This window comes from Cibotium barometz, chromosome 20, assembly GCF_041138505.1.
Source record: "Cibotium barometz isolate CiBa-2024 chromosome 20, ASM4113850v1, whole genome shotgun sequence".
Taxonomy (NCBI): domain Eukaryota; kingdom Viridiplantae; phylum Streptophyta; class Polypodiopsida; order Cyatheales; family Cibotiaceae; genus Cibotium; species Cibotium barometz.
In genome coordinates, this window is record NC_141065.1 from 46,091,105 (window position 1) to 46,163,193 (window position 72,089).

At 40.2% G+C, this 72,089-nt stretch overlaps 1 protein-coding gene and 1 long non-coding RNA gene across 2 annotated transcripts; one reads left to right on the forward strand and one right to left on the reverse strand.

Moving 5' to 3' along the window:
• Positions 1-24,502: 24,502 nt before the first annotated feature.
• On the reverse strand, positions 24,503-24,866 carry LOC147627934 (uncharacterized). The gene is made up of 2 exons (XR_015268352.1): positions 24,747-24,866; positions 24,503-24,630 (listed from the first exon to the last, which is right to left on the reverse strand). It is a non-coding gene; the product is annotated as an uncharacterized LOC147627934 (long non-coding RNA).
• A 19,583-nt stretch (positions 24,867-44,449) lies between these two features.
• LOC147627935 (uncharacterized) lies at positions 44,450-45,040 on the forward strand. Its single transcript, XM_086814281.1, has 2 exons — positions 44,450-44,506; positions 44,623-45,040. Exons 1-2 carry the CDS (start codon positions 44,450-44,452, stop codon positions 44,893-44,895), a joined length of 330 nt encoding a protein of 109 aa, XP_086670407.1. The 3' UTR covers positions 44,896-45,040.
• Positions 45,041-72,089: the final 27,049 nt, after the last annotated feature.

Below are 72,089 nucleotides of genomic sequence, written 5' to 3' on the forward strand. Positions count from 1 at the left end.
TAACCCTTGGTTAAATGCCTGTAAATCATCATTTTACATTAACCCTTGGTTAATGCCTGTAAATCTCACTCAAATTCAAGATTATTCATAGCCAGAGTTGCATTTGGGAATGTGCATTAGAATGAATGCCATATGCATTATGTATTGGGCACATTGTATCACTATAAAAATGGGATCAGACACTGTCCTTGTCTAGAATAAGGCAAGAGGTAAGACCTCCCGCATAGATTTGGGTTTGCATTGCATAATGACACAAGATAAATATCAAAAACCCAAAGGAACTGTCAGCAAAACATTGAAACATGTTGCTCACATGGAGCAAGAAAATCTGACGGACAAGCTCATGGCCCCAGCCATGAAAGAAGAAGAATATCTCTTTCCAAGAAGAGGATCCACAATGAGAAGAAGATCTAAAGGAAGAATTGAAGGAAGATATGGACACGAGAAGAGAAACTGCCACAAGAAGAGAAGCTGCCACAAGAAGACTGAAAGAAGAGAAGCTGCCACAAGAAGACTGAAAGAAGAGACGGACGCGTTGAGAGAAGCTGCCACGACAAGAAGACTGAAGAGAAGAGAAGATGTGAGGCTCTAAAGAGTGAGGAGCCATGTGAAAATCTCTGAGAAAGAGAGAGAGAGACCCCACAACCCAATGTAACCTGCCCCAACAAAGTAAAACCACCTCTGAGCCACCGATGATGTAGGCCACGTGGTAGATAGATGTATGTGTGAGCACTTTAGTCAAGGTCGCGGGCAACTATAGTAAGCCTTGGACACATAGAGAGAGAGAGTGTCAAGGACTATGAGTTTAGGGACTCGAGGCACTGGTCGCAGGCTATCAAGTAAGAGAGAAACTTGGTATAGGGTCCAAGTGTGCTAAGATAACTTGAGGGGAGGTGTAGACACTGGTCGCGGACTATCAAGTAAGGAGGGAAACTTGGTATATGGTCTAGGTGTGCTAGGAAGTATTCACTTGAGGGGAGGTGTTGAAAATACAATTGAATAGGGTGTGTGCGGGAACAAGCCCTTGGTTAGAGGCTATAAAAGAGAATGTGTAAATGTGAAAGAACCTGTGAAAAGGTGAGAAGAATCTACTGGGAGAGAATAAAGAGTAGCATGAGAAGATTTAGGAAGTGTGGAGATATTCTGGGAAGTGTGGAGATATTCTGGAAAAAGTGAAGAGGTGGAGAGAATCAGGGAAAAGAGGTGGAGTGAATCAAGGAGAAATCAGTGGGATTTGATGCTTGGATGTAAACTCTATAAATTGAGGCATTGGCATAATGAGAATTTGCTGGTTTTTGATTATCCATGCCTACATTAAGCTATTTACTAATTACTCATACTAATTACGTCTTAATTATTTGCTAATCACTTTGTTAATGATGTTGATTCTAGTATTTGATCCACCATAGCTCATCACATTTCTCTAATTTCAATAGAGTGAAGAGGTGGTGAGCGTTTTGGGTTACCCATGATGCCATAGGTACACCGATATTTTGGAGGATTATGATCAGTGATACTATGATTTCATTAAAATATTGTTTTAAGTCAGCTGAATCTGTGAAACATGCAATTTCATATTGGGTGTGTAAGTGGTATGACTAGCTTGAAGTTTGCATGAAGTTCCGGCTAGGGGACTTGGGAACTCTTTTCCTTGGTACCCGGGATAAAACCTAACCAAATTCTTAAATGGATCCCATCATTACAATGGTTGGGGGCAGTTGGCTAACCCACGGGACTGGATGGGGTAGGCTGGACTGATGGATCCCTAAAATAAGACTCAATTTTATTATGGTACGATAGATGAAGTAAATCTCGGATATTAATTGTTCTATGGAAAGAATCAACGGTTGTGCCTCTCGATGAGGAAAAAAGCGTTGGTCTATATGATCCAAGTGCAAGTTTCTTCTTTAATTTGACCAAGTGACTTACAAGTTTGGTCAGATCAGTTTGGTCACTGATGACCTTGACTACGTTAGAGTAAAAATATCCTGGAAGAATTGCCTGTGCTTTTCGGGGGCGAGGGAAGTTTTTTCGGGTTTGGTTTTGGAAGAACCGAGGGATTGCTCTCTTGTCCAGACATCCGTGGGCAAGGCCTCGAGTGAGGGACCCTGCCCCGCGTAAGAAGTGCTACTTCCGCTCTGCTAGCACCTCCGAATTCGTTGCGCAGAGGGGGCGAGGATCTTTCACTTCCACACTGCTGATGACAGGTGACAGTCCTTTGACTATCAGATCTAAGTCAAAAATTCTTCCCTCAAGCCTAGACAAGCTAATGCCAGCCATCTTCTCCTTCAGCTAGTTGTTCTGATGTCCAATTGAATTAGTTATATCAGCCATTCGACTGACACATATAGATACTTTTTAAGTCAAACACATTCATTCACCTCATCCAAGACATCAAATCAAAAGATCATATATCCATGCATAGTTTGACACAATCCAAACTCACAAATTCATCAAATAGATAAACATTAACGTCTCAACATCCCTGAGACATGGGCAGCGACGACTGCTAGGATACCCATGCGTATGTTGAGGAAGATATTCATGGCTTGGCGAAGAATTATTAAGTGAATTGGAAAACTATGAAATTGGATCTCGTTGGTTGACTAGCTAGTCTTCAACGGAGAGTCCGGATGAGACTTGTTTGTAAAACAATGGAACTAGAATATTGAGAATTATGATGGAAACACTTTGGTTTTATTCTAATTCTGTCTTAAAGATAGTTGAATCTGAGAAAAAGGCAATTTCATATTGGGTGTGTAAGTGGTGTGTCTGTTTAATAATAATTGCGTGAGTGCTAGCTAGGGGGCCTGGGAACTCTTTTCCCTAGTACTCGGGACAAACACAACCTAATTTTTATAAAGAGGGATTCAGTTAGGTTTAAGTTACGATAGTTAAAGTAAGTAACAGAGAGATTCTTGTTCTATGGGAATGAATCAACAGTTGTGCCTCGCTTGAGGGGGAAAAAGTGATGATCTCTATGAACCAAGTGCAAGTCCCTTCCTTGATTCGGCCATGTGACGTCGTACGGGTTCGGTTGGAATAGAAAGGATAGTTATGGCTCTTGAGCCCGTTCGATAGATTCTCGTTAGAAGATTTTCCTAGAGGAATCGCTCGTGCCTTCTGGGTGAGGAAAGTTTTTTCGGTCTCGATTTCGGGAGAACCACCGGACTAGTCCCTTGCCCGGACATCTGTGGACAAGGCCCCGAGTGGGAAGCTCTCCCCCGCGCGAGAGGTTGCTACTTCCGCTACTAGCACTCGAGAGTCCAGTGCGCAAAGTCCAGATCTCTAGGCATTGAAGCGAGATTTGGACTAAAGTTCAAATCTCTAATAAATACCTAGAGATTATTACATAAGTCCAAATCTCTATGCATTGAAAAGAGGTTTGGACTCAAGTCCAAATCTTCCACATTAAAGCATAGAGATTCGGACTTGAGTCCAAATCTCCCAAGGTAGATTTGGACTCAAGTTCAAATCTCTATGCATTGAAGGGAGATTTGAATTTGAGTCCAAATCTCTATGCTTTGATGGGAGATTTGGAATTGAGTCCAAATCTCCCTTCAATGTGTATAGATTCTCAAATTCATACCTAGGGATTTGCACTTGAGTCCAAATCTCTATGCTTTGATGGAACATTTGGACTCAAGTCCAAATCTTCCATCAAAGTATAGAGATTTGGACTCAAGTCCAAATCTTCCATCAAAGTATAGAGATTTGGACTCAAGTCCAAATCTCTATGCTTTGATGGAATATTTGGACTTGAGTCCAAATGTCTAGGCATTTAAGGGACATTCCAAATATCTAGGCATTGAAGGGAGTTTTGGATGAAGGGAGAGTTGGTTTGGAGTTTTGGACTTGATTCCAAATCTCGCCTACATGCTTGAAGATTTGGACTTGAGTCCAAATCTCACATAGAGGCTTGGAGATTTGGGCTTGAGTCCCAAGCTCTCCTCAACACCTTAGAGATTTGTACTTGTGTCACATATCCTCAAACCTCTCCTAGTTTAGAGACTTGTACTTTTGTCAAATCTCTAGGTAGTACTCTAAGGTTTTCATTTTAACTTTTAAAACCAAAAACTTTAAATTTTGAATCATACATTTTGATGAGAGATTTGAACTTGAGTCCAAATCTATTCCCAAAAATCATAGCTTAAGACTTGGTTTGGAGTTTTGGACGAGTCCAAATTCCCCTAGATTTGGACGACTCCAAATCTCACTTGGAGGCTTAATATTTGAGATAATTAGAGGGAGAAAAGTGTTTTGCTATGGTCTAAAGACAAAATTATTTGCATTGGCTGTGGAGTTATTCTTTTGGTCTATCCATATGAGGTACAGAACTTTAAAGTTCTGGAATATGAACAAGCATGCAACACTAGCTCATAAACATTTCCTGAAAAGTAGACCTAGTAAGGTGGCCTATCAAAAGACTCACCTGGAGCTCCATTATTTGGCGTAGGCATTAGTTGCTAGTATTAGTTGAGGAGAAACCAAAGGCATGAGGAGGACATTAGGTAAAAAAATCAAACTGCAAAGCTTTAGGCTTTGAACCTTAGAGAGAAATGGCTTCATTGCATTGCCGACAGTTTGTCACCAATTTTGGAAACCATATGGATGATGGTATCGACCCATATTAAAATTAGTTGTCAGGCAATTTGGGAGCCCTGGAAATAACATGATACTATATCATTTTGATCTTGAAAGATTCTTTTCCATAGAACAATTTTTGTTCGGGATTTATTTCATCTATCGAACCAGAATAGAATTGAGTCTCAATTTAGGGATCCATCAGTCCAGCCTAACCCCATCCAGTCCCGTGGGTTAGCCAACTGCCCAACCACTGTAGTGATGGGATCCAAATAAGAGTTTGGTTAGGTTTTGTCCCAAGTACTAGGGAAAAGAGTTCCCAGGCCCCCTAGCCGGATATTCATGCAAACTTAAAACTTCTTCTCAGTTGGTTGCTAAGAATATTTTCAATCCAGAAGTTGATGTCTCAATGATTATTAATCATGCCATGCATTGGATGATACTATATTTTCACACATGATTAAAGGTGTTTTTATCTTGTAAAATACTGTTTCTCACAATTAGTGTGCTCAACTTCATTATATGCATCAGAAATGATCCTGAGTGGCTAGGGGAGAAGTGCCAAAAATATGCAAATAGAGCAACAATGGGTTGACTGAAATCTTTGGCTCCTTGCTTGTCAAAAAGAGAAGATATTGTATGATAAAAAGAAAGGCTAACGTGAGGTGTCAATAGTGGGTTCTTCTTCAAGGATATCACTGGACACAATCTCTCTAATGTCCACCATTGATTGTTGTGAAAAGAAATGTTGTCATTTTGCTGACTATGGAGTAATGTTGAATTTATGTTAGGTTTATTGGGGACAAAGCTTGTAGGCCCAAATGAACTCTGTGTATGACTCTCTCAGCATGGTGTGCCATACTGATAATGTAGGAACCGTGCAATGTATGTTTACAATGAACAGTGAGGAGATATGTTGCAAATTGATGAGATACATGGTATTCCAAGGACATATTTCTATCGGTACAGGGGTCAATCTCAGAATGATATGCAAAGAGTTACGCATGGAACTAGGGAATTATCAGAAAGGGGTGGGATCATATAGAACTTGGTAGAGCAATGCACTACCTCGATGGCACTGACATCTCCCACAAGCATAGGTAGTGTTGCCAACCCCCCACATGCACCACACGTTCCCTCGACACACGAAAGGTGATGGTGTAAGGCATATGGCTCGGGTGGATACAAAAGATAGTATATAAAATCGCATGAGCTAGTAGGCCTCCCATTGTTCCCACTAAGGGAATGAAACACATCATAGTAGAGCTAAAACTGCATAGAGTATGGACAACAACATGTGTCACGTTGATGGGAGTAGCACAAACCATGGTTTTTAACACAAAAGATAGTATATAAAATCGCATGAGCTAGTAGGCCTCCCATTGTTCCCACTAAGGGAATGAAACACATCATAGTAGAGCTAAAACTGCATAGAGTATGGACAACAACATGTGTCACGTTGATGGGAGTAGCACAAACCATGGTTTTTAACACAAAAAATATCTTTGATGAATATTAAGGTGACTCACCTCAAGAAATAGGTGACCAATCTTGAGGTGACTCAGTTTGACTCACCTCAAGAAAGAAAGCCCCATGTTTGATGAACACACCCTTTGAGACTCTTTTTGGTAACACGCTTTCTTGAACACTCGCGAGGTTCTAAAATTCTCCTCTCAAAAGTTATCTATTTAGTGCCTTGTTGGTTACACCTAGGAGCACAACTACTAAAAGACCACAATACCCCAGCATTTGCATCTAGACTTTATCTCCTCAGGGAACCACCCTAAGAGTGCATGGCATTGTGCGAATAATGCGAGAGGTAGCTCTCATATCACCTGACATGTGGTGGGGTTTATAAATTCCTGTTACAATAGCATAGACAACGATGTATCCAAAAAGTATTCCTCTTCTTGATGGTGGATGCATATGAGTGACAAACGCTATTGAGAACTCAGCTTGCTCTCCTCTCTCGATGCTCACCAAAATCCTAGCAATAACCCTACACTTGGCTAGGTGAGGATGGTCAATAAGGGATGCGAGAACAATAGATTATGTCAAGGGAGTGAGATTTTGAAAAAATTTGCGAACGAGACGACGTATGACCAGCTTGCCTATGGTGGCTCTTGCATCCACACTTTCATTAGAAGGAGGAGGAAGAAGAGGAGGAGGAAAGGGAGGAAGAAGAGGAGGAGAAGGAGGCTCACATGGCTTACCCAAACCAAGGGGGACAATAGTAGGGAGAGGTGGAGGAGGCTCATGTGGAGGAGGTAAGGGTGGTGATGGCCCAACAACTTTAGAGGCTACCCATTGGCATGCTCTCCACTCTGTTTTTTCGCTCTTGAACTATCCTCTTTCTCTCAACTTCTTGAGCCTCATGAGCGAGGGGTCTCCTAGATTTATTACTCTTACGAATTTGTGATCCCATTCTCTCTAAAATGCTATGAGGACTAGACACCAAGCTATGATTAAATGAAATGAACAAAACAACAGTTTCTTATCGTGCGTTATATTGGATATTCTAATTCATAAGGTAAGATTTTCCTTATTCAATATTAGATGATTATGGATGGATGAATTATACACACACACACACACACACACACACACACACACACACACACACACACACACATGGTATCTTTGGTTAAATTTTAAAATGGGAGAAATTTTGATATGAAATTTAAAAAAAAAGTAAATTTATTAAAATAATAATTTTAATAAATAAATAAATTCTTCTTTTTAGAAGAAGACTTCAAAAGATATTTCTTGTAGCTATAAAATAATATATTATTTATTATAAAAAATAATAATTTTTAAAATTAAAAAATAAATTTTAAAAATATACTTTTAAATATTTTATATTCTATATAAGTTAACAAATAGCTAACTTTTAAAAATATATGTTAATAATTCATATAAGTATAATAATATTTTTTAATTCATGTATATTTTATTTAAAAAATAGATATCAAAAGAGTATTTTACATATATAGGCATGGATAATCTATAAATTATATATATATATATATACATACATATGAAACTATGAATGCATCCATGCATGGGGTGATGATGACATGGAAACTCAAGTTGATATGGCATGGTGGATTACTGACATGGCACACACGTGTGACATGTGGCATCAACTCTCAAGATGATGTGATATATCCACATGGTGATGTGTGATGACATAAGATGTGGCATAAACTAATGATTGTAATTTGAGTGAGGAGGAAGTTCTCCCTCCTTGATGATGTGTCAATGCATGTGACATGGCATCAAATGAGGTGGCATGCCATGTCATCAATGATGAGGTGGCATAATGAAGTCACATATTGAGATGGCACATTGAGGTAAAATGTATGCTATGTGTAGGTGACATGTCAAACACGTGGAAACATGCATGGCCACCTTAGGGGCCTCCATCTAGGCTTGGTAAATTACCTAACCTAGGCTACCAAGCCTAGTTAGGCTTGGGTTTAGGCTAGGAAGGGAAGAAACTACTCAAGTAGAACTATTTGCACATAAAATGGATGAAAGTAGACCTTTTCTTACTAGAATTAAACCTTTTTTTCTAGAGATTCACCATGGTTAGCACTACTTTCTTACATCAAATATTACATAATCACATAAAAATAAATTCTTAAAATTAATTTATTAATTATGTTCAACTACTTTGAGACTTTGAAGTAAATTTTCGATAGAGATCTTGGAAAAGCTAAAAATAAAATTTGACCATATGGTCACATTGTTCTCATAATTACCTATGCTTGTGTCATTCAATCAAGTACAAATAAATTATTTTTGTTATAAAGATGTGATGTACAAAAAAATACTCTTCTTATATACTCTCAAAACATTAGTAAATTAGTTTAAAATATAAATTACATGTAAAAACTACTCAAGAAATCAAGTTTAATAGCATCACCATTACATACCTTTCTAGCGTGCAAAGTGGGGATGGAATTGGAGTTAAAACAAGGAAGTTATTAATATTGAATGATCATATTGTCTACCTATTCAAATTTGGGACATGCCATGTACACTATATTTGCAATGTAGGAAATTTTGACTTTTGAATTTTTTTATTTTCAATCGGATCATATGTTTAGTGTGTAACGACTAAGGGTGTGATGTTTACTCGTGGGTATACGACCAAGGGTGTTTAGTGTTTGACTAAAAGTGACATGATGTTTCATTAAGAGAGTTCAATATTAAATTCCTTTTCCAAGTGGGTGAGGTTAGCCATTTTTTGTGAAATAATGGTGATTTTCTCTAAAAACCCTTAGAACATAACCAAAAGTGAGGATCTTTATTGTACAACCACCCATTAAAAAACTCCTCCCCTTATGTAATACTCCAAAAATTTGGAGAAAACACCATTTCTAGAGAAAACACCAACCATACAGAAAAGTCTTTGGCCTAGAAAACCAACCATACAAAAAACCCTTCTCCCCTTACACAGCACGCAACTCTTCTATCCTTACACAATACTCTCCTCATACACAATACTCTAAAAGAACACACAGTCTCCGTTAGATCACAACTACCAAAAAATATATTAATAAACCCTTGCCACCAATCATGCATAGAGAGAGAGAGAGAGAGAGAGAGAGAGAGAGAGAGAGAGAGAGAGAGAGAGAGAGAGGCGGTAGCATGATAACATGGCTGCTTTCGTGGCAATTTGGCAAGAAGTGGGACATTTTTTAGTCTCCCGAATTCGTGTCCCGGGGTTGTTTGAGATATACACATGTCCCATGCATTATGATGTATACATTTGATGCCTTTATAGTTGTCCCTCTAATAGAGCACATGTATATTTGATGCATTTACATTTGTCCTATGATAGAGCATATGCATCTCCTTTTCTCAATTGACCATCTCAAATGCATGAAGCCTCTATCCATAAGGTCTTAATGCATGAAGCCCTATGCAACATGAACTATGGCTTCATGTATGAAGCATTCATGCATAAGGGCTTATTGCATGAAACCTTATGCAAGATGCATTATGGCTTCATGCATGAAGCCTTTATGCATAGAGGCGTTATGATTAAGCCTCAAATCTCTATGCATAGAGGCGTTATGATTAAGCCTCAAATCTCTAGCATAGAGGCCTTCTGCATAAAGGCTTAAGCATAAGGCTTTTATGCATAAAGACTTAATCATAGGGCTTTTATGCATAAAGACTTACACCCCGCAAGCTTTATGCGTAGAGGCTTTATGCTTAAGGCTTATGGATAGAGGCTTTATGAATAAGGCCTTATGTATAAAGGCTTAAGCATAAGGCCTTATGTCCACCACGTCTCCCACATGCTATAATTCTACTATCCCCTTGTGCTTGGGGGTGAGCCTGAATGGCTTTATGGTTGGGCGGTGACCTACATGCCTTAGTCTTTGTGTGTTTTCACCATCTTTGTTTAATTAATTAATGATGAAAACAACATTTTGGGGACATATTATGCTCCCCTAAGCTAGTATTCTCATCATTAATAACTCTGTAATACTCCCCTAGTAACATTGCATGTCATAGTCCTATAGTGAAGTGTCCAACCAGCCACTCACATCCCTTGGCACATATGCATGTATCACCGACCCTGCAACCTATCATTACTCCTAAAGCAATGAGGTTCTTTTGTCCATCATTAACAAAAGACCCTCTTGCCCCATGTAGACTAGAATGACTCGATAACATTTCTAAAATTAGTTCAAGCCTACATGCTGGCCCCCAAAGCGGCCTGTTTGCCCTTTGAGGCACATAAAAGAGCCCATAGAGACCCTAAACAATTCCTACAGAGCAAGTAGTCATCTCACTTGGGTGATACAAAACTATTGAGGATGAGTGTTTAAGGCTAAAAATTAGATGTTCTTTTGACTACTTTTTGTCTTTAAGTTTGTCATAATCGGATGTAATGAAAAAGTGTCTTTTGGAACTGAATAGAAGTTAGAAGTCGTGGGAGTTTATTTATGGGGGTAGTTTCTGGTGGTTAGAAGGGGGAATGAAGACAAAAGGTGTTTTAATGGCGGATTTCTCTCTGTAGTTTTGGGCAGATTTGTGAATGCAAGATGTAATGTGTCGAATCTTTTGTCAATCTATTTGTCAATTCTGTTGTCAATTTGTTTGTCAACAATGCTGTCATTTAGTTTGTCAATTAGTTTGTCAGAAAGTATTGCAGTTCTTTTAAGCTTTTGGGAAGATGTTAAGTAGCTAAAACACTTGGCGATCACGGCGGAGAAGAATGTGGTCACATTAAAGAATGTGGTCACATTAAAGAAGGGTAAGAAAGTGATAACAATACCAATGGGATCTAAGCAGGACCTGTCAAGGGCTGTGAAGCCAATGATGGCACAACCAATTAGTTTGGCGGATGAAGTTGAGGATGATGAGGAAGATAATTTTTTGGTAGAGCCAATCCAACAGTGGTCCCTGTTTTTGAAGTGGATGTGGAACGGATTCTTGATAGATATTTTGATTATCCAATTCAGGAGGCCGTGTTTTGTCAAATGGCTGACAGTACTTCCGAGAAGATTCCGCAGATAAAGGAAGAAAAAACTGATGATGGTGCCAAGGTGGAAGATGCTGATGATGCTGTTGAGATTGCGCCTAAGGAGGCAATAATTAGAGCAGAGTTTTTGTATGATAAATTGATGGAGAAGGTTTCCAGAGTGAAGGAGGATGATTTACAGGATTTAAATTTGGGATCTGTGGAAAACCCGAAGGTTGTCAAAGTGAGTGTCAACCTGGATGATGATTTTAAGGCCAATTTAAAAGGGTTGTTGTTGCAGGAATTCATGGATGTGTTTGCTTGGGATTATTCTGATTTGAAGGGTATGGATCCCTAGGTGTATAGGCATCAGATAAATTTAAAGGAGGATGCAGTGCTGCCTGTGATCCAGCAAAGGTACCGAATGAATCCGAATTATGCCAAACAGGTGAAGGAAGAGTTGGATAAACTTCTCAATGTTGGATTTATCATCCCAGTGGATAAAGCAGAGTGGTTGTCCCCAATTGTGGTGGTGCCAAAGAAGTCAGGGAAAATCCGAGTTTGTGTGGATTACAGAAAATTGAATGCAGCAACTATTGCGGATCCATTTCCATTGCCATTCATTGATTCAGTTTTGGATGATGTTGCAGGGCATGAGATGTATAGCTTTCTTGATGGATTTTCTGGCTATAATCAGATTCCAATGGCAGAAGAAGATATTAAAAAGACAGCTTTTATCACTGAATGGGGAGCATTTGCTTATACAGTAATGAGCTTTGGTTTGAAGAATGGACCACCTTCCTTTTCTAAGGCAGCTTTTAAAACTTTTGAACCATATTTGACAGAATTTATGCGGATTTTCATGGATGATTTTTCAATTTTTGGGGAGAAGATTAAACATTTGGAGCATTTAAGGAAGAGTTGAAGAAAGAGGTGCAGGAGTATACTAAGAAAGAGCATTTGGAGAATTTAAGGAAGAGTTGAAGAAAGAGGTGCAGGAGTATACTAAAAAATTATGGAGTCATGCTAGCCGCATGTTTGAAGAACATTTGGGGGAGCCCATTGATAAATTCAGAATGTGGTTCGAGGCTGCTGGTGATGAGCGTGTTCGGAATGAAAATGAGGAGTTGAAGCGGACTGTGGTGGCAGATTTGCAGCAGCAGTTGGAAGCGGAGCAAAAGGTCAAGGTGGTGCAGTTGGAGTTTGAAGGGGAAGGATCAGGAGTTAAAGCAAAGGCCGACAAGCCAGATGAGCTTCAGGTGACTACTGCTGTTCTTCTAGAGGCAGAGCCCGAAGCTGAGAAGACAAAGAAGTTGGAAGCTAAAGTGACAGTTCAAGATGCAAGTACTGAGAAGGACAAAGCGCAAAATAATCCGGATCAAGGGATTGTGGATCCGAAGTCAGCCTATGGCTCAAGCCACTTAGCTGTGCCAAGTGTTTAAGGCTAAAAATTAGATGTTCTTTTGACTACTTTTTGTCTTTAAGTTTGTCATAATCGGATGTAATGAAAAAGTGTCTTTTGGAACTGAATAGAAGTTAGAAGTCGTGGGAGTTTATTTATGGGGGTAGTTTCTGGTGGTTAGAAGGGGGAATGAAGACAAAAGGTGTTTTAATGGTGGATTTCTCTTTGTAGTTTTGGGCGGATTTGTGAATGCAAGATGTAATGTGTCGAATCTTTTGTCAATCTATTTGTCAATTCTGTTGTCAATTTGTTTGTCAACAATGCTGTCATTTAGTTTGTCAATTAGTTTGTCAGAAAGCATTGCAGTTCTTTTAAGTTTTTGGGAAGATGTGAAGTAGCTAAAACAATGAGTGAGAGAGAGAGAGAGAGAGAGAGAGAGAGAGAGAGAGAGAGAGAGAGAGAGAGAGAGAGAGAGAGAGTTAGATCTCCGTAGCGCCGCTATGGGTGCTACTATAGGAGGGGATGGCCTCTGGCTCACCACCCAGTCCCCGCAGAGCAAGAATGAGGATTACCCCTCATCCCCCAGGCTATATAGTGTGTGGCCTACCGTCCACACTAGCCTGGCCGTCCATGACTCCGCATGGGCGTCCTCTCCCACTAAACCCCGGATGGCCACATCCTCGGCCATCCGGTCTGCCCGCCGCCGTCGGTCACAAGCATTATAGCCTACGTGAGATTACTCCCCCCTTAAGAAGAGTTTTCGTCCTCGAAAACAAACTGGGAAACCTCTTGGAAATTGCACTACGGCGTTCCCAAGTATCTACCTCCTCATCCCTGTCTGTCCATTTAACAACAAGTACCTCTTGGTACACTTTATGTCGAGTTTGTCTGTCACGATACCCTAGAATCTTTTCAGGTTCATGTGGTATCTTTGGTGGCTCTATCAAGTCCACCAAAATCTCTGGAGAAACTACGTTCTCTAACCTGTGAACTGATTTCTTTAGTTTGCTGACATGGAAGACAGGATGGACTTGAGAACTCTCCGATAACTCAAGTTTATATGCTACGTCCCCAATTTTCTTAAGGATTTTAAAAGGACCACAATATCTCGGAGAAAGTTTATCACACTTTCCCGTTTTCATGGTTTTTGACTGCACAGAAACCTTGAGGAATACAAAGTCACCTTCTGCAAAGGTCACCTTTCTATGTCCTTTATCCGCATAAGTTTTAGCGTGATCCTAAGCACTACGAATGCTCTCACATGCGGCTCTGAGCATATCATTCATATCTTTAAGGAAATCCTTGACAGACTGAATCTTCTCCTTTTCTAGGCCTACAGCCTCGGAGATCTCGGCTGGAATCCATACATTAACATGAATGGTGTAAATCCAATCGTTCGCTGAGTGTTTGGAGCTGTTATAGCCAAACTCCAATAAGGGCAAGTACTCTTCCCAATTAGATTGCTTCTTACTAACATGAGAACGCAACGTATCCTCTAGAATTTGGTTAACTCTTTTAGTTTGACCATCAGACTTCGGATGATTTGCCGTACTCATACTCAGAGTAGTATCCAACTTTTTGAAGACTTCTCTCCAAAAATGACTGTTGAACTTTCTATCTCTATCCGACACTATATCTGCGCGGGCAAGCCATATAGCTTGTAGAGATGTTCAATAAAGAGTTTTGCCAACTCTGGCATTTTAATAGTTTTTTTCGTGGTGGCGATAAAATTTACCATTTTAGTTAACCTGTCCCCACTACCACCCACACCAAGTCATTCCCAAGTGGTGTGGCGGGTACAGTACGATTGCCCTGCAGGGTAATGACTCTACCTCCATGCTCAAAGCATAGCATATTATGTAGGTAACTCCGAGCTAGACTAGGGCCCACTAGGGCCCAAGCCATATAGCCACTCCCTGCCTAGATATACGTTTGCTCTGGCTAAGTGCATGACTTGAAAGTCAAGCGGAGAGTCGTAATCCTGCATAGATAATGTGACCCCCAATACTACGGTATTCCATACCATTTTGTCATACCCGTTGGCTAGGCCAACAGTATACTCATGATCGCTCTGGGTCTCAGTCAACCCCAATACTTGACTAACGAGTAGTTCAAGAAGTTGTGGCTAGCTCCATCATCGATAAAAACTGTGACTCTACGGCCACCTATGGTGCCATACATGCGCACCATGTCATGTAGACCTACAGTAGGCTGCCACATCGCTGGTGTCACCAAACAAGCGTGATGCTCATCACAATGACACACTGTCACCTCTCTGAACTCTGCGGAACTGAGAGGGAGCCTCTGCACTGTATGCAACTGCCTAGAGGATTTACCATTACCATCTCTGTTGGGATCGTTGCCACTCGTGCTAGCTTTAAGCTTTGGACACTCAACCTTCGTGTGCCCTACATCGTTGCAATTAAAGCAGCGATTTTCCTTTCGCGCTTTAATATACTGCTCTTTCTTTTGGACTTCACTGTCTCTTTTCTTCCTGGATGGTCGCGTTTTTTTAAGACCAATGACCACCCTGTCCTCCCTGGTCCATCCTATCCCCCTGCTTATCATTGCGGAACCCTTTTCTTTTAAGGCGTGACCTCCTCTTCTCACTACCCTCGGCCCTGCTCGAATTACCACCACGTGCACTACGGCGCTTGATGTCATCAAATATCTGCGCATACTTAATTGCCTCTGCTAAGTCTTTAGGCTGTAAGGGTTCTACGTACTCAAGGTAATCATCTTTGAGGCCTCTTTTAAAGCCTCGCAATGTCTCAAATGCATCGATCCCTTTAGCTTGAGTACTATCTCCCTATAGTGTGAGATGTACTGAGTCAAGGATTTGTTCTCCATCGAGCACTTGTCCCATAACTCCCAGCTTCTCTCCGCCTCATTAATAGGCAAAAACTCTTTTCGAAACATCGTTTCAAACTCCATCCAAGTGGCAAGATGAGTTGTCAAACTCATCCACCACTTGTATGCTTTGCCGGTTAATGAGAGGCTAGCCTCTACGGGGGCTACACTCGGCTAGGCTGATGTCGCAGCATGTGCAAGTCTGACCACTTCGCTAGAAACATGTTGACCGAGTCCTTGTTTCTCTCCTTCTCCTTGCCACCAAAAAGTAGGCGGCTTCAAGACTTTCAATAACGTTGTCTCTACAGACGGTCCCGCAGGCGCATCGGCCTGTACTCCTACAACCACTGGGGGGCTACGCTCACTAGTGCCGCAGGAGCTCATCTCCACGAGGAGTCGGAGTACTAGCCGAGGTGGCTGTCAGTGCGTCTAACCTTGTGGAGATGCTCTGTAGCATCGTGACTAAGTCAGCCTGGACTTTACCCATATTGTTCAGTTTTGCATTAAGATATTTAAAAAGTCCACTAGAGAGCTCCGTCTCTGTCAAGACGTCGGCAGGGTCCAATAGGTCATAATCATCATCGTCGTCATATTCCAAGAGGTCCTCCTCGATCCCCTCGGTGCAACGTCGTCGGTGTTCATGTCATCTGGCTCATCGGCCAGAAAGGGGTCATCTGCTATACTGCAGCCGCCTGCAGGCTCGCTGGGTCCTAAGGCGGCGTCAACAGACAAGGAGGGCGCTGGCGGATCATCACGCGTGATCGACGAGCGCACTCCGGACCGGACAACGGTCGGGTGTATACAGCTTGACAATTCGGTCGGGGTCAAACTCGCGACCGAGGACAAGAGACCTGAAAACCCTAGAGAAGTAGAAGGCGGTGGGGACACACTACGCCTAGCAGACATATTTTAATTCTTGCACAAATAAAAATACGAGAACTCAAAAATTATAAAAAACGCTAATAAAATGAGCAGTGGAAAGAGAATAGTCACCCCCCTTACGGTCGCTTGCTGTGCGACTCTCGTCGACTGCTGCCGATTTGTGTTGCACTGCTGCGAGCCTCTACAAGCGTCGCTACTCCGGGATGCTCCGATCCGAGAGAAAGGTGCTACAACTCATAAAAAAATTAATTGACAGTTATCATGTGAACAACCGCTTGGAGCCGTAAAAGGCGGCGGTCTCATCAAGTCTCGTGTGTCCCTCTGCGAGATGCTCCGATCCCAGAGAAAGGTGCCTGCTGCAACTCATAAAAAAATTAATTGACAGTTATCATGTGAACAACCGCTTGGAGCCGTAAAAGGTGACGGTCATCAAGTCTCACGTGTCCCTCTGTGGGAACAGCTTCATCGAAACATATGTCCCAATACGAATACCATCCCACTGTGGGAACCAGCCCCTAGTGCCGTGTATAACTTTTTCCCCCAAAAAAAATATATGCGGAGACAACCCCTTGCTGTAAATTTTTCCCCTGCGGGAACTTGTGCCTGAACCACCCTGGTGTTAGATTTTTATTTTTTATTTTTTTTCCAATCCTGCATCCGGCTGAGCTGTTGCCGGTGCTGGTAATCGTTGCTCTGTTCCCGGCCTGACACGCGGTCCCCCCCACTGCAGGGAAAGGCAGACAACCCCCCTCTCCCGGCAGGGAAAGGCCAACACCTCACCCTCCGCCGATAAGGTGCCGTGACCTCCACTCCAGGCTTGGAGACGGGCATTGGAGACGGGCATGCCACAGTGTGTGCAAACAATCGGTCCTTGCACAGTCGGCGCCAAGCGTCTAGATTCCCAGCTCGAATCCCTTCGCTACTATCACGGTTCAAAGGCACTAGTGCACCCGGGATGGGCTACCGCCGACACTGGCCGCCTGGGGGCTTCTGACCACCGGCGCTAGCCTGGCTGGCCGCCTGTGGGCTGGTCGTCCCGCAGCGCCAAGCAGGCCACCGACTTCGGCCAGGCAGGCCGCCCATCAGGGCTGGCCGCCGCTGGCTGCGCTGGTCGTCTTCCCTCCCACACACAGTGGGCTGAAATACAATAACACAGTCGACTATTCTCCAGCCATCTTCCCCCTGGCTGGCCGTCTTCCCCCCCACACACAGTGGGCTATTACACAGTTGACCTCTTCTTCCACATAGAATTGAACACAAAATTGACAAGCTCCAAAGCAAAAAACACAGAAATTGCTTACCTGCAATGGAGAGCTTGGGTGTGTGTAAGGGAGAGAGAGAGAGAGAGAAAAAGGAGGAAACCCTTCCTTCCAGCTATGGCCAACTTCTTCTATGTACGACTTCTTGCTGTAGAAGATGATGAAGACCTTTGGGATAAGGTTATCCCCCCAATTTTGATTGAGAGGCAATCATTAAAACGGCTAGGCCCGCTTTGCACACCACTCGCGATCTCGACGCCAAGCTCTGATACCAATGTTAGATCTCTGTAGCGCAACTACGGGTGATACTACAGGAGGGGATGGCCTCTGGCCGCAAAGGAAGAATGAGGATTGCCCCTCATCCCCCACCAGGCATATAGTGTGTGGTGTGTTTTGGAAGCATGGATCATGTGGCTTGGGCCTACATGCTGCATGTGGCGCACGGTTACCTTTGTTAGCTTGTTGGCGTTCTCGAAACTCTCCAGTGGTTTATAAATATGGCCTCTTTGTCCTTCTGGTCATGTCTTTTAACGATGTTGCATAGAAGGTTTCCATTACGTGACGTCACAAACTCTGCTCTTGTTGCTGCATCCGCCTCTCTTGTTTGTGATGAACAAAGAACTGTCAATACTGTACCTACAAGAACGTGTCTGAACTCTACTTCAGCCAGGGTTGTTACTCCTCCTGCAGGGTCTCCGTGTGTGCGTAATCTTGTGGCGATTAAAAGAGCTGTGAGATCTCAAGGTTATGTGACATGAGTTTTCTATTTATTCTGCCAAAAATGTCTTTGCAGAGAAAAAAATATTTTTTATAATTGAACACGACTCATTTGTTTTGGTTGCAGGTTCTTCAAAAAGAAAGAAGTTGCACTCACAGCCCTCTGTTGCTCTGAGTGTCACAAATCTTCTCCTTAAAAAAAAGAAGCTAATACGTGGGCAATGGGGACATCGACTTGTCCAACTGGCAAGCCATCGAAGAGTTTGTATGGATGGAATGCGTTAAAGGGTTGTTCACCCTTGAGAAAGGTGGAACCCTTAATCACTCGCACTTCCAAATGGTGATTACAATTATGGAGCCATCCTTGATGAAGCATTGGAAAGCTTATCAAGAGATATATGCAGTGGGACATATCTAAACCGCAAGGTGGGATCGTGATGTGGAGAGCACTTTGCCAACTACGCGTGCATAACTTTGAAGGTATGGTTGGGTATTGTATGAAAGACGTACACAAGAATCATTTTAAGTTCTTCTCCCACAGTGTCATCGGAAGAAATCACGTGTGGTCGTGAATTGTATGCCATGTATGGACAAGGAGACCTCAAGAACAAAGTTTCTTTGACACCAGTTAATCTGTTTGAGTGCGCCTATGTATACATGGATATCTATATCCCCAATAAGTTGGGTGACCATTAGAGAACATAATACTGCAGATGATACAAGGAGGAAAGTACTATCCGGCAGTGTCATGGATAATACTGAAGACAAGGAATGGTATGGAGAGGAAGAGAGAAGCAGCTATTTGGAAGGTAATGAAAACTCCATATCTGATGGAATGTGTGGATGTAGAGACTATTTTCTTCATGGATACTGGTGCAAGAAGGTACTTCTTTGGAAACTGATCCGGAAGCGAAGAAATTCCATGAGGAAATCCCATCGGCAGGAGGATCATGAAGGCACTACTAGTCAACGTCCAATTCTCCTTGAGGACGAGCATGATCTAGAAGAGGACTTTCAGAAATGCTTGTTTCTTGGTGTTGGACGAAACTGCAAGATTCAAGCGAGCCATAATAGATGGAGATGACTTCCTCCCTGTATCACTTAGCTTTTCGAAACTAAAAGGGATGCGAAAAGAAGATGCCTGTTTCTTGTAATTTTTTGTTGGTTGTGTCGCTTGGCTTGGTGTTGGTTGGCGGCTTGCTTTTACGACGGTTGTTACTGGTCCTTGTTGTTTCGTGTATGCTTTGATACCTACCCATTAAGTTTGCACGCAGAGGAATTCATACCTTTATGAATTTTCATGGTGAGAAATCAAGTACACTTACTATTAAAAAGTCAATGTTCATTTTGAAAGTGTGCATTTGCACTAATGTTGAAAAAAATCCAAGTTTAGTGTACTTTGCACCTACATATTTTGAAAAATAGCAAATGCACAATGTTGAAAAAAACCTAAGTTTAGTGTAGTTTGCACCTACATATTTTGAAAAATACCATCAAATTTAATACTTTAAGGTACAAGTACCTCTAGATTTTGAGAAGTTGTAGAACAAAAACAATTATTTTTCAAGATTTTCCTTTAAAAATAATTTCACAAAGGTTTTCCACTTTTTAAGAAAATACTTTTTTTTTGAACACTAATTTGCACGGGTTGTTTTCAAGTACTACAAATTACAAAAACTTTAAAAGCTCATTAAAACTCCGTTCTTAATAAATTCTTGCATAAACCGACACATGCTGGAAACAATGTGTGTGCGCGCGTGCGAGAGAGAGAGATGGTGGGGTAAGGGGGAAATAGGGGCTAGTTTTAGCCCAATGACTATTTCATGAGGTCTTCCAAAAAGACGTCTATTTTGATAACTAATTTTCAATGGTTTACAAAGACAAATGCCAAAACACACACGTCAAGGACAAATATGGAACCACAACTTTTTTTTATTAATTCATTAATTATATCATGTTATTTTTTTTGACTTGGTGTTAACGTTCATGGAGTGATAGTTCGTAGGTGCATGTTGCAACTTGGTGGTGGTTTTCAATGATTCGATGCTCGTCTTCCTACGCCTTTAATATGGTTGTTGTTCGACGAGTGCATGCCCATCTTCCGCGTCTTGCGGGGGGATGCTTCTTGCTGGTTGTTGATCGTCGTGAGGGGCGCAGTGTGACTGGCCAGTACGTCGGTGTTGGTTTGTCTTGGTCGGTCTTGTGTACATGGAGCTTATGGTTGCCAAGCTTTGCGGGTTTTGTCTGTGCTGGTGTTCTCAAAGGTTTGGGCTTTGGAGTCCTATGTTTCCTTTCTGGTGGTGTCAACGTCATAACTCATCTCTTTTCTATTTGTTGGTCTCATGCGAGGATGCTGTAGAAGGTCGACTATGATGCGTGTGCCTTATTCGAGGTTTTTGGTTCTTAACGTGTTGCTCTGCATGTCATTTGCAGTTTAGGCCCTCTGTGTTCTCGAAGCATGGATCATGTGGCTTGGGCTTGCATGCTGCATGTGGCACCTACGGTTACCTTTGTTAGCTTGTTGGCATTCTCAAAACTCTACAATGGTTTATGAATATGGCCTCTTTGTCCTTCTGGTCATGTCTTTCATGATGATGTGTAGAAGTTTCCATTGCGTGACATCACAAACTGCTCCTGTTGCTGCATCCGCCTCTCTTGTTTGTGAGATGAACAAAGAACTGTCAATAGTACTGTACCTAGGAGAATGTGTGTGAACTTTGCTCTAGCCAGGGTTGTTACTCCTCCTACAGGGTCTCCGTATGTGTGTAATCTTGTGGCAGTTAAAAGAGCTGCGAGATCTGAAGGTTATGTGACTTATGAGCTTTCTATTTCTTCTACCAAAAATGCATTTGCAGAGAGAAAAACGTTCTCTACAACTGAACATGACTCGTTTGTTTTGGTTGTAGGTTCGTCAAAAAGCAAGAAGTTGCACTCGCAGCCCTTTGTTGCTGAGTGTCACAAATCTTCTCCTACAAAAAAAAACGTTGATTGAGGCATCTGTTCTAATAGGTGTGGGCGATGGGGACATTGACTTGTCTAACTGGCAAGCCGTCGCAGAGTTTGTATGGATGGAATGTGTTAAAGGGTTGTTCACCCTTGAGAAAGGTGGAACCCTTAATCACTTGCACTTCCAAAAGGTGATTACAATTATGGCGCCATCCTTGATAAGCATTGGAAAGCTTATCAAGAGATATATGCAGTGGGACATATCTAAACCGCAAGGTGGGATCGTGATGTGCATAGCACTCTGCCAACTACGCATGCATACCTTTGAAGGTATGGTCGGGTATTGTATGAAAGACGTACACAAGAATCATTTTAAGTTCTTCTCCCACAATGTGTCATCGGAAGAAATCATGTGTGGTCGTGAATTGTATGCCATGTATGGGCAAGGCGACCTCAAGAACAAAGTTTCTTTGACACTAGTTAATCTGTTTGAATGCGCATATGTATACATGGATATCTATATCCCCAATAAGTTGGGTGCTCATTAGAGAACACAATACTGCGATGATGATAGGTGGACAGTACTATTCGGCAGGGTCATGGATAATACCGAAGAGGACAAGGAATGGTATGGAGAGGAAGAGAGAAGCAGCTCTGTTTGGAAGGTAATGAAAACTCCACATCTGATGGAATGTGTGGATGTAGAGACTATTTTCTTCATGGATACTGGTGCAAGAAGGTACTTCTTGCACCAGTATCCATGAACAGTACTATTCGGCAGTGTCATGGATAATACCGAAGAGGACAAGGAATGGTATGGAGAGGAAGAGAGAAGCAGCTCTGTTTGGAAGGTAATGAAAACTCCACATCTGATGGAATGTGTGGATGTAGAGACTATTTTCTTCATGGATACTGGTGCAAGAAGGTACTTCTTTGGAACTGAACCGGAAGCGAAGAAATTCTGTGAGGAAATCCCATTGGCAGGAGGATCATGAAGGCACTAGCAGTCACCATCCAATTCTCCTCGATGACGAGCATGATCCAAAAGAGGACTTCAGAAATGCTTGTTTCTCGGTGTTGGACAAAATTGCAAGATTCAAGCGAGCCATAATAGATGGAGATGACTTCGTCCCCCTATATCACTTAGCTTTCCGCTGAAACTGGAAGGGATGCGAAAACAAGATGCCTATTTCTTGTAATTTTTTGTTGGTTGTGTCGCTTGGCTTGGTGTTGGTTGGTGGTTTGCTTTTACTACAGTTGTTACTAGTCCTTGCTGTTTCGTGTATGCTTTGACAGAAAAGTTTGGCCATAGAGAGCTCAAAGTTTCTTGTTAGTTTCTTGTTGAAACAATCTTTCCTACATGTTACATTTGTGTGTGGCCAATGTCAAATATGTAATCGTATTTTTTTAATGGTTATGTAAATTCACTTGCATCTCCCCTTGAGGTCTTGTTGCTTGGTTTTGTATCGCCTCGTGTATCACGTGCATGGCAACATTTGGGTTCTGAATCTACTCAGTCAACCTCTAGATCTCTTGATGAAGCCCATCTTGTCCTGTATTTGTCTCTACAATTCTTGGGTGATCCCTTTCCACATGCATATCCATAGAAAAAGGTTCCGCCACATGCCTAATTGCTTCCCTTTCCTTCCTTGTCAGCTCATGTTTCCTCACCTTCTTCCTCCATTGCTCTGTAGCCATCCTCACTACTTCTGTAAATGTATTTGGGTCCTTATGCTTCACTTTCTATTTAAAGCTCCCATGCAACAACCCTATTTGAAAAAAGGTAATAAGTTAATGTTTAAAGTTTTTCATACTTTTTTTTAGCGCACCCCCATATATAACCACCATAACTAGCTAGTTCTACATGTGCATGCATATACCTACCCATCCATAAGGAAAATACCCACCCATAAAGGAAAATGACTCATTCATGATATGCACATGAGACCAAACAAGCTACATGTTTGACAAAATTACAAAGACCAATCAAGCTATATGTTAACAAAACAAGGACCAATTATAGTGCCACATTGAAGATTGATGCAATGAAGTGGTAGATGAGAAAATTTCAAGAAAGAAGAAAGGTGAAGAGGAACCAAAACTTCTCAATTTCTTCAAGCTTTGTTATGTAAACCATGGAGAATGTGAAGTGTGGGGGGGGGGGGGGGGGGAATTACATGGAGAAAGTACGAGATGGAAATAGGAAGGTAGAGCGCCCATGTTTGTTTGTCTGTCTTGCCTCTTTAAACTAAGTAGCCCTTACGCGTGAAAACATTTCTATAAAACTTGTAGCCCTTACATGTGAAAACATTTCTATAAACAACTTGTATAGGCATGCGCACAAGAAATGAATTCATAACTTGTATTGGCACACGCATAAACATGTATAGGCATGTGCACAAGAATTCATAACTTGTATTGGCACACGCATAAACAACTTGTATAGGCGCGCGCACAAGAATTCATAACTTGTATAGGTGCATGCACAAGAATTCATAACTTACATTTGCTCCAATGTTGAAAAAAACCCAAGTTCCGTGTAGTTTGAACCTACATATTTTGTAAAATAGCAAATGCACAATGTTGAAAAAGACCAAAGTTTAGTGTAGTTTGCACCTACATATGTTAAAAAATACCATCAAATGCACAATGTTGAAAAATACCAAAGTTTAGTGTAGTTTGCACCTACATATGTTTAAAAATACCATCAAATGCACAATGTTGAAAAAGACCTAAGTTTAGTGTAATTTGCACCTACATTTATTTTTTCACAATGTTGAAAAAGACCTAAGTTTAGTGTAGTTTGCACCTACATATGTTAAAAAATACCATCAAATTTAATACTCAAACGTACAAGTACCTCTAGATTTTGAGAAGTTGTAGAACAAAAACCTTCACATTTCATTCCTTTAAAAATAATTTCACAAAGGTTTTCCACTTTTTAAGAAAATACTTTTTTTTTGTTCGAACACTAATTTGCACGGGACGTTTTCAAGTACTACAAATTACAAAAACTTTAAAAGCTCATTAAATCTGTCTTCTTAATAAATTCTTGCATAAACCGACACATGCTGGCTGAGAGCATGCCTTAAGTTTACTATTCAAAAAACAAAAATCAGAAATTAGGTTTTACTACTCAACAGACAAATCGAAAAAAAAGGAAAGAAAATTACAGCAAGTGCCAAATGAGAAAATTACATGCACTGTATGGAGCCAGCATGGGTTGGCAAGCCTTATGCCAGTCTAAACACTAAAATCAAAGGCTGCCACCTCCTTTGTGGATCCAACAAAGGGTCCATGTTATTAGGAACCTGAGATGCTTAAGAGATGGCCATTATATATCTAATCACATCATTAGTTTTTTTTTTTTTTTGGGGGGGGGGGGGGGTGTGTCCCGGAATTGATAAAAGGTGGGCATTTGCTTTTAGGGGCAGCAACAGCAGAGCACGTCCAGGCAGCACTCGCAGGTCTCATAGCAGCAGAAGCAGCAGCAAAGGGTGAAAAGGCTGCCCACATTAAAACAAAAAAAAGATCATATATTTCTGTTGGAGAGTGTTAAAAAAATTGATTAAGGAATGCAGACTTAGAAGAAAAATTAAGGAAGGGTAGAGAAACTGATCACCATGCATAAAGGCATCCCTTCTCTTCGCGGCGTTTGGCAACGTGGTCTGAGTAAGACATCTCTTGACCACCAGGAGCATACATTCTCGTGTGTCTGTGTGTGTGTGGGGGCGGGGGGGGGGGGGGAGGGGGGGGGGGGGAAGCCAAAAAGCTCTGCAAATCAGAAGGTTGGGCAGGACATGCCGCTTTACAATTTTATCATATAGAAGTCTGTTTCCGCGTTTAGCCATTTCCGCGTGCATGCCGTTTTCAAGCCTTTGAAAAATCATGCGCGCACACAACCGCCACGTATTCCCTTCTAGATCGTGCGGACTTTGCCGTGTGCAAGCACTAGGCCGCTAGAGGTCCCACCTACCACGACCACTTGGCATGCACGGGTTGCCTCCATTACCAGCCAAAGGGGTGGTTACACAACAACACAACCAACATGGAACAAAATTCCAAACACAAATAACATTAATTCTTAATTTATTCTCGACATACAAGAGAATACAACAAGTTAGGTAAAATCAAACAATGATACACATGGTATAATTTGTACAGTATGGTCGTGCAAAGTTTTTCCAAGAGCTTCCTCATCATAAATCCTATAGAAAGGAAAAGCATCGATCTCATCCGGCCCACCCATCCACAGGCCAGTACGCCAACCATCCACACTCACTTTTTCTCCTTTTTGCTTCATATCGCTTGGCTATGGGGTCGATCCAAACCAAGGAGCATTGTCACGCTTCGTTTAGTATATATGTTCCGCCGGGCCAGCCCCCACACCCAAGGCCACTAATCCTGACCTCACCCAAACCAAACCAAAGGACCCGAGTTAGGGTTGGTCAGACCCCAAGCTCGCCATTCTCCACAACGACTGCAAACTCTCATGCTACCCTCATCCACCTTACCAGGTGACTTTGAATTTCCATTCTTTCTTTATCAACAATTATATCATTCTTTTATCTTAACCATTGCATAAGAATATTGTTCCAACACTTTGGGAAGCTACTTAACCATTTTTATATTCTTTCATGATAAGTGAATTCCCATAGTAGTTTATGTGCTAGTTTATATCTCCCTTGCCTTTAAAAGAGTTAACTATGGTACTAAATTAACATTCTTAATTGCCATTTCTTGTTGATTAGTTGCAAACAAAAAACAAGACCTAAAAAAAGACAATTCTCTTTACTCACGCGCCAATTCTCCTTATCAAAGAAGAAATGAAATCTCTCTTTAATACAAGAGAGGGAAACCATAGGTTGTGCTATGCCCAAATATACACATATAATCCATCCTCTCTCATTCCCAATTCACAATTATAAATAACCATTTCTCTACTTACAAGAGACGAAATCGTAACCCTAATTAACCATACAAACATAGCATAATAAAAATAATAATTACAACAAAAATTCTTCTACTCCAGATTAGAGATCAGATAAGGTATTTTGCCCCTAATTCTCTTAGAAATCATAAAAGAGATGCTTATTGTAATTGAAAATTAGGAAAACATGAATTCCTACAAGAAAAATTATCACAAACAACCTAAATCCAGCAGAGGGAATGGATTAGAGAATACCTTAGTCATGCAATTTCACTTCTCTATTTACTTTCTCTAATCACAAAACCTAACTAGTAATCATAATTAATGGAATTCTCATAACTTAATTTACGATACGAGAAAGAGCTTTCTAATTATTGAAATGAGAGAGAGAGAGAGAGAGAGAGAGAGAGAGAGAGAGAGAGAGAGAGAGAGAGAGAGAGAGAGAGAGAGGAGAGCAAAAAAACTCCACGAAAGGGGCTCCTCTCGAGGCAATACTATACAGCACTTCATAACACATTAGTAGCATAATTAAGTCCTAGGGAAAAAATAATAAAGATTAAAAAAATTAAGAGAAAAGCTAGAACATTACTTATAAAGCACTTGGCTTGACTTTGGGAGAGCGAGATCAATCTTCTAGCTCCAAAAATGTCACCCAAGAGTGGAGAGTGTAGGAGGCACTATCAGCAAGAGAGAAAGCAAAGTATCACAAAAATCAACTCCAAAACCCTTGTAAAGTTTAGCTTGATATAGGAAAACGCAAACTCCAATCAACCCAAATTCACCAAGAATATGGTGGGCATGGTTAAACAGAGAAAGGGAATGGTGAGAGGTAAGGAGGTAAAGTGGACATATGGTAGGGGGATGGGAAAGCAAGCCCCTTAAGCATGTCTCCCAAGTGGGTCCCTTATAATTAAGGTCAAATTAATTAAGGCTATAATCTGGACATACGTATGTGTCCGAACGGTTGATTACAAAACGAACTAAAATTCCATCTTTCACAAAAATCACTAAAATAATTTGTTTCTAATTTTTTAATATAATGTTATATTTTCCTTTGATTTGTTGCTAATGCACCATGCCTAGCTCGAAATCAAGATATATCAACATAACTCTCGATAATGGGTAGCTTACGAATTTTTTTTGCCTTAAAAATTCTCTCATCTAAAATTTACCACACCATTGCCCTGTAAAATTTAAATAATGTCTATTATTATCTATCGGAAAGTCTCAAAATTGAAAAGTGATTTTATACCTTCAGGAAATGGGAAACTTAAGAATTTTTCTTGTTAGCTTGCGAGGTAAAAATCAGAACTTCAATTTTTAGAGCACAAGGGCATGGTTTAAAAAATGACTAAGGTCCCTCCTAAAAGAACAAGCTGCTCTCAGCTCGAGAAATGAGGATATGCATGACGAATATCATGAGCCTTTTCCTAAGTAGCATCCTCTAATGGTAACTGCTCTCATTTCACCAAAATTTTAGAGAAGTCTATTCCAAAGAGGCTTCTCTTGGAAGTATAAAATATGTTCTAGCTCCACTTCAAACTCTCCTTACTTAGAGAAGTCTATTCTGAAGAGGATTCTCTATTTTGGCTCCACTTCAAAATCTCCAGGGTGTAATAGATTCTTTCCATACAAGGCTTTAAAGGGAGACATTCTTTCCATACAAGGCTTTAAAGGGAGACATTCCCAAGCTTCTATGACAAGAGGCATTATAATAAAATTCTACCATATACAAAAATTTAAACCATTTCTTAGGTTCTTAACTATAGTAAGCCATAAGCATATCTTTAATAACCTAATTAAACATTGTGGTCTATCCATTTGTCTCAAGTTAATATGTGTGTCCATCTATCTCAAGGTGTCCATCTGTCTCAAGGTGTCCATCTGTCTCAAGTTAATATGTGTGTCCATCTATCTCAAGGTGTCCATCTGTCTCAAGTTAATATGTGTGTCCATCTGTCTCAGGGTGAGTACCCACAACCTCAAATAAAGTAGTCATAAAATTGAGAAGTGAACTTACCGTCCCCTGTCACACTGACAATACAGTGTGGTAATCCATGAAGCTTAACACAAATATGGGCAATGTCAATTGCCAATGAAAAGGTCTTCTTAACTGGTAGAAAATAGTATACCTTAATGAATAGCTCTCTACCACAACCATGGAGCATGACCCAATTAGGTTTAGTTGATTAGCAAAAATCTTAATCAATCTCTTAATCACCATAGCCAGTTTTTCTCTGTTTGGACAGCATGCTGTAGATTGGACAGCATGCTGTAGATTGCTTTCATGCTTGCACCTGAGGTGATGATACCTTAAAATTTTGATATAGCCTTGTTGCTTTGCTCCCACGCATGCCCTAAATCGAAGATCATAGGCGGATTTCATCGTAGCTCCACGAATTTCTCATCGCCATCAACGCAGCTCGTTTTCTGCTCATCGCAACAATTCGCCATCGTCTCTACAAATTGGCCTAATTCCTCTGAGGTGATTCAAGGCTATCATATGAATATTCACCATACAAAATCTTGAAGCATATGGTCCACCGTAGCTGCTATTATACGACACGTTTTTCCAATTGTCTGTTTTTTGCCTTTTTTGTTCCAACAACATGGTGATTCTTATTTTAATTTATATTGATGATATTTGTATTATTTGGGCTTAAATCATCTATATGAGCAAGTTATCAACATCAAGCATCATATTTCATCATCATGAGCTCCAAATTCCCCGACAAATTCAACGAAACTGGGTTTCATACTTGGCAAATCAAGGTGAAGGGCTACCTCATGAAGAAAAATCTGTGGAGTACGGTCAAGCCACTTACTAAAGATGAAGCAGGTATTTCTGCTGCAGTTACAAGAGCTACAACGGCTGCACTTCAAGCAAAAGATGAGCAAGCACTTGGTATTATCATTACTACTTAGAAGATGATTTTATTCATTATATTGATGATGTTGAGTCAGCTATGGAAGCTTGGGAATTACTAGAACGTACTTTTGGTGCAAAGGCAAAGCATTCCAAGATCAGTTTGAAGATGTAACTCTTTGATCTAACCATGGAGAGTAATGAAAATTTAACAGCTCTGTGACTAACAGGTTGAAGAGCTTACTGACACAATTGGTTTATGTTAAATCTCCTGTTCCTAAAGAAGATGCTATTGCTAAATTGCTTAAAAGCTTACCTTCAAGCTTTAGGCAAATTGTGACGGTACTTAAAGAGAAGGAGCCAGTCCCTTCTTTGGAAAGTATCATAAATTCTTTGTAGGAAGAAGACAAGAAGATTACAAAGGATGTGATAGATCCTTATGCATATGCTATTACTACGACATCGGCAAAGAAGAAGTGTACTATTTGTAATCATACAAATCATCTTACTAAGGATTATTTCTCCAAACATCCTTGTGAGTATTGTGGAAAGACGAATCATCCATCCTCAAAGTGCTACCAAAAAGATCAAAAGCTAGCAAAGGCACATGTGGTTGAAGAAGTCCAACAGGAAGAAACAAATCTTTGTTCTAGTCTTAGTATAAAAGATGTAGATGATGAGTATGCTTTTTAGATTATGTCATGTATGTGGTTGAGTAAAGACTTGTGTTGTTCCAACTTGACAAGTTGTAGAGGAGAGTACACCACCCTATGTTGTTGTTAAGGGGGGACTCTTACTCATTGTGTCAAGGAGGTATGTTAGTCTTGTTCATGTTCTTGTAAGAAGTTGGTCTTAAGGGGGGATTGTTGGATAAATGTAATCCCAACTCCTTAGTCCAATTTAATGTGTGGTTGTTAGGCTAGTGGTCAGTGGTTGTGTTGGTGTGTAAAGCCTACAAATGGTTGGTGCATGTGGTTCATGCAACTCATGCAACTAAAAATAGGGTAGAGGAGTCTCTAAATAAGGTACAAGTCATGATCAAGTGATTATGTAAGTTTGGTTCATGCCTAATCATACTTAGTGTGTCTTCTTGTGTTAATCTCAAAGCAATTTTCTGCATATACGAGTTTTTTTCCCTCATATTCATGATGTTTTGTACATGCTTTGATCCACCTTGAGTATGTTTTGATCAATCTTCATAGTTGAATTGACATATCCAACAGGAAGACAAGGCATGTGATGTTGATAGATATAGGGTTTCCTCATATAACAATAATCATTCCATGGGGAAGCTCTTGCGTGTATGTAATCATGATTATGCAATCCATCCCCTTCCGCCGAGGATGATGCTTATTTGTCATTGTAAGGATGACATAGAAACATGCAAGATGCAGGTTTAGTTCCAATGTAAAATTTTACTTCAAAATAACCAATGGTTATAGATTGGGATTTGTTTATGATGGTTATAGATTGGGATTTGTTTATGATGGTTTTGGTAGATTTTTATGGTGTTAGGGATCATAGGTGGCCCAATGAGCTCCACGTATCCCAAAATACGTCGTTTGACTAGCCCCAGTGGCAACCATGGCAGGCCATGCAACTAAGTGGTCTTCTAGGGGGAAATATTGCTCAATACACAAGAAAACTCCATTGTTTTTGTTTTAGCTACATCATGAAGGTTAGCTTTATGTACAAAGATTTGCACATTGGGGTTCTACGGCCTCTTTCATTCCTTTTTTGTCTGGGGTGAGATCACCTAAATATGTGCCCTCCATTTTTATTGTCTACAGCTCATTTCTCGGCCTTTTTCTTTTGGATTTGATAGAGCATGTCTAGGTTAGGGTTCCATAGTAGCATTTTATCTTGCCACTATTGAAATATCCCTCCGTCTCATCTCTATTCAAGGTATTTATCTTCACTTCACCTTGAGCAACCTTGGCCCGTATACTTAAGTTTCCATTTAGTGTTCTTAGCACACTGTGCATGACTAGTACATAAGTAGTACAATGTCCATGCATTTTTCCTTTGCTGAATCATTACTTGCATCATAGTTTTGCACCGTAGTTTTTCATCCATCAATCTATAAGGGGTGGAAGCATGTTAAGGTGGTAAACTACTAGTGCTAAAAATTAGGTCTTTACAAGCAATGAACAAGCATGTTAAATAGCACATAGAATTATAATTTGATTTCACCTTAAAACCCCCAAAAAATGAAAGTCCTTATTTTAATCATGAGTAAAGATTTCAAAAAGAGAACAAGTTTGTATTATAAGTAAGCTCTCTCTCTCTCTCTCTCTCTCTCTCTCATAATAGAAGATATATTACCAAAATTACTTTACAAATGGCCACATGGCCACCATCTCTCTCTCTCTCTCTCTCTCTCTCTCATTAACTTGACTTTTACTATTTTCTTTTAGAACTTTAGAGATCTAGAGGGATTGCTAGTTCATGTTAAGAAGTTTATGGTTCTTGATAAGAAGCTATGTACTAATAAGGTTTTGTATTTTATTCTTGTGCATCTCAACATGTCTCATGGAGTGTCTTCTCCATATCAAGCCATCATTCTAGGAAAAATTTACATGACAAAAGAGGAATTTCATGAGGGGTTAAGACTCGCATAGGTTCATAGATATTAAAATCAAAGTAATTGTCTATTACATAGGTTCGAAAGGGTGCCAAGGTCAAATGCAAGAATGTGCATTTAGACCTCTTTCAAGATCTCATGACAAATGCATAAAAGGTGTAGCAATAGATACCAACCAACATGGACTTAGCCTTGTCATTTACATGAGGGTTTGCATATGAGAATTATCAAGCTATGCTTTAGTCCTCCAGAGAGTGCGCTATAGATAGGTGATTCTTAGCATAGCAGGAATTTTCATCCCTAAAGCCCTCACAACAAAGGCAATAATCCTTAACCCTCCCAATGGAAAAGAAAGGCATGAAAAAGGCATTAAAGAGAGATTTCAGTGGGTCGGTATAGTAATAAAGTAGAATAGATGATGGCAACGAGGAAATATAGCAAGAGCTCGCTAATCTCTCAGAGAGAAAGGATGATAACTGCATGCTTCGAACAACCACTATTAAAATTGAAAAAGATAAGCAAGATAAGATTTTTAAGTTAGTGTTTCATATTAAAACTCTTAAGGGTATCTTTTGGGATCCTAAGTTTTGGAAATAAGTATGTGTTTCCATGCAGAGTGTTTTGTATGCCTTGTCTTGATGCATAAAAAAGAATTGTATTTTCTCACCCAAATTATGAGGGTCCCTTGTCCAAGCCGGTGGTGGGTGCTCGAAACAGTTTATAATGTGTTGTGCATTGAGTTGTGCACACGCATGGGTGATGCACTTTATGGGTTGGTTTCTTCTCCTGGGCACATGGTTATTGTTAAAACCCTAAGATCTCTCTAGATAATTGTTATGTATAAACATGCATAAATCAGGCATAAACTCAACCACCCAACCACCCTCGAGCCCAAGGGATGCACACATGAAATACATCATACCTCTACCTTGATGTCCCATACCATTAAGAGGTATAACTCCAATCCAATAGCATGTATAAATCAGGCATAAACTCAACCACCCAACCACCCTCGAGCCCAAGGGATGCACACATGAAATACATCATACCTCTACCTTGATGTCCCATACCATCAAGAGGTATAACTCCAATCCAATAGCATGTAGCTATAGTGTGAAATGGTAGATGAGTAGATATATGGACCTCTACACAAGAGACCATAGCATAAGCCTCCAAGTCCCCAAGCCTCCAAGCCTCCCTTGAGTGTGAAATGGTAGATGAGTAGATATATGGACCTCTACACAAGAGACCATAGCATAAGCCTCTAAGTCCCCAAGCCTCCAAGCCTCCCTTGAGTGAGCCCCATGCCCCTATTATATAGGAGGGCCCTCAAGTGACTCTTGAATTTCCATTTCCCATGTGTGACCCTTGGATGCCTAACCCTAACCTTAACCCTTAAGGTTAGTCTTAACCCATGCTCCACTAGAGCTTGTTCCCATGCTCCCATGCTCACAAGCCTAATGTGGGTTAGCCTCCTAGTGTATGCACACATAATGTGTATATAACATAGCACACATAATGTACATATAACATACTTCCCCTTTCTCAAAACATTGCACTCTTGCAATGAAAAGAAGGAGAACTGCGATGAACAATCTCAACTGACTCCCAAGTCGAATCCTCTATTTTCCTATCTTTCCCCCTAATTTTAACCTCAGGGATAAGTCAACTACAAAGTTTTCTTTCCCTGAATTCATGTACCTTATCAGGTTTCCCTTCCCTGAATTCATGTACCTTATCACGTTCATGTGAAACATAGGATGTCAGGACTATGGTCCTACGGAAGTCAAACCCTAGCATAAGTTAATAGCTTTTGGAGTCTCGAGAGTATTATTAGTGCTAGCGGGGTTCAGGGGTTAATGGACGTTAGGGTTTGGTCGATGTGTGATGGGCGGCCGGGCTAGGAGGTGTGGACACAGGCCAGGGTTTTGGTATAAAACCCAACGAGAAACCCTAACTCGTCATTATATGGTTGGGAGGTGAACCGACTTCCACCCTCTCTTCTTCTCCACGCCTAGGCTATGGCGGCTTGAGGAAGACGCAGCCGTAGAGCAGAGGCGTTACAAGATAAATCTTCAACTTCAACGAGTTCTTGAGGAGTAACTGTGTTATCCTCACCTCCCTGTTTCCCTTTCAATCTATTGATATGAAAGACTGGATGAACTCTATTGATATGAAAGACTCGATGAACTCTAACATGTGGAGGTAGTTTTAAGTTCAAATGCAACCATGCCAATCCGATGTATAACTCACCACAATATCTAGGAGATAAATTCGAGCATTTTTCTATCGAGACAAAGTCTGAGAATCTTTAGGAACATTAAAATAAACCAACGCTCCTAGTTCAAAAGACCGAGATGAGCGTCCCCTATCAGCCTAAAACCGTGTCCTATCTTGAGCACTCCTGATAGCTTTGGTCATCATTTCTTGCATATTACGCAAGAAATCCCTTGATGCATCAAGCTCGATGTCCTTAAGACTGACATCAATAGGTGCCCTGGGTTGATACCCATACATAAGAATGCATGGACTAAAAACCAATAGCCGTAAATTTAAAACTGTTTATAGGCAAATTTCATCATATGCACGAAGCATATCCTCTACAATCTAATTCATACACTCTGTTTTTCCATCAGACTGCGGATGATCAGAGCAATTCACATTAAAAGTAACTTCCTCGTTGTAAACCATTCGGAATAAAGTAGGAAAACATGGCATTAGCAAAAACCAGAGATTCATCGTTGGCACCCCGACATACCCACACTGCATATGCAATAATCGACGTCTCGAGTTACCCATATCAACATAGAGAGTCATCAGCATCTTGATGAGTCACATATGTCCATCCGTAAACAATCAGGTTGACTATATAAATCACCTAAAGTACGGAACTAGAGAAAGAAATGTCAACAAAGGAAGAATCCAAATTTCCTTATCCGAATACAACAAGATAAACTTGTTTGAACTCTAAAGAAAGAGATTTCAACCAAGTGAAAATGTCGATGAGATTACCCTCATCACAACATGCAGGCTATAGATAAAAGAAGTTTATCTAGAAGAATGTCCACACTATAACTTCTAGTGAGTTTAGAAAATGAGATTGTCTTTGAATGTTGAGGACAACATGCTAAGTGATGTAAGCAAAGCAACAATCTTGAGCCTAAATTATCCCATAAGATAATATATGTGAGGGACCACTAGCGTCCCATACCACCATGATACCACCCATACATACCTTAATAATTTGAAACTCCCTAGTATGCCGTCTAGGAAATATGAATAAGATCCTCTATAAAAGGAATAAGATGGCCTTATCCTCTAGACTTTCATATACTAAACTTGTCTCTATATACTTGAGACTACATCAAGGAATAACTCCTTCTGAGTACATCATTAGAAAAGAAATTGAATTATTGGCACCTTTCTAATGATAACTTCCCAAAACACAATAAAATTAGGATAGAAAAATAACTCACCTAGATATATAAGCAACTAGGTATTCGAGTTGGAATATATACAAGAGTATAAGAAATATACTCCAGAATTACGTGTAAAAAACGAAGGCAAATGCTACCTTCAAAGCACATGTAATTATTCAAAAGATCAAAAGATCCTTATAGAACCATGGATAAAAGCATAGAAGCTCCTCAAATCCATAAAGACCATAGTTGATCATAAAAATCAATGCATACCATCTAATGGACATTAATCATGCCAAAAGAAGCATTAAAATTGGTGGCCAACTCATTAATCCAGAGTATATGAACATTGTGTCGTTCAAGCAAAAATCCAAAGTAAGCAAGTGAAACACGTGTGTAGCACTCAATAAAAAATCCCTAGACACAAGTGATCTAGGCAGAACCTGATGAGTCCATATAAAATTTAGAAAACATCCAATAAAAATCCACCAAAACAAACCGATCAACTAACCCATGATAGAATTTATCTTAGGCTTAAGAAATTAAGCACAATCCACACTCAAACAAGTGCAAAATAAGTTATCAAGGAAAAGTGTCAAAGGTGAAACACACTTTGAACGCAAATTATAGCCATCAAAAGAAATTAAGGAACATGTCCAAAAAGAATGGCTAAACAATGGTAAAAAATCATGAATACATTGTTTAGAATTAATCCAAACATAAATATCCATTAATACGAGATATAATCGTATTAATAATATGCGAATAACCCGCATCTACCTAATGTCAGCATGAGAAAACGTACTTCAACATCAAATAATCCTCGAAAATATTAAATCTCGAGAAAAAGAATTATCATGATTTTTTCCTAATTTTTTCTAATTTTATAGGGACTCAAAATATGATAATTTTGAATTCCACCAAACCTATCTTATGGCATTCCAAACTTGTATTTTTCCAAAAAAATAGCAATTTAATTTACCAAAATACCATTGATATTTTAAAAATACCAAATTTCTAAGATTTCTAAAAATAAATTCTAAAAAATTACTAATTTTTCCTGAGAATCCCATCGTTCACGAAATTTTCAATTTCGCCCGACAATTCTCAAATCCAATGAAAATTTACAATTTTAATGGACTTTTCAATTTTTTGGGTCAAAAATATATTTTTAAAGGAATTTGAATGGTCACGGGTGCTCGAATGGACACACCACATGCCAAACACCAACCCCACATTTTTCCAAAATTTAAAATAACCTTTGTCTAATTTTTCACTAATTTTTAGGAAATTTTTTAAAATTTTTAAATTACCCCAAACACATTTAGAATACGAACGGTCAAAAAATTTCAAAATTCCAATGGTTTTCCCGAAATATGGAAAGCCAAAAGTTTTGGGAAAATGAAAAGACAAAAAAAAAATCGGAATGTGAAAGGTCAAAGGTTTCTGGAATACGGAAGGTTAAAAGTTTTTCCGGAATTCGGAAAGCCAAAAGGTTTCGGAAAAACGGAAAGCCAAAGGTTTTTCGAAAAAGCCAAAAAGTTTCAAGAAGAAATTTTCAGAGATTTTTTTCTCAAATCCCATATTTTTCAGCTTTTATCAAGCTTTTTTTGAAATATTATCAAAAGCCCTTTTTTTAATAATAAAAAACTTTTTTTAAATAAAAATAAGCTTATATTAGTTTTGATTTTTTTAAGGGGGGGACGTTTTTTTTCCGTCGACTGTCTGCGCAGCCCCCCTCCTATGCGTAGAAAAAACAAGAGAGGATGAGAGGGACTCCCTCTCTCTTCTCCCCTCTCTCCTCTCCTTCTCCATTTCATTCTCTCTCCTCCTATCTCTTCTCTCTCTTCTCCCCTCTCTCCTCTCCTCCTTCTCCATTTCATTCTCTCTCCTCCCATCTCTTCTCTCTCTATTAATCAGAGAGATTAACTTTAATCTTTGATTAAAGTTTTTAATTAAATAATACTTAATCATAATTAACATTAATTATGATTAATGTTTTAAAAAATCATTTTTAAGAGAATTTCTCACGAAAAAAAGAAGAAAAAATCAGATTTGAGAGACGCAGAGAGTCCCACGCACACAGGAGAGCATTTCATGCATCAACACACAGTCCCCTACTGAATTTCAATAGAAAATCGATAGAAATTTGATTGCATTCTCGCGAAAAAAACCTGCAAAAATGTATAAAAATACATTTTTAATCAAAAAGATGCTCCAAAAATTCCTTAAAAATTAGGACAAATTTCTAAAAATTCTAGAAATTCAAGGAATCCATTCTACTAAAAATATCCACCACAAAATATACGGTATTTTTATAAAAAATTCCATTAATGCTTATCTTAAACCACAAAAAATAAGAAAAAATAGCATTAAACTCAAAATTTCCTCGCAACGTCGATTCGTCCATTGAATTGAAGTAACACGCATTCCAATCGCCATATCGACGATCCACGCGCAATTCATCACTCAACACAAATCAACAAAATAACATTTTTGTTAGTAAATATTAAAATTTACTTAAATAGAGATTGCTCTGATACCACTGTTAAAACTCTAAAATCTCTCTAGATAATTGTTATGCATAAACATGCATAAATCAGGCATAAACTCAACCACCCAACCACCCCCGAGCCCAAGGGATGCACACATGAAATACATCATACCTCTACATTGATGTCCCATACCATGAGAAGAGGTATAACTCCAATCCAATAGCATGTAGCTATAGTGTGAAATGGTAGATAAGTAGATATGGGCCTCTACACAAAAGACTATAGCATAAGCCTCCAAGCCCTCAAGCCTCCAAGCCTCCCTTGAGTGAGCCCCATGCCCCTATTATATAGGAGGGTCGTCAAGTTACTCTTGACTTTCCATTTCCCATGTGTGACCCTTGGATGCCTGACCCTAACCTTAACCCTTAAGGTTAGTCCTAACCCATGCTCCACTAGAGCTTGTTCCCATGCTCCCATGCTCACAAGCCTAATGTGGGTTAGCCTCCTAGTATATTCACACATAATGTGTATATAACATAGCACACATAATGTACATATAACAATTGTCCCAAAAGCAGTTGGGTGGTTCCGTTTGAGAAGAATGGTGCTCATAACAAATTCGTGTGTCTAAATGGATAGACACATGCACACACACTGAGTCAAAAACTCCAATTTATCATTGAGGGGGAGTGTTGAAAGATGACTTTGGCATAATTCCAAATTGTCATGGGTGAGTGATTGGTTAGTTAATTGGATAGTGGTCAAGTGTGAGTGTACACCCTTCGCTTTTACGAGGGCGTGTTGAAATATATAAGCTTGGGTTATTTGGTTGAGTGTGTGAATTCACCTTAGAGGTGCCAGATATTATCTTATGTGTTAAAAGATAATGATTGTTGAAGAACAAGTTGATCTACATCCATCACTTAGCTAGTGTAACATTGGATTCAATACATTTATGCTAAGGGTATAGGTAAAGGTGTGAACCATGGGATGGGTTAGCTTGTAACCCATGGTTATTTACTAGAATTAAAAGCACCTCTTCTAGGTGGTAAGAGAGGGGCAAGTGGGCAAGTGGATGACATAGGAACCTTCCTCCCATGAGCTTATAAAAGCAGGGTCTCAACACCTTCTCATGTGTATAAGGGCTCTAGCATCTTTGTATTACTTTGTGCTTAATCCAAGCTTTGTGTTACTTTGTGAAACCCTTGCTCTTATCACCATTTGGCTATTCCTTGAGTATTCTAACCATTCTATGTGTTAAGTAGCTCTAATGATCTGTGTGAGATCTTTAGCATTGTTACTTAATGAGTATTCATTAGCATAATCATTGGTTGAAGTATTGCTTTGTGTTGTTATAAGCTATCACATCATCTATTGGTGACTAGCTTCATAACTAAGTGATTACAATATTTGGTATCAGAGCTTCCCTTCTTGGAAGTGCTCTTTCTTTGTGAGTTAACAAAAGGCATCCTAATGTGGGTGCATTGTCATCTTTGGGAGCTCATACTTCTCATAGTTGATGAGGGGCACAATTGTGACGAGTGATTAATTTCTTTGAGAGTTATAATCAGCACTAACTATTATTTTTGGGTGGCACATTGGAGGGAGAGAGAGCACATACTTTGTGAGAGAATTTTTGTACTAACTTTTTACTTTTTCTTGGGCGACACATTGGAGGAAGAGAGAGAACACATGTGTGAGAATTTTTTTTGTGATATCACTCTTTGTGAGGAGGCGCAATCTCTAGGGAAGATTTTGTGTGCATGTTTCACCTGCAACAATCAGTCAACTGAGTGTCACTCTCACTTAGTAGAGTAGAGTGTTAATCAATCATTTGCAAGAAGCAAGTAGCAGGCGGCTGAATTTACATCAAACGGGTGGCATCTCTCTATAAAGTGGCCAACTAAATCTGTTCCTTGCAAGGTGACTCAGAAGGCATAATCGGTGTGTAAAGCAAGCTCAGCATTCAGATCATGTCTTTTTGCTCAATCCCAATCCCTTTGTGAGCTTCATCACAAGGAATTTTTGGTGGTTCCCTATATAGTGAACCTCACCATATATAGGAAATTTTGAGAGATTTTGTGGTTATGTTGATGGAAATTTCCTATATATATCTAGACAATCGTATTCCCCATTCACTCAATCCTCTATATGTAGGAAATATGGGCTTATATCTAGGTAATTCAATTTCTTATATAGGAAATATGGGCCAATATCTAGGTAATTCAATTTCCTATATAAAGAGTACACAAAAAAAAACTCAATGTAACATACGTGAAAATGTAGGTATGTCCTCTCATCTTATATCAAAATGTAAGAGAATGATTTTACCAATACTAGCATGCCCATATTCAAGCTAAATGGCCATCTACCTTAGAAACTAAGGTTTTCTCTCTCCTCATCAAACAGATAGATATTCTCTCTCTCTCTCTCTCTCCCTCTCATACGTAATCCAAAATCTTAGATTATTATCTCTCTCGAATGTGTCGCAACACTAATTAATGATTATAGTAAGGTTTTACACCTTAGCTAAAACATCTCCCTCTCTCCCCCTCTTAGTGTGTTCATGTCCATCTCTTTTTCTCCCCCTCTTAGTGTGTTCATGTCCATCTCTTTTTCTCACTCTGTGTTAAACGTCTCTTAGAATGTAAATTTTAATAAAAAAACAACGTATACAATAGCCTTTCTCTCTCTTTCACTAGGTCATTGCCCAACGAGAAAATACTACACATAGCGTATTTAAAGCCTCTCTTCAAACTCTCCAGAATACAAAAACCTCTAGAGCTTTGAACCTCCAGTCATCCACACGTCAAGATTTCATCTCTAAGGATCTCTAAGGTTACCTCTCACCACTTCAAATTAATGAATTGAAAACAAAATTGGGAAACCATATTAAGCTTGCACTAAGTTAAAATACACTCTCAAAACTAGGAATCTTTGGCATTGACATAGGAGATGCCAAGATAGGAGAGCAAGAGATAGACACTAGCGCTACACTAGTGTAACTATAGCCATGATAAATCAATCCGCCAAAACCAGTGCAGCTATAGCTCTAATAGTGATATTTTTTTGCCCCCAATTGTAAGTGACTCCATGTCACTTAGATGAGAAGAAGTTTTTAGCATTCAAAAAAATGTTATTATGCTACCCAAGTCAAACCTTACAAAAACACATATGCAAGTGACAAGCTAGAGAAGCAAGGAGCTTGCTAGGAAATAGAATTATATTTAAAGACTTGAGTCTTAAAGTAAAGATATCATGCCATGAGTGCTTGGCCCATAAATAATTATAATAGTTCAAAATAAAAGTGGACACAATAGTTGCTTTATGCTCATAAGAGAAGTAAAAGTGGACACATGAGTTGCTTTATGCTCATAAGAGTTCTTTAAACTTAATATACATTTGCCACTGTGCTTCTTCCTTTCCATATTAAGGCGGTAGTCATAAACATGATTTCTCTTGCATGACTAGGAATCATTACTTTAAGCTCATAAGAGTTATTTAAACTTAATATACATTTGCCACTATGATTCTCCCTTTCCATGTTGAGGTAGTAATCTTTAACATGATTTTGCTTGCATGTATACAATTTAGATTAATGTGATCACCTTATAATGTCTAAGCTCAGATTTTATGACCACATAGTGTATGGTAGAAGCTCTTAAGATCTCATAAGACCATATATGAGGTCATGAAATTTCCTAGATCAATGTGATCATCCTTTAATGTCTAAGATTAGCTAGTGTATGGTAGAAGCTCTCAAGGTCTCATAAGACCATACATGAGCTCATAATATTTCTTAAGATCTCATAATTAATGTAAGATCTCATAATTTATGTAAGAGCTCATATAATTCATGTAAGAGCTAATATAATTTCAAAAAATCTTGTTAGAGATTGAATGCGATCATAAGACCCATAAGATTTCCTATGAGCACATAAGATCACATAAGGGTTGAGAAGAGGTCATAGAACTTATCTTGGTCCTTTCACTTATAGAATCTTGAGGTGATAAAAGCTAAGGTCACTAGAAATGACTAGGTTTCTTCTTTAATATCTTGCTATCATAGTCTTTCATGATTTCTAATCTATTGGAAACACTCAATTGTTTTTTCTAAAAGCTTTGTTCTTATGATTCCTTGGGATCTCCCTTATCTGATTTAAATCAAGACTTAGGGCATGGTTGCCAAATATGGATAGAACTTGTGAATATTTCTCTATGGCTTTGGCACTTTCTAGTGGTCTAGCTAAGGGTTTTATTCACTGCATGTTCTATATCCATTCATGCTCTCCTTGTTTTAGCAACATGAGCCCTCATGCAATTCTAGGTTGTCATCTCGAAGAGGGTGATCACAACAATGGCATCTAAAATAGGCTCGTCTCGTTGTTGGGTACCTCCATTTCTTGAGCTTCCCATGCTAAGGCAATATTGTCACACAAAGCATGATTTTCATACCGAGCATGGGCTTAGCTTTGAAGGGGTCAACCCGAGGCAGTTGATGGATGCAAACATACTAGACAAAGATTGGCTATCAGTATTCTCGGGATTTAAATCCTCACCTCTATTAAAAAATGGTGACCTTGCATTATAAGGTGTACCACACCGAGAGCCAATCAATCATGAGCTTTCGATTGCCTTCGCTCGTGGTTTTGTTTATAAGAATAGCACAACAGCCCCCTTTACTACTGTTGATAGAGGAAAGTATAGGGTTGCATGGGCTGAGTTTGCAGAGTCTGTTGATGCAAATGTTAAATAGACTCCACATGAATGAAATATCACCAAGTGTTTTGATGGCCATGGTCACAAGTTGAATTTGTCGTTTGATTTGAGTGGTTCAAACAATCAACATATTCATATTCTAGAATTCTAATCATATCAATGTAAGATTATCTATTAGGCTCATGATTTAAGGCCTAAGATGATTAATATTAAGATATTGTATGATCATACCTAAAACATTACCTCTTTTGATCTAATATTTAGGGATTGGAAGATTTCACATAAGACTAGTTATGTATAGAGCTCTTATGAGTTATCATACTTATAGCTTCCAAAAAGATCAATAGTATGTTCCAATGGGTGGTTGCAAGATGAGGGTACTCACTTTCGTTCACTCTCTCTAAAATTGGGACATCCATGCATCTCGGGCGGAGTACCTCGATCGTGATAGTGCCGCGAATCAAAAGACGACACGTGCCTCCCGAGCCTAAATCGACATATCTCGATCGAGATGCCAACTAATGCCACGCTAGCAGGTCCGGGTTTCCAGGCGTCATCCATGTCACCAATACATGTCACCGCCACCACAATATCTCGATCGAGATATCTATGCCACTCGGATCCACATCAGGGCCACGCTGTATCCCCGTAGGCATATTTGACTAGCACATCTCCATCGTCCACGTATCTCGAACGAGAAATTTACATCCAATCGCGACCATTCATTGTTCGAGGTAATCCGATACAATCTCCACCGTCCCCATATCTCGATCGAGATACTGAGTTCAAATCTCAGCCATCCAAATATCTCGATCGAGATACAGAGATTCAATCTGCACCGTCCGAATATCTCGATCGAGATACGTAGATGCAATATCCACCGTCCAATTATCTCGATCGAGAAATGGAAACGCAATCTATACCGTCCATTCACGTACGCTGGAAGATGCAACCTCGGCCGTTTAAATATCTCGATCGAGGTATATAATGAATCTTGACCGTCGAGATACCTTGTCGTGGTAATGCCTTTAAATCGTGGCCGTCCATTTACCTCGAACGAGATAGTAATATCAAATCTCAGCCGTCGATCCTTCCCCAACCCTAGAATTAGGTGTGTATCTTGGCCGTATGTTGCACTAACCCTAATATCCAGAGCGTTAATCTTGCAAACCCTAAATTGCATGATGTTTCCGAACCTCGATCGAGGTTATAAAACCGAAAAACTTTTTTTTTGCCTCATTTTCACAAGTCGTTTTCACTCTCTTGCTCTCTTGATTTGGATTAGTATTAGTGAGCCCATTAGCTTTGTTTTTAGCTTCATTAGTGCTACTCAGCACTAAGCATTAGACCCTTCACATTAGACCCTTCACATTGGACCCTTCACATTTGGCTTAGGTTTTAGCATGGAGGGCCACGAGGAGGGCCACGAGGAGGGCCGCTCATCTATTGCGGACCTCATCGCGGAGATAGACCGCGAGTTAGCGGCTATCCGTAGGAGTGCTAGAGACACTCCATCTACATTACATATCGTGGCAGACTTGGAGGCGATGCTTGCGTCCCTTCGTAGCCTTCACGATATTGTTTATGTAGATGAGTGAATAGCCCACCATCGCGCTGCTCCTGTGTCACATGGCCTGACATATCGTCAGGTCTGTGATCTTGCTCCTATTAGGGATGCGGCTTTCCTAGATCTTTTCCTCGATAGTCGTGGGATGAGGCCCGGGGCGGGCAAGCCCCTCACTATTTCGCGGTGTTCGCATCCTTGTATGGCGGCACATATCTATAGTCGATATGTTGCCGCATATGGGAGGATGCCGAACAACCGCCAGATTCCCATATACTTCGCAAAGCAGTTATATGCGGAGTTTGTCTTAGGGGAGGAGGTCGATTACACCAGCCATCGTCCGGGTGGTGGTGCTGGCCGAGGCCGTCTCCAGGACCAGGGTAGGCGGCCTCCACCAGCCCTTCGTGTAGCACCTACCACAGATCCTTCATTTGTGCCATTGTCGACAGTAGAGGCTCTTGGCACGCAGGTCGGCATTGACGTACGGAGTACCACGGAGAGCATCCAGCACGTGGTGCGCCTATTCTCACGATCTATACCGACGACAGATGTGGAGGTATTTACATATATATTACGTCTTAAGTTTTTTTGGTCATTTATCTTCATATTTATATGTACTTTTCTATATTTTTACATGAGCAGCATGGTTGATTGTGTCACGCAGGTTCCCACACCTACCACTCAGAGGCTCACTCAGGAGTTGGTAGAGGCGAGAGCGGAGATAGACCGCCTCCGAGTTGCATTACAGATGGCAGAGGCAGCTACTGCAGAGGCACAGCATCTGAGAGAGTCCGACATCCAGCAGGTAGGTTTCTCTTGCACGTTAAAGAGTTATAATTAAGGTCCTAAGTTACAAAGTTCTTTAAGTAATACCTAATGAGAGACTAATCAAATATTTTAATGCTTTACTTTTTTGCGTAGGCTCGGACCGAGGTAGAGAGCTCCAGAGCTGAGGCACAGCATCATCAGATTATGGAGCAGATTGCCCAGCACAGGGCAGAGCAGCTGATGCTGCATGTTCGAGAGTATCGTAGATCATCGGACGTGACAGTGCCTTACCTACCGTTATATCCACGGCCTGTCTCACAGAGGTTTTTCGACGACCTCTCCCGCAGGATGCACCACCCTTCCTACGTGATGCGTGCTGCTGTTTATGTATCGAGGACATTGATAGTACAGGAGGATATGCCCTAGGATGTGGACATATTTTCCACTTGTCTTGCATCACCCAGGAGCTCGTCCGGTTCTCAGCATGCCCATCCTGCCGTGCACGCGTCGACTTAGCGACGTACAGGGTATTGGGCATCGATGATCTTCACCTAGGCCTTGTACGAGTAGATGCCAGGACTGGCAGGCCTGTCGACTTTACATCAGCTATGGACTTGGGACTCGACGCCTTCGACGATAGAGCCCAGGAGCCTGAGGTGCCTCCTGAGATAGAGTGGAGCTCACATGAGTTCGACGCTTACCAGAGAGTCCTACATGAGAGCCAGTGGCACAGCATATGAGCGCGTGGGTGGTGCTGGCCCTAGTGGCACAGCGGGTGATGGTGCTAGCAGCAGTGCTGCTTCTCATGAGCAGCGTGTCCTTACAGCAGAGGAGCTTACACGAGCAGAGTGGCAGACACGCACCATTGCAGATTATAGATTTTGGGTTTACAGACAGAGGCGTCTTGCATTAGCACGACGTAGAGAGAGAGAGAGGGCCATAGCAGCTTTTGGGACTCGTGAGCTCCCGAGTACACCGGCACCAGCTCACGATCCTTCCTTTGAGGCAGACCTCCCCGCAGACATTCGTCGACGACCCCCGCAGCCGGCACAGCCTCCTCGACATGCACAGCAGCCTCGACGTGCACGTTGACCGGCAGTTAGAGATGACGATTTTGATTGGGTTGCTGTTGATAGTGACTAAACTCAGACTAGCTGGGTTAGCTCACTTACATTGTACTTAGATTTTTGGGCAGTGACTAACCTCAGACTAGCTGAGGTAGCTCATTTTCATTCTGATGTACTTATTTGATGTTTATATCATTATGAGTTTTCTCATTATTGAGTATCATTACATTTTAGTTGATGTTCTTGATTTTATTATATTTTTTAACACTTTGGCTATCATATTGTTTGTTGAAAATCTCCATGCCATCGTACCCAAACATGCTCTGATGGGGACCAAACTTTGCAAGCATGGGGAGGGGACCCACCCCCACATGCTTGCAAAGTTTGGTCACAATCAGAACATGTTTGGATTGGTAATTGGCGCCCAATGTGGGTTTTTGAAGTCTCTTGGTGCTTAAGAGGCCATGGAAAATCCGGGCCTTCCCCATACCATCGTAGCCAAACATGCTCCGATGGGGACCAAACTTTGCAAGCATGTGGGGGTGGTCCCCCCCACATGCTTGCAAAGTTTGGTCCCCATCAGAGCATGTTTGGATTGGCAATTAGCGCCTAGTGCGGGTTTCTCAAGTCTCTTGGTGCTTAAGAGGCCATGGAAAATCCGGGCCTTCCCCATACCATCGTACCCAAACATGCTCCGATGGGGACCAAACTTTGCAAGCATGTGGGGGTGGGTCCCCCCCACATGCTTGCAAAGTTTGGTCCCCATCAGAGCATGTTTGAATTGGCAATTAGCGCCCAGTGCGGGTTTTTCAAGTCTCTTGGTGCTTGAGGCCATGGAAAATCCGGGCCTTCCCCATACCATCGTACCCAAACATGCTCCGATGTGGGGACCAAACTTTGCAAGCATGTGGGGGTGGGTTCCCCCCACATTCTTGCAAAGTTTGGTCCCCATCAGAGCATGTTTGGATTGGCAATTGGCGCCCAGTGCGGGTTTTTCAAGTCTCTTGGTGCTTAAGAGGCCATGGAAAATCCGGGCCTTCCCCATACCATCGTAGCCAAACATGCTCCGATGGGGACCAAACTTTGCAAGCATGTGGGGGTGGGTCCCCCCCACATGCTTGCAAAGTTTGGTCCCCATCAGAGCATGTTTGGATTGGGAATTGGCGCCCAGTGCGGGTTTTTCAAGTCTCTTGGTGCTTAAGTGGCCATGGAAAATCCGGGCCTTCCCCATACCATCGTACCCAAACATGCTCCGATAGGGACCAAACTTTGCAAGCATGTGGGGCCTTCCCCATCGGAGCATGTTTGGGTACGATGGTATGGGGAAGGCCCGGATTTTCCATGGCCTCTTAAGCACCAAGAGACTTGAAAAACCCACACTGGGCGCTAATTGCCAATCCAAACATGCTCTGATTATGACCAAACTTTGCAAGCATGTGGGGGTGGGTCCCCTCCCCATGCTTGCAAAGTTTGGTCACCATCAGAGCATGTTTGGGTACGATGGCATGGAGATTTTCAACAAACAATATGATAGCCAAAGTGTTAAAAAATATAATAAAATCAAGAACATCAACTTAAATGTAATGATACTCAATAATGAGAAAACTCATAATGATATAAACATCAAATAAGTACATCAGAATGAAAATGAGCTACCCCAGCTAGTCTGAGGTTAGTCACTGCCCAAAAATCTAAGTACAATGTAAGTGAGCTAACCCAGCTAGTCTGAGTTTAGTCACTATCAAGATAGAGATCTAGTCAGCAGCACCCTCTCTAGCTCTCAACTGCTCTAGAATGCTCTCATGGTCATCCACTCGAAGCCGAAAACGAGGGTGAGAACTGTGTTTTCGGCTCTGTACTCGAACAAGAGTGAGCCTGGTAGCAACCACTAGATGAGAGAACTGAAATGCCTCTAACTCCCACTTCCACTGCTGGAACTCAAGACTCCCCCGATGAAAACGAATCTGCTGGTAGAACCGGCCTGCCACAATCATGCTATGGGCATCATAAGAAAACCCATGATCATCCACTGTATCCTGGTCAAGCATGCACTTTGGCCTAGTGCAACTCATCAGATAGTAGTCTACTCCCTCGCTATTTCCCTCACTGGCATATGGGGAAGGCCCGGATTTTCCATGGCCTCTTAAGCACCAAGAGACTTGAAAAACCCGCACTGGGCGCTAATTGCCAATCCAAACATGCTCTGATTGTGACCAAACTTTGCAAGCATGTGGGGGTGGGTCCCCTCCCCATGCTTGCAAAGTTTGGTCACCATCAGAGCATGTTTGGGTACGATGGCATGAAGATTTTCAACAAACAATATGATAGCCAAAGTGTTAAAAAATATAATAAAATCAAGAACATCAACTAAAATGTAATGATACTCAATAATGAGAAAACTCATAATGATATAAACATCAAATTAGTACATCATAATGAAAATGAGCTACCCCAACTAGTCTGAGGTTAGTCACTGCCCAAAAATCTAAGTACAATGTAAGTGAGCTAACCCAGCTAGTCTGAGTTTAGTCACTATCAAGATAGAGATCTAGTCAGCAGCACCCTCTCTAGCTCTCAACTGCTCTAGAATGCTCTCATGGTCATCCACTCGAAGCCGAAAACGAGGGTGAGAACTGTGTTTTCGGCTCTGTACTCGAACAAGAGTGAGCCTGGTAGCAACCACTAGATGAGAGAACTGAAATGCCTCTAACTCCCACTTCCACTGCTGGAACTCAAGACTCCCCCGATGAAGTCGAATCTGCTGGTAGAACCGGCCTGCCACAATCATGCTATGGGCATCATAAGAAAACCCATGATCATCCACTGTATCCTGGTCAAGCATGCACTTTGGCCTAGTGCAACTCATCAGATAGTAGTCTACTCCCTCGCTATTTCCCTCACTGGCATATGGGGAAGGCCCGGATTTTCCATGGCCTCTTAAGCACCAAGAGACTTGAAAAACCCGCACTGGGCGCTAATTGTGACCAAACTTTGCAAGCATGTGGGGGTGGGTCCTCTCCCCATGCTTGCAAAGTTTGGTCACCATCAGAGCATGTTTGGGTACGATGGCATGGAGATTTTCAACAAACAATATGATAGCCAAAGTGTTAAAAAAATATAATAAAATCAAGAACATCAACTAAAATGTAATGATACTCAATAATGAGAAAACTCATAATGATATAAACATCAAATAAGTACATCAGAATGAAAATGAGCTACCCCAGCTAGTCTGAGGTTAGTCACTGCCCAAAAATCTAAGTACAATGTAAGTGAGCTAACCCAGCTAGTCTGAGTTTAGTCACTATCAAGATAGAGATCTAGTCAGCAGCACCCTCTCTAGCTCTCAACTGCTCTAGAATGCTCTCATGGTCATCCACTCGAAGCCGAAAACGAGGGTGAGAACTGTGTTTTCGGCTCTGTACTCGAACAAGAGTGAGCCTGGTAGCAACCACTAGATGAGAGAACTGAAATGCCTCTAACTCCCACTTCCACTGCTGGAACTCAAGACTCCCCCGATGAAGTCGAATCTGCTGGTAGAACCGGCCTGCCCACAATCATGCTATGGGCATCATAAGAAAACCCATGATCATCCACTGTATCCTGGTCAAGCATGCACTTTGGCCTAGTGCAACTCATCAGATAGTAGTCTACTCCCTCGCTATTTCCCTCACTGGCATATGGGGAAGGCCCGGATTTTCCATGGCCTCTTAAGCACCAAGAGACTTGAAAAACCCGCACTGGGCGCTAATTGCCAATCCAAACATGCTCTGATTGTGACCAAACTTTGCAAGCATGTGGGGGTGGGTCCCCTCCCCATGCTTGCAAAGTTTGGTCACCATCAGAGCATGTTTGGGTACGATGGCATGGAGATTTTCAACAAACAATATGATAGCCAAAGTGTTAAAAAATATAATAAAATCAAGAACATCAACTAAAATGTAATGATACTCAATAATGAGAAAACTCATAATGATATAAACATCAAACAAGTACATCAGAATGAAAATGAGCTACCCCAGCTAGTCTGAGGTTAGTCACTGCCCAAAAATCTAAGTACAATGTAAGTGAGCTAACCCAGCTAGTCTGAGTTTAGTCACTATCAAGATAGAGATCTAGTCAGCAGCACCCTCTCTAGCTCTCAACTGCTCTAGAATGCTCTCATGGTCATCCACTCGAAGCCGAAAACGAGGGTGAGAATTGTGTTTTCGGCTCTGTACTCGAACAAGAGTGAGCCTGGTAGCAACCACTAGATGAGAGAACTGAAATGCCTCTAACTCCCACTTCCACTGCTGGAACTCAAGACTCCCCCGATGAAGTCGAATCTGCTGGTAGAACCGGCCTGCCACAATCATGCTATGGGCATCATAAGAAAACCCATGATCATCCACTGTATCCTGGTCAAGCATGCACTTTGGCCTAGTGCAACTCATCAGATAGTAGTCTACTCCCTCGCTATTTCCCTCACTGGCATATGGGGAAGGCCCGGATTTTCCATGGCCTCTTAAGCACCAAGAGACTTGAAAAACCCGCATTGGGCGCTAATTGCCAATCCAAACATGCTCTGATTGTTTGTGACCAAACTTTGCAAGCATGTGGGGGTGGGTCCCCTCCCCATGCTTGCAAAGTTTGGTCACCATCAGAGCATGTTTGGGTACGATGGCATGGAGATTTTCAACAAACAATATGATAGCCAAAGTGTTAAAAAATATAATAAAATCAAGAACATCAACTAAAATGTAATGATACTCAATAATGAGAAAACTCATAATGATATAAACATCAAATAAGTACATCAGAATGAAAATGAGCTACCCCAGCTAGTCTGAGGTTAGTCACTGCCCAAAAATCTAAGTACAATGTAAGTGAGCTAACCCAGCTAGTCTGAGTTTAGTCACTATCAAGATAGAGATCTAGTCAGCAGCACCCTCTCTAGCTCTCAACTGCTCTAGAATGCTCTCATGGTCATCCACTCGAAGCCGAAAACGAGGGTGAGAACTGTGTTTTCGGCTCTGTACTCGAACAAGAGTGAGCCTGGTAGCAACCACTAGATGAGAGAACTGAAATGCCTCTAACTCCCACTTCCACTGCTGGAACTCAAGACTCCCCCGATGAAGTCGAATCTGCTGGTAGAACCGGCCTGCCACAATCATGCTATGGGCATCATAAGAAAACCCATGATCATCCACTGTATCCTGGTCAAGCATGCACTTTGGCCTAGTGCAACTCATCAGATAGTAGTCTACTCCCTCGCTATTTCCCTCACTGGCAATAACATCAAATACATCACCCTCCTGTAGCAAATCTGTCAGGTCATCATAACTGACCATGAACGCAGAACCTGTGTGCTCAGACACCACTGGTGGATGTGAAGGATGCTCGGGGGAGAGGAATGTCTGTATCCATGCATCTGCCCATCCTCTCGAGGCACAATGTGACCAATCGCCATCCATACATGCTCCACAGAAGCATGCAAACTGTCGTGTGTAAATCGTGGGGGCCGCCATGCACGTGCTCCTGATGGAATGTAAGCCCAAGGTGCCAGGTACTGTGTCACAATCATGGCAGACTCTACGGTCAATCGTGCCACCATCCACATGCCAAAAAAATCTCCTGACAATCCGAGCATCACGTTTGGGGTACGATGATGCTGCACTCCCACACAAATGTTGGGAGCACCACTCGACTACGTGGCCCGCATCTCTGAACCGCTGAGCATCGCAGCTGATGACGCCTCAAGGCACGTTTCACACACGCGCCTGCACCATCATGCTCACCCTTCCCGTGACCAGTCTCAAAGAATGACCAAATCACTGGGATACTAGACTGCACATGCCACCTATAAATCCATAAAAGATAGTCTTAGCTATTGTTTTCTTTAAGATGTTCTAGTGAATTCAGTTTAATTGTAAATGTAAGAAAGCCATAAGTACAACTTGTAGAGCCAATAGAATTGACGTGATGACTTGAACTGTGCGCCACAACCATCCGACCAAACCCATCGCTGGACATGTCTGATCCCACAATCTCCTAAAAAATCGTCATGGAGACGAAAACAGTGTTGCACAAAATGTGCATCATGTGAACGATCATCACTGATATAGAAATGATACTCTCGAATAATGACACGGGTCTCGGGGGTACTCGCTATCCCATCTACATGAGCCTCTGCATGTCGATAGCTAATGTGGACCAAAATAGCAACCTGGTGAGGTAAGCAATACATACGTTTAGGACACAAAAAATCAATTAAGTAATGTAGCTCAAACATAAAACAAATATTACAAAATATAACCATTACCTGCTCTGAGAAGTAATACTCAGATTGTATCTCCTGAAAAGGTGTGAAAGTGTAGTTCTCTGCAAAATCAATCACAGAGACGACCACACCAATAGGAAACTCTGCTAGGCATGCTCGGAACTGACGATCCTGCCACTTGGCACAATGACTGTGCCGTATGTAGGGGTAGATCTGCTCCCTAAATGTGGCTGTGAAGTGACAACGTGGTGTATGTTTGTCCACGAGCTGCAACTTCCTGGACTGTCCACCACTCTGGAGCTGGTGTGTCACATACTCATAACGTTGCCATGCCACTATCTCTTGGTCACTTGCATCAAGATCTACCATCTGTAGATGTGCAAGTGAACCACATGATGTGCAATTGCTCTCCACACAAGGCATCCTATGGAACTGGGCATCCTCCGTGCGTGCACACAAAAGAGAGTGGATGAAATCACGTGGACTACGAGGCAACTCTCTATGCCCACTAAGAGAACGGAACACATCATAAAAAAGTTTGAACTCAACATGGTAGCGACAACAACATGTGTCACGCTGACGTGAGTACCTCACAAACCAAGGCTTACACCCCTCAAATGACCTTTGCCCAATTTTAAGCTCTGGATACGAAGCCACAAACTGAGAATACAACTCAGTTTGGGACATTTCAAGAAAGCAAGCACCGTGCTCAATGAACACTCCTCTTGTCACTCTCTTACGCAAAGCTTTCTTGAAAACTGGCGATGCACGACAATTCTCCTCCCAAAAACTTTCTATCAAGGTTCTAGTGGTTTCATCTAGTAGGCGATCATGCCTAGCTACACGACCACTACTCGCCCACATAGCACCAACCTCATTGGCATCTAAACTTTGTCGCCTAATAGACCCAACTCTAAGTGCGTGTGGTGCTATGGAAAGGATGCGAGATGTGGCACTAACCTTACCCTTCATTTGGGAGCTATAATATGATCTTTAATAATATTTTTATTGATCTAATCCCAAAATATAATCCTTTAAAATTAGTGATTTTAAATTCTTTTATTTAATAAGTTACATATATTTTATTATTTAAATTTCTATATTCTATTTCTCTAAATTACTAAATTAACTTTTCCAAAAATATGTTTTTGAAAAAAGAGGGGAGGTGGGAAGGAGATGCCACGTGTCACAAGCGTGCATGACACGTGGCATTCTCTTGACATGTGGCACTATTATGGTTGATGTGGCAATTCCATGATGTGGCATGCCATGTCACCATGTGCGAGGTGGCATGCAAAGGTGGCAAGATGATGTGGCATTAATGATGACTAGGATGATGAGGTGGGGAGTCAACTAGGTTGACCATGTTGACATGGAGGGTGGAGGTGGCAAGCTGAGGTGGCAAGCTGCTTATGTGGATCCTCTCGATGCTCATGTGGACATAAAGTGGCATGCATATATAAGGTTTGGGCCTACCCAAGCCTCACACATGGAATGAAACCTAAGCTGTGAAGTTTACCAAGCCTAGATTTCCAAACCTAACTAGGATTGGTTTTAGACTTGAAAAGGGGAGAGTGGACACAATATGGGAATTTTCACTTGGGAGGATTGAAAATGGACCTTCCCATACTCAAATCAAGCCAAATTTTTTTTAATAAATTCATGGCAACAAGAGTATTGATCCCTTGAGTTTTTAGATTGAAAGATTCAATATTTAATTTTCTAGAATTAAATTACTATTGATTTAATGGGCCTCTGACAGTCATAATAAATTTTCCAAAGTAAATCTACAAAAATCAAACCGTTAGATTTGTAATTTTATCTTATACCCACATTATACTAATCTTTCCCAATCTAATCATCACTAGATCCATACAATTTGAGCATTTTAAATGGTAGATGTGGTGGGAGGATAAAATAGTATGTTTTTTAACAATTCTAATATCTTTTAAATAATATAGAAAATAGTAGAACACATCAAAAATTACTCGATAAATCAAGTTAAGCTCTATGTTATTTGTATTTGTGATATGCAAAGTGGGAACATCGTATGAGTAATAATGTAAAAGTTATAGGCAATTTACTCACATTCACTATACCTGTCTAAACCTAGGACAGGGCCTATATACAAACTTGGTTCCCAAAGAAAAGGGGATTTGCAATTATTGGATATTCGATCAGATTATAGTTTTAGGTGCCCAACTTTGCATATGATGTTTCATTAGAAGACCTTGAAGTGAAACTCCTTGGCTAACTATGAGAGATTGGCTATTCTTCTTGAAAAAATGCATGTTTTTCAGCTAAAGCCAAGGGCGCCCACGACATGAAACTAGATAACCTCATCTTGCAACCACCCCAATATCAATTTGATAATCTATCTTGTGAGCTATATGAATTATATAATATGAGCTATATTTAAATTTTAGTATCTTTAATTATAACACTTTTTACTCCTTTATTTTGTTTTACACCTCCACTAACGTATATGGTGGTGTATCAATATCACTCTTAGCATAGGCTAGAGGTAAGGCCATCATCGAATTCACTCATCTTCCATATAAAAAACACACAAAAAAAGGATCCTTTGAGACCAAAGAACCAAATACAAAGACCATAAAAGGTCTGAACATCTAGATATAATACAGGCTGTTGTGCTCACCATCAACATCAAGAGACACATATATGTGATCCACAAAGCTTTACTTACAATTAAGAGAGAGCTTCACCTGTAGGCAACCGAAAGCTTCACCTATAGGCACCGAGATGGATGATGCTTGAAGGGTTGTCACGTGCACACATCCCTTCACGTGCGTGAGCTATAGCCATGATTAGCCATTGATGATGGCCCATCCAAACCCTTTGGCATCCCCATATCACCACTCACCCTCTTCTACACTACTTGCACCCATTAAAGCCCTTGTCTTCATCTCACCACAATGAAATCCATCTTTGAATTCAACTGTAAAGATCGTAGGTAAGGTCATATAGTAGGAGCTCTTAATGGCTCGAGCGAGACAACAAAGAGATTACTAGAGATGATTGTGATCTAAGATCTAAGATGACTTTAAGAATAAGGACCTAGATTGGCCCTAAGTGTTTATAAAATCTCGAGATGATCAAAGCTTAGGTCATGTGAGATGTTATTGGTTCAAGCGAGATAACAAAGATATTACTAGAGATGATCATGATCTAAGACCTAAGAAGGCTTTAAGAATAATGACCTAGCTTGGCCCTAAGTGCTTATAAAATCCTAAGATGATCAAAGCTAAGATCATGTGAGCTTTTATTGGTTCGAGTGAGACAACAAAGAGATTACTAGAGATGATTATGATTTAAGACCTAAGATGATTTTGAGAATAAGGTCCTAGCTTAGTCCTAAGTGCTTATAACATCTTGAGATGATCAAAGCTAAGGTCACTAGAGATGACGAGATTTTAGAAATTAATCTTTGAATTTTTGCACTAAAAAATCTATGAGTTTAAAGAAGAATACTAAATGGTGAATGTATGAAAGAAACATTGGCTTGACTAGATTTCATGTATATTGGTTTGGTGCAGAGAGATTTGATGAAATCTGGCTAGTAGAATCATTGAGAGAGAGAGGGGGGGGAAGTACGGGACATGTATAAATCGAGCCACAGTAGAATCTTGAGCTTCCATGACTCTAATCACACATTGAGAGAGGGAAGTAAGGGACATGCGTGTTCATGAGAGAGAGGGAGGGAAGTAAGGGACATGTGTGTGCTTATGAGAGGGAAGTAAGGGACATGTGTGTGTTGATAAGAGAGAGACCCCACCATTGTATATCAGGCACCACTCCAGTGCCACCCTCACTTTTAACCATCTGATTTGCTTCCACGTGGACATTGTGAAGGAAACTTTACATAAATACATCAGATACCTTCATTCTTTGATTTTCTCAATGAACACAGCCTTGCACAATCTATCATGACTTTAGTCGAGACAGGTCAATGTTGATTGGCCTTATGCTCCAATATCATTAGCATAAGAGCCCCTAAAAAATGCCCAAGTGTGCCCAAGATCCCTACACAAGCATAACTATTAAGAAAACCAAGTATCTCTAATCCATGATTGTAAACAATTCCACAATCACTATGAGGACAAAGGTGGGTTTGGCTAGCACTCGTCGCCACCCAGACATAGTCCGCAAACCGGATACAACAGTAAGCTACCCCCCAAGCTGGGCATGGAGGGTTTACCCTTGAGTGCTCCATCTTAGTACATAACCCAAGAGATTCATCTAATCACTTTGGATTAGTGCTTACTCTTCTTCTTGTAGAAACCTCATCTAATCTCTTCAAATCAAGACACATTTTTGACAATGAAGCCATGACTTCTAGAAATTTCAATCGCGTGTAGCAAGCCATGCTTTAATATATTAATAGTTAAGTTAACTATTGGGCACTTCATATGAGTAACTTGATCAAGATTTTATGTAATCCCTCTAGATAAACACCAATCTGTTGTGGTTTGCAGACCATTTTTAATCTTAAGTTTATTCTTGAACCACCATGTTCAATCTTAAACTCAACGCTCATGTCAAGAAACCCCTCTGATCACTCCGTAGCATCACCCCCTCTAGACATAGTAGACTATGGCCCTGCAACAACCACCAATGGTTAGTAAAGTTTATCAATAACATAATCTACGTAATGACTATGTACTACAAAAACAAAAGCCAAGAGAGTGAACTTTTAAGTGTTTTTCTTGGTTTCCCATACCACCAAGTTCACAAGAGCCAGCATAGAACATTTTATGTCCCATACCATCGAATGATTACAAAAACTACTATGATACAAAAAGCTTCTTTCTTTTGGCTAGATGATTCCACATCCCCAAAACCCCAAAATGATGTAAAATATCACCATTGTATAAGGCACAATTTATTTTTACCATGTGTTCACCATTTAGGAGATTAAGAATCTCATCTCAAAACTCTACAAAACTGACTTTGGAGTATCCCATGTAACATAGAGTAGTTGTGTACCCAGATATAAACACGGTGAACAAGAAAACAATAAATGTCCTTGATACTTGGGCTTTACATACTCAAAGTCTATTAATTCCAAGCTTAGAACTACTATGAAACCAACTGACTATGAGCATGGGATTACTATGAATCCCATAAAAAGGGTAGGAAAAAATATTTTCTCCTTTCTCTTCCCATAAGCAGGGTCAAGACCTGACTCAAACATATTTGCAACAAAGATTCCTTTTTTTCTCTACTGGCATGTTGGAATTCATGCAAAAGGTGATGCGTCTCTATACGAACATTGCACAAATGCTTTTCGACCAAGCTAACAATGCTTCGATTGTCAAATAGCACAACACTATGATTGTTAAACACCCAAAGATTCATATCATTTAGTGATAAGAATGTGAGATTTAAGGCCAATGCCAAGCACTTTTTAGTTGGTGTAAACTTTGTCTTTACAAACTAGTCGAGACAGATGAACTCATTAGAGACACAAAATTTGAGCCATAAAACCCATATCCAAAAAATAAGGTTAAAACCAACCATAATTATACCCAAATGGGCAAGTTTCCTTGGCCCAAAAAGAAAAGAAATAATTGATTGATATCAATCATCTCGACAGTGGAGACTAACATCGAGTTTTTCCCACGTAAAAGTCGGTGAGATCTTACAATTTCCACAACTTATACCAGTACGATCACTTTAGGTTCTCTTTCAAAATAAACTTACCAATTTCTAAGAGAATTGACAATTACCACCACAGACAATCTACGTCACTGCAAAACTGCTCTTGGACTACGCCGAAAAATTGGCAATTCCCACACAGACAAGCTACATCACTGCCAAATTGTTTCTCAGACTATGGCAGAACACTTCGCTTGCTCATATCGTCCCGGCATGCATGAGAGGTAAGAGCACTAAAATTCCATGTGACGCCTGGATATGCATGCACATGTAGCAACCGAGATATAAGAAATAAATGGTAGCTAATTCCACCTATCTTCAAGTGTGCTCACAACACAGTAGTCATGGACACTCACTAGGTGTAGAACCTTGTTCCCAAACTCCAGTGATGTGTACAAAAACACTTGGTGACAAATATGAGTATGTACATTGCAAATTGATGATGTCTTGTATTTGAACCGGAGTTTTCCCCAAGACCACTCCACAAATGTAAAACACCACTACGGTCATGCCAATCTACGTGGTAATTTTAGTACTTTCGTAGGCATGTGTGTACACCCACACCCACACACACCCACACACTTACACTTCACACTTCAAGTGTGTGAAGTACAACCATGGGCTACGACGGTACACACACACACACTCACACACTTCACACTTCAAGTGTGTGAAGTACAACCATGGGCTACGACGGTACACACACACACACTCACACACTTCAAGTGTGTGAAATACAACCGTGGGCTACTGTATGGGAACCTTTGCTAAGTGCAAGTGATAACCTATCTACAACATGTCGACTTCTTAAGGTGGTGGTGAGAGGTTGGTTGCTGCTCCTTATCTGTCATAGTTGCGCCTAGGGAGGGCAAGCACCAAGTATCAAAAGAGGAGGAAGAACTATTGGTGCAATAGGTCTCATTTCAGGAGGCTTTATAGCGAGGGAAATGCCACCTAAGGAGGCGGTGTAGTCTAAGAAGAAGTAAATAATAAGGGCGAAATAGCACAAGAGGGCCAGGAGCTTGTCTCCACCTAGCCATAGAGGGGTTGTGGATAACTCCACACTCTCACACACTTATATTAGGGGCTTTCCCACCCATAAGCCCCGCCCAAGTTCTCCAACTTGGGCACCCTAACTCCTAGACCCCGGATGCACTCGCCATCCACACTCGGGCATTCGTGCTCTACATCCGATCAAGCTCCCATGCACCGTTTTACAGGCTACGTGACATGAACCCTCGAGGATATGATGGATATGCAATCCATCACTATGCTTACATGGTTAAAGAAATATAAGAGAAAAAACCCACTTGTTTTGAGCAGGAACTTGTAAATAAAAAATGGAAAGATGCCATGTCCAGATGTGGAGATGGTAGCATTGGATACACATGCAACATGGGAATTATTTTCTTTGCCTAAGGATAAAAAGACAATTAAATGTAAGTGAGTGTACAAGGTCAAGCAAACTTAGATGGATCTAGGAACATGTATAAGGCAAGACTGGCTATGTACATACATATGACATCGACTATGAGAAGACATTCAACTCGGTTGTTGTTGTAAGGATGGCAATTATGAGAGCTATTATTATTATAGCTGTAGGCAAAGGGTCATTCTTTACATTAGATAGATGTAAAAAATATTCTCTTACCTGGTTATTTGCAAGACAAAGTTTGCATGATGTAGCCACCAGGTTATGAGAGAAATGCATATCCATATTTTATGTGAAGGTTATGCAAAGCCTTATAGAGCTTGAAGTAGGCACCTTTAGCATGGTCAAACAAGATCAGGGAGTAGCTTGCTACCATTGGATTTTAGACATCCAATGTAGATTTTATGTGAAAATGATAGATAGAGGGATCATGTTGTTAGCCATTTATGTGGATGACTTAATTATCAATGATGATAGTGATGCTGGCATACTGTATATGTCAGGATACTTTTGAAGTAGAAGTTTGAGATGAAAGATTTTAGTGAGCTTCAGTATTTAATTAGTATAGAGGTAGTGAGATCACTTTGATGGAATTTTATTGCTTACAGAGACAATATGGCTTGCACAGGTTGTCTAGATTCTATGGTATGTTAGGTTATAAGCCTATTTCAATGCCATTGGAGTAGAGCACTAAGCCTTCCGCCACCACAGATACAATTAAGCTTTTGGAGGATCCCACTATATGTACATGCACATAGAGGTGGGTATCTTGATCTACATGATCATTACTAGGCCAGATTTGAGCTATGTTATTAAACTTAAGTTAGTTTAATGCAAGTTCTCAGAAAGTAACACTTGGATATGGCTAGACAGATTATTAGATACATAAAGTCCACTATTGATTATGGACTTTTCTATGAGGCTAGTAGAGAGATAGGGAAATGGGTATAAAGATATTTTTAGTTTAGACAAGAGATACATTAGCAATTTTATGTTTTCTTTTGGGAGTGGTGTTGTGAGTTGGAGCAGCACGTAAAGAGGTAGAGTACATGGACATATTGCTATGGTGACAGCTTGTGAGGTAGCTTGGTTTTAGAAGATACTTGGTGATATGGGTGAGTCTGTGTGGATAGGGTCATCATTTATTGTGACAACATGAGTAACATATGTAGCCACAGCTAGTAACCAAATTTATAATGAAAGGACAAAACATAGACAAAACACATTGAGGTGCATTATCATTTTTTATGAGGGAGAAATTTCTAGAAAGTGATGTGGATTTGGTATATGTTAGCATAGAGGATCGGTGGCTCACATCTTCAAGAAGGCATTGGGTACAAAGAAACTTTGCAAGTTCAACAACTTGCTTGGCTCAGTGTGTGGAATTGAGCTCGAGGGGGAGTGTTGAGATATCAAGCTCAAGTGCTATGGAGATTCATGACTCGCCTGGGTGATAGCTTCCAAATTTATGCCACTTGCATGGTTGGTGAGATTATGAACAATATGTCGCTAGCAGTTTACATGTTGTGTGATAGGTCACTTTGGTGTACTAGAGTTATGGCATAGTTATAATGTCAGCTCATGTAGTTGGGTTCACACTATGGACCGAACTTTGTAAGTTATAGTAGGAGAGTACTTTCCCTTATAGTATATACTCTTTATCTCTTTATTTTGTGGTTAAAGAAAAGAAGAGAATAGAAGAAAATTTAGCCATCCATCTCCCTTGTGTGCTTGTCTTCTTGTGTGTGTGTGTGTGTGTGTGTGTTTGTATGCAAGGAGCTCAAGCTCATCCTCTCCCCCAAATTCTTCTCATAAGTAAGAGTGCTTAATGTGCATATATGTGTAAGTACATGTTAAGAAGGCTAAAACTTGGGATTAATCATGGTGTTACACATAATTAACAAGAAGAGTTAGGGTGGATTACACCACACTAAATTCTCCATGATGAGAGTGACACACAAAGTAGCAGCACACTCAATAATATCTTCTCTATTGCATATGATATCAACCATATAAGTCTTCTGATATAGATAGACTCTATCCCAATATCCTTTACACATCATCATGCCACATGGAAATCCCTTTTCCACATTCTTTTATGTGGCTCTCACCATTCACATAATATCTCATGTGTTATTCTTATTGTAATCACTTAGTTATGAAGCTAGTCATCACCAATAGATGATGTGATAGCTTATTGTAATCACTTAGTTATGAAGCTAGTCACCAATAGATGATGTGATAGCTTATAACAACACAAAGCAATGATTATTCTAATGAATACTAATTAAGTAATAATGATAAAGATCTCACACATATCGTTAGAGCTACTTAACACATAGAATGGTTAGAGTACTCAAGGAAAAGCCAAATGGTGATAAGAGCAAGGGTTTCACAAAGTAACACAAAGCTTGGATGAAGCACAAATTACAAACAAAGATGCTAGAGCTCTCATAAACATGAGAAGGTGACGAGACCTTGATTTTATAGGCTCATGGAAGGAAGGCACCTAGCTCTCATCCACTTGCCCACTTGCCCCTCTCTTGCCACCTAGAAGAGGTGCATTTAATGCTAGTCAATAACCATGGGTTATAAGATAACCCATGGTTCACACCTTTGCCTATACCCTTAGCATAAATGTATTAAATACAAAGTCACACACTAAGTGATGGATGTAGATCAAATTATTCTTCAGCACCCTCTCTTGATCTACATACATACCACGTAGGGGGTGTGTAGATCAACTCGGGGGGTTCACCTAAAAGTATACCACATGAGTTCAAACGAAGGAGTTTTAAAATTAAAAATTTTAAGGTAAATTTATAGAAATAGATTTATAGAAATTTATTTTGAAAAAAAACCCTTAAGTCCATAAAGAAAAAGGGGTCATTTTATTCATGAAAACTTCATAGGTCCTTAAGGGGTCATTTTATTCATGAAAACTTCAAGGGGTCATTTTATTCATGAAAACTTCACAGGTCCTTAAGGGGTTTTTCAAATACCCTTTGAACGCACGTGATACATAGGGTTTCTTAGTAGTGCACCCCCCGAGTGTCACACAGTCACATATTATCACAAAGAAATTTACCACAAAGGGACTAAAAAGCCCAATCGAACTCGACCATGTTAGCCTCCTGCTCAGATTTGGCTTTGCCTTTATCCTTGTCTTTATCTCGGTGGAGTTCCCTTTCTCTTCATCTTTCTTCTTCTTCCTGTAATTTTTTATTATATGTCCTTTTTTGTGCCAATAAATACATTTTTATGGTGAGGGAACTTGGTGAAGCTGAGTGAGCCATTCTTTGTAAACCCTCCAACTATAAAGGGTTAGGCATAAGCAAATTCTTGGAGCCTTGTTTTTATCTTGATCTGCAAATTAAAGCTTGGTCTTTCAAGAGATGTGGTGCAGTTTGAGATAATGAACTTACCTCCATTCTTGTTTCTTATAAAATTAGAGATGTTGAGACAAGTGTGATGTTGGGTTGATTAGAAATGATAGAAACATATTGTTCAAATGTTGGAGGCATGCTGCATAAAAGTACAAAATAGCTTCTTCTTATGAAACGAAAATGCCTACTCCAGAGAGCTACCTAAGATCATTCATATGAGTTGCAATTGTTGTCTTTTCAACTTTCTCTAACTTCTAAGGCGCTTTCTAAGAAACAAACATGCTGCATTATTGGTTTGACCAAAGATAGCTTTCAGTCTAAGCCAACCTTCATGTGCACTAGACGTTGAGCTGACCTGATGTATCTGATTTTCACTACCACTGATGATGAATGACAAAGCTTTGGCATCATTGTCTTCCCATTTTTGAATTGCCTCTGGGCTCCTTGTTATGGGTTTCCTTTCGGTCCCGCTACAATACCCCATAGATCTTTATCTATGAGGGCCATTTGTATTTTGATGGCCCAAGCATGGTATTTTGAGCCATCAAAATGGTCATTTCTATCAAAGAAATGTCCATGGTGACTTGACATTATTTCAAGATGTGACCACAAAGTCCCTCTCTTGCCTATGCCTAACCCTTTATAGTTGGAGGGTTTACAAAGAATGGCTCACTCAGCTTCACCAAGTTCCCTCACCATAAAAATGCATATTTCTACTCAAGAATTTTGAAAATCCCATATTTTTTTGCTAAGTAATAGTACTAAGGTTTGCTTGATTTTTGGGTTTTGGATTTTATATTTTGTGGCTTAATGTTGCTTGACTCACAAGAACTTGGCATGACATGCACAATGGCAAGGGGTCCTTCATAATGATAGGACTTACAAAAGAGTGGCTAAACTTTTGACCACTCATGCACATGAAGAGAAATACACTCTCTAATCTTAGGACATTCCCTATGTTTTGTAAAAACTTATACCCACTAAGAAGACTGTGAATACCAAGGCCGCACCATAGACTTTAGGCGTTACCAAAAAAATAAAATAACAAAGGTGATAGCCTGTACTTAAGTGCAATGGACGGGGAGAAAAATGGCCACCTGTTTTCTTGCAGTACCTCAATCAGCACTAAACCATTTATTGCAATCCATCTGCTTGGCTCAGCTCTTGGTTTAAATAGCTCACATAGAGCTTAATATGGTTTATGTTAAATTTTGGGGTGCCACGATACGTGGCACCCCGCAGGCCCCAGCATGTGCGGTCACCTAGCCGGTGATCGCCTCGATCTAGACAGTGGTGCAAAAGAGTTATGGACACACGTCTGTATGTCTATGCATTTGCTGGGATTCGAACCCAGGTCCCTACCAAGGGTTAAAAACTCCTATCCACCACTACACCACATACACACTCGTGATATACACACATGTCCATAACATGTTATGGACATATGTCTACAAATGGGATTTGCTGAAGTCACAATCATCATTCTAGTTATTATCATCATCATTGGGATTCGTCCCATTCATTCTCATTGTGGCTTTGTTAAACTTATCTTCTTTCAACTAGGATTTAGGAATCATTATCTTTCAATCAAAATCCAAATCAACTCATCAATTCTCAACCAGAACTCTAAAATCATATCAATCAGCATTCGAGTTCATCATTTGGATAGCATTTTTGCTTATAATTTCAAGGTCTTAGATTTACTCGTATATACTGCCAGTAAAGAGCTGCAATTATAGCCTCGATCTATGTGGGTAGTCAGAGTCCTTGGAATTATAAGGTAAATATCATCATGTCTAGGCCTCAAGCAAGTCAGGGATTCCATACAATTGCGGTACTTCCATCTGAAGACCCAATTACGCATTTATGAATCTTCATTCTAAATATCAATTTGTATGAATTTCATCACACAATCACAATCTTTTACTGGTACTTTATAAATTTTTGACATTTCTGGCTTCTTGGTTGATCCACTTTAGCCAATTCACTCTAATACCAATTGAAAGATCCCTGCCCCCTCCGCGCAACAATTTGGGGGTGCTAGCAGCGAAAGTAGCACTTATTGCACGGGGCAGGGCCTCTCACTCGGGGCCTCACCCACCACGGATATCCGGACAAGAGACTAATTCCTAGTGAAGAATGCCAAGCCAGTTTCCATGGCCAAAGCATTGCGGATGGAGAAGAATTTTTCCAAGGCCTTTTATGTCAGGTCCTGCCGAAGCTAGCACCATCATCTTTCAAAAGATTTCTAGCTCTAGAAGGTGATTCCAACCTTCCACCACCTAAGAGACAAAAAGATCAAGCTCAGAGTATGGAAAGTTTCTGAATGGAAGAAAGGTCCCTTTTCCATAACTCAATCCCCTAGAATTCAACTTCAGAAGTTCTAACCTTGAACAAGGAAGTCAAATGTTATAACTGTCAAGGATTTGGACATTGTAGTGTGGATTGCCCAACTCCTTTTGGATCAACGTTTTTGGGGCGGGGAAATCAGGGACCAAGATTCCAAACTCCAGCTCCTTCCTTCCAGAGTAATCACATTCCTTTCCACCAAAATCGGGGATATCCTAGAGGTAAACCCTCTAACCAACCTGCAGTTTCAATCCAAAGTAATGCAAGACCTCCGCCTCAGAATAGGGGAAGTCGAAGAGAGATATTCCCAAATCCGCCGTCCACTTCCAAGATAGTAACGCTGGAAGGAATTGAAGAAGAAGAAGAAGATGAAAGAGATCATACTCCACCTGCGAGATGAGGACATCTCACATTTTTCAAGTGGGAGAGGATATAAGATTCCTCCTCAACCTGAATAACCTTTACCTCAATACCCTGTAATCATTCCCTATTTTTTAATACAAGAAAATATTATTTTTTCTTGTTTTGTCTTGTGAGATAAAAATTTCTAGAGAGTGGTAAATCGATATTGAGATATTTTTTGATATATAAATTCTACAAATATCAAAAATATGTTTTCTTGAAACAAAAAATTAAAATAAATTTTTTAAGATACAATTGGAATTAATTAAAAATGATTCAAAATACCTTAGTCTCAAGGTCAAGATTTTTTGAAAATTTTGGATTATGGTCCAATTCAGGTTCCTATGGACCAATAAGATTAATCCAAGTGTTGGGATGAGATAAATCCAATGAATAAAAAAAATACCCAAAAATGAGTAAATGCCCACATAAGATGAAGAGTTGACCTAGTAGAGGATTTATTAGTTTAAAAATTATGAAATATTACTAAAAAAATGAGATATTTTGGAGTAATCATACCATTTTGACACCTTGGTAAGAAAAGGGAGAGCCTTCAAGGAGGTGCCTATTTCACATGTGTGTCAGAGTTTTAAACTCAAAAATAATAAGATATTTTTATCTCTCTCTCCTGGATCAAACCAAATAAAAAAGGGAGCCAAACTAGTCCAAATCTTGTCCAAATCTTGTCCAAATTCAGCTAAACTGAAGCTGGAAAATTCTAGAACTTAATTGGACTCAGTTAGTGGCCTCCCTCACCTATAAATAGACCCTCATTCTTTTGTATTCTCATATGTGAACTAGACCATGTCAATATTACTCTAAAATAAGCATATTTTCTATCATCCTCTAAAAATACTCTACAAATTGGAGAGATTGGAGCTTCTCTCTCTCTCTTCAACCTTCCTTGGAGTCTTCATCAACATACTAAACCAATTGATTGGTTGGGGGCCTCTCCTTAGACTAAAGAATCAAGCAAGATAAGAGGTAAAGTGTGATTTTATGGTCTTTTTCTTAATCTCTAAATGTTTTTCACTTCTCAACCCCTCTCAATCTTGAGAAGTATTCAATTGAATGGCTCTTTAATGCAATTGAAGCTCTCTAATGAATTTTAGTGATTAAACACAAAGTTTCTATTTATGCTTAAATTAAAATATTTTTTTAAAGCATATCTCTCTCCCCCCCAAAGAATGGTCATTCCTATGACCTATTCTATATTCAAATGATGCTTCTCATGGAGAAATTCTTAATTCTAGGAGTAAACTCTATGCTTGTCAAATTAGAGGCCAAAGAAGTACCTTTTTAATGCTTTTATATTACTTAAATTATGATAAACTTAGGAATCAAGTCCATAATTGGATATTGATCCAAATGATAGTTATTCTATCATATTGTATTACTAAACCTTATGCTTTTCAAAATTATTAAGAATTTTCAGTAATAGTAGTAAAGCTATGACAAAAGTTTTGAAAAATTAACACATAAATCATTTTCATACATAATATGAAAAGAGGACTTCCTACCATATTCTAGGGTTGGTCATCCTATGCTAAAAGAATGATTTTCATCACATTCAATGGAAAACTAATTTTTAAAGTTTATGCATAATTAAATAATTAAGAAAAGAGAAATTTATGGTAATTTTATTTAAATGATAAAGAGGAATTCCCATGACATTTGGAATTTAATCATTTAAATGGGAAAAGTGGAATTCTTAGCATATTGACTTAATGGATATTTTTATTAAAATTCAAAGAGAAATTTTAGATAGATTTATTTTATGCATTCAAAATATTTAAATGATAAAAGAGAAATTTTCATGACATTTGGAACTCAATCATTTAAATAGTAAAAGTGAAATTCTTGGCATATTGAATTAATGAATAATTTTATTAAAGAAAAGAGGAATTTTAGATAAATTTATTTGAACATAAAAGAGGAATTCCCATAACATTTAGAATTCAATCAATTAAATGTAAAAAGAGGAATTCCCATGATATTTGAGATCCAAGAAATTAAATAGAAAAAAGAGAAAATTTTAGTATAATTCAATTTATGAATATTTATCAAAAGTGGAATTTTGAGCATTATTGGAAAATATGGATATAATTGATTTTTGTAAATCCCATGAATTCTTTTATTCAAAGGAAGATATTAGAACAAGGAGTAAGAGTTAATTTTTGAATTCGGGCATGGATCTAGTTGATTGACCTTGCTGGTCCTCTCAAAACGGATGAGTCCATGGTTCTTTTATATGGATCTGTTGGTTGATCAACAGAGATTGAATATATTGTCGGGTACTATGAGCTAGGAACTATCGAAAAGGCCCCTGAGTGGACAGGTGGTGAGCGTTCTGGTTGCCAATGATGCCATAGGTACACCGATGAAGGAATGATTGGAAAATTAGAATTCAACTGGATATTTTAGAGGATTATGATCAGTGATTCTATGGCTTCATTAAAAGATTGTTTTAAAGATAGCTGAATCTGTGAAACAGATAATTTCATATTGGGTGTGTAAGTGGTGTGACTAGCTTGAAGTTTGCATGAAAATCCGGCTAGGGGGTCTGGGAACTCTTTTCCCTGGTACCCGAGACAAAACCTAACCAAATTTCTAAATGGATCCCATCACTACAGTGGTTAGGCGGTTGGCTAACCCATGGGACTTATGGATCCCTAAAATGACACTCAATTCTTTTATGTTACGATAGATGAAGTAATTCCCGGATGGAAATTGTTCTATGGAAAAGAATCAATGACTGTGCCTCTCAATGAGGAAAAAAGCGTTGGTCTCTATGATCCAAGTGCAAGTCTTTTCCTTAATCTGACCATGGGACTTATGGGCTCGGTCAGATCAGTTAGTTAAGGCTCGGATTAGTTCAGTTAGTTAAGGCTCTTGACTACGTTAGAGTAAAAATATCCTGGAGGAATCGCCCGTGCTTTCCGAGTGAGGGAAGTTTTTCCGAATTCGGTTTTGGAAGAACTGAGGAATTAGTCTCTTGTCCGGATATCTGTGGGAGAGGCCTCGAGTGAGAGGCCCTGCCCTGCGCAATAAGTGCTACTTCCGCTGCTAGCACTCTCGAATTCGTTACCCGGAGGGGACAGAGATCTTTCAGCTAGTATCAGAGCGAATTGGCTGAAGTGGATCAACCGAGAAGCTAAAAATGTCAAAAATTTATAAAGTACCAGTAAAAGATGATAATTGTGTGATGAAATTCATACAAATTGATATTCAGAATGAACATTCATAAATACGTAATTGGGTCTTCAGATGGAAGTACCGCGATTGTATGGAATCCCTGACTTGCTTGAGGCCCAGACATGATGGTATTTATATATCCAAAAATATCTCAATATTTATTTACCACTCTCTAGAAATTTTTATCTCACTAGACGAAAGAAGGAAAAATAATATTTTCTTGTATTCAAAAATAGGGAATGATTACAGGGTATTGAGGTAAAGGCTTATTCATTATTCGAGGTGAGGAGGAATCTTACATCCTCTCCTACTTGAAAAACGTGAGATGTCCTCATCTCGCACGTGGAGTATGATCTCTTTCATCATTTTCTTCTTCTTCAATTGCTTCCAGCGTTACTGCCTTGGAAGTGGACGGCCGATTTGGGAACAGCTCTCTTCGACTTCCCCTAGGCGGAGGTCTTGAATTACTTTAGATTGAAACTGCGGGTTGGTTAGAGGGTCTACCTTTGGGATTTTCCTAATTTTGGTGGAAAGGAACTTGATTACTCTGAAAGGAAGGAGCCGGAGTTTGGAAGCTTGGTCCCTAATTTCCTTGTCTCAAAAACCTTCATCCAAAAGGAGTTGGGCAATCCATACTGCGATGTCCAAATCCTTGACAGTTATAGCATTTCACTTCCTTGTTCAAGGGTGGAACTTCTGAAGTTGAATTCCAAGGGATTGAGTTCCGGGAAAGGGACCTTTCTTTCATTCAGGAACTTTCCATACTCTGAGCTTGACCTTGTTGTCTCTTAGGTGGTGGAAGGTTGGACGCACCTTCTGGAGCTAGAAATCTTTTGAAAGATGATGGTGCTGGCTTCGGCGGGACCTTAACATCAAAGGCCTTGGCAAAATCTTTTGCCATCGGCACTGCTTCGGCGGCCATGGAAACTGGCTTGGCATGCTTCATTAGGATATTCAAAGGTTTGTTCAGTCCCTGAATGAACCTGGCCATTAGTTGTTTTTCATCTAGCAGTGGCGAGTATTTGAGGAGGAGAGTGAATGCTTGGTGATACACTTTAATAGTTCTGCTCCCTTGGGTAAACTCTAAGAACTCGTTCATCTTGGTTTCCAAAAAGCCGGGAGGACAGAATCTCTTCCTTAGGTAAATTTTGAGATCATTCCATGTCTGAGTGTTCCGATCCAGACGGTTTGTCTCATAGTGCTTTCTCCATGCCACTCTGGCTGTTTCTACTATCTTCAACCTTGCAAGAGCTCTTCTCATTATACTCGTGGACATCGAAGTACTCTTCCATTGCTCGCTCTAGTTCTCCACAGCCTCGCCCTAGTTTTTCCCTTCACCCTTAAAAGGTCCAGGCTGTGATCTAAGAAGAATTTTACAAACATCCAAGTCGAGCTCTTCCTCATCGAGTTGGGGGTTATCATTCCTACCATGACGACCTTGATCCATGACCTTATCAATACGAAAATTTTTGTTAAGTCCATTTATTTATAATTCAAATCCGACTTTAGATCCAACTGATTCTGAGGTTCTTTAGATTGGTTAGTCCACAGAATCTTGGGATAAAGATCCCTTCTAACAGAACAACATACAGAACTCATTATCAAAGAATAATTCATTCATATTATTAACACAGTAATGGTCCATCAGACCGAAAATTTCATCTGAACATTCTTGATGGACCGAAAATTTTCGGTCCATCAGACCGAAAATTTCATCTGAACATTCCTCCACGGGAATTTCAATTATGTAGGTTTTCAATTTGTCATCTCTTAACTAGAGTCACTGGGTCAACGTCAACAGTAGCAATCTGTCAGTACAATCCACTAATCTCATAGTGATTTGCTAGTCATATTCATTATTCCAGTTATTATCATCATCACTGGGATTTGTCGCATTCATCCTCATTGTGGCTTTGTTAAACTTATCTTCTTTCAACTAGAATTCAGGAATCATTATCTTTCAATTAGAATCCAAATCAACTCATCAATTAGAATCCAAATCAACTCATCAATTCTCAACCAGAACTCTAAAATCATATTAATCAGCATTCGAGTTCATCATTTGGATAGCATTTTTGCTTATAATTTCAAGGTCTTAGATTTACTCGTACTGCCACTAAAGAGCTGCAATTATAGCCTCGGTATATGTGGGTAGTCACGGTCCTTGGAATTATAAGGTAAATACCATCATGTCTGGGCCTCAAGCAAGTCAGGGATTCCATACAATTGCGGTACTTCCATCTAAAGACCTAATTATATATTTATGCATCTTCATTCTGAATATCAATTTGTATGAATTTCATCACACAATTACAATCTTTTATTGGTACTTTATAAATTTTTGACATATTTTGGCTTCTCGGTTGATCCACTTTAGCCAATTTGCTCTGATACCAGAGCTGAAAGATCCCTGCCCCCTCCACGCAACGGGGGTGCTAGCAGCGAAAGTAGCACTTATTGGGCGGGGGGGCAGGGCCTTGCCCCACGGATATCCGCACAAGAGACTAATTCCTAGTGAAGAATGCTAAGCCAGTTTCCATGGCCGAAGCAATGTAGATGGCGAAGGATTTCGCCAAGGCCTTTAAAGTCAAGGTCCTGCCGAAGCTAGCACCATCATCTTTCAAAAGATTTCTAGCTCCAGAAGGTGATTCCAACCTTCCACCACCTAAGAGACAACAAGGTCAAGCTCAGAGTATGGAAAGTTCCAGAATGGTAGAAAGGTCCCTTTCCCAGAACTCAATCCCCTGGAATTCAACTTCAGAAATTCCACCCTTGAGCAAGGAAGTGAAATGCTATAATTGTCAAGGATTTGGACATTGCAATATGGATTGCCCAACTCCTTTTTTTTTGGATCAAGGTTTTTCGGGGTGGGGAAATTAGAAACCAAGATTCCAGACTCCTGCTGCTTCCTTCCAGAGTAATCAGGTTCCTTTTCGCGAAAATTAGGGAAATCCCAGAGGTAGACCCTCTAACCAACCCGTAGTTTCAATCCAAAGTAATGCAAGACCTCCGCCTCAGAATAAGGGAAGTCGAAGAGAGATGTTCCCAAATCAGCCGTCCACTTCCAAGACAGTAACTCTGGAAGCAATTGAAGAAGAAGAAGAAGATGAAAGAGATCATACTCCACCTGCGAGATGAGGATATCTCGCGGTTTTTTAAGTGGGAGAGGATATAAGATTCCTCCTCAGCGTGAATAATGAATAAACCTTTACCTCAATACCCTGTAATCATTTCCTATTTCTGAATACAAGAAAATATTATTTTTCCTTGTTTTGTCTAGTTAGATAAAAATTTCTAGAGAGTGGTAAATAAATATTGAGATATTTTTGGATATATAAATTCTACAAATATCAAAAATATGTTTCCCTGAAGCAGAAAATCAAAATAAAATTTTCAAGGTGAAATTGGAATTAATTAAAAATGATTCAATATACCTTAGCCTAAGGGTCAAGATTTTCTGAAATTTTTGGTTTATGGTGTCCAATTAAGGTTCATATGGACCAAGATTAATGCAAGTGTTGGGATGAGATAAATCCAATGAATAAAAGAAAATACCCAAAAATGAGTAAATGACCAGATAAGATGAAGAGTTGACCAAGTACAGGATTTATGAGTTATAAATTATGAAATATTACTAAAAAATGAGATATTTTGGAGTAATCATACCATTTTGACACCTTGGTAAGGAAAGGGAGAGCCTTCAAGGAGGCACCTATTTCACATGTGTGGAGGAGTTTTAAACTCAAAAATAATAAGATATTTTTATCTCTCCTCTCTCCTGGATCCAACCAAATAAAAAAGGGTACAAAACTGGTCCAAATCTTGTCCAAATTTAGCCAAACTGAAGCAGG

Coding starts and splice junctions, on each gene's coding strand:
- LOC147627935 (XM_086814281.1), top strand. CDS start 44,450: ATGGCAGAGGCAGCTACTGCAGAGGCACAGCATCTGAGAGAGTCCGAC. Junction 44,507..44,622: donor GAGAGTCCGACATCCAGCAG/GTAGGTTTCTCT, acceptor TTTTTTGCGTAG/GCTCGGACCGAGGTAGAGAG.